The sequence below is a fragment of the Amaranthus tricolor genome, chromosome 11 (genome assembly GCF_026212465.1).
Source record: "Amaranthus tricolor cultivar Red isolate AtriRed21 chromosome 11, ASM2621246v1, whole genome shotgun sequence".
Classification (NCBI taxonomy): Eukaryota; Viridiplantae; Streptophyta; class Magnoliopsida; order Caryophyllales; family Amaranthaceae; genus Amaranthus; species Amaranthus tricolor.
In genome coordinates this window covers 21139224-21211312 of record NC_080057.1, presented here as the reverse complement: position 1 = coordinate 21211312, position 72089 = coordinate 21139224, and the positions used below count along the sequence as shown (strand labels likewise).

The following is a 72089-nucleotide window of genomic DNA, read 5'->3' as shown; positions in this document are numbered from 1 at the left end:
GACTGGAAGCTCGCGCTGGCCGGTCAGTTTGGAGAGCCGGTGTCCGAGCTGCGGAGGAAGAGGTACTTCACCTGTGGGAGCATCAACGTTGGGGAAGTTATGCACATGTGCCATCGGTCCCAGGCTTTGGAGACGCAATGTACGGCCTGCTACATGGCTATTGTCGGCTCAACACTGCTGGTGGATAAGACCAGGACTAGGATGCGACCTTACCCTATACTAACTGTGAACGCCGATCAGGATGAGGTCGCTTAGGGTGTTGTGACGCTGGCGTATTTGTATCGGCAATTGGATATGGCGTCTAGGGCTGGTTGTAAGACTATTGTCGGTTTTCTAACATTGCTCCAGACATAAATCTATGAGTACATCCCGGCCTTTCGACCCCATCCTCGTCGAGCTGATGTGCCTAACAAGACCAAAGCGGAGATGTGGTCTACGCAGAAGCCAGTTCGTGACCTGAGCAGGCTGAGATAGTGTAGGAGTATTCTGGACTCCATGACAGAGACACAAGTATTGTACATAACATCACACTTTGTTATGCATTTTATTTTAATTTAAGAGTGTATTGTTTATACTAATGTTGCTTGTAAGCAGGTGGAATGGACTCCGTACACTAATTCTCCTATGTCGTTACTGAATGAGCACCCACGGACCACGTTTATCGGGGGTATCACCTGCTTTGATATCGTGGAGGTGTATTTTCCCGAGAAGACGGTCAGACAGCTGGGTTTTGTAAAGCCTATTCCTCCCCCTTCTTTGAGGCCTACCCAAGCTCTGCGACCGGCACAGGGTACCTATTCCGTGACCTTTGCTTCTACGTTTATCTATACGGAGGCGTGGAGTAGGTTCCCTTATTGTGCCCGCGTTGGTGACCAGGCACTTTCTCGGGCATCCGTTCCATAGGAGGTTGTTCGTGATTACGTTAACTGGTTTAGAGTGTGCTCCCACCCGTTTCTCCTCCCCGACAAAGGACCTAGTACTGGTTTCGGTGCAGCTGATAGCAGAGTTCAATACGTTAGTTTTATTATTGATGTGTTTCCTTTTATCTGTTTGCATTACTTAAATGGTGTCTATTGTGTTGTTAAAGCCGTTATTTTATGTGTAAAGTTTGCAAATGAATTTTCGAGCCGCATCGCGCCCCTGCTAAGAATGCCATCCATCATCGATATGACCCCTCGGGAACGACAAACTGCTGATTTTTACGTGGAAGAGGTTCGAGATTTATTTGCCGAATGGCAAGCTTTTAGAGGGCTCGACCCTTCATAGACATTGGATTCTGTAATTAGAAACTTTTTTTTTTTTGCGTTGTGTTATATTTATAAACTACTAGAACCGTCTTTGTTTATTAACAAAAATGCTCGTTACATTTTTCATTACTACATTTATCTATACATGTCGAATGCTATCTACATAAAAATATTGATTGCGCTTTTCATACATACATTTTTTATAGACATTTTTCCAGTAACACATTTATTTACAAAGAAATACAAATTGTAAATGAGTATGCAGTATTGTACTATGGACTTTCTATATTGATTGCATCTTTAGCAGTTTTGTTACCTTGTGGTGGTTGTATACCGTATAATCTATTCCAGAGAGAAATTCTGGTTCGAAAATGTGATTCTAAATGTCTACTCAATTGGTCAGTTGCTTCTCTCCATGATTGCTGGATTGGGGGAAGTGGAGATGAGTCAGCGTTCATTAATAGTTGAACATAATGATTTCTATTCACCCAACGAATGTGTATGAATTTATGTACACCATGCACACCCGCCATTTTCCTCAACGGAAGAACCAAACAGTTGTAGTGTGGATTACCGTCAGCAAAACCATAATACGCAATGGCAATATTAAGAAACGTTGTTGCAGAGTACAATCCCATAGGTGCCTCTAGCCAGTGAGTAAGCGGTGCAGAGCCCTTGTAATGTGAACCGATTCGGAATATAGCATTATCTAGCGTCTCGGCTGACAGATACACACGTAGATATTGATCTCTTTTCATTTACATTTCCATACACATTGCACGTCGTAGAAAAGGCCATGCCTCCTCGCCTCCCAACCCTGTGACGGCAATAGCTCTAAATCTACAATTACCATCACGTAGAACATCAATCCAATCAAACAGCTAAGGAGGGAGAATATGTGGGATGTGATTGCACTAGTGGAAAAAAATGTATCTGCTGCGTGTCATTTGCTGCGGCTTTTTTTAGACGCAGCAATAAATAGAAAAAAAGGAAAAAAAAATATACCACAAATGTTGTGGTTTTCTGTAGCTCGCAGCATATAATGATACAAATGCTGCAGTTTTTTGCAGCCCGCAGCCATAATCTCAAAAATACTGCGATTTTTTGCAGCCCGCAGCAAATAACCTATAGCATTTTACTTCTGGAAAATTTAAAACCCGTGTTTCAACGTTCATTTTGCTCAAAACCCTCATATACTGTTGTATTCACCTTAAACCCATGACATTTGATGTTCTTCAAGTTCTTCAATTTCTTCAAGTTCTTCAAAAATTTCTCAAAAACCCACGACATTTGTTGTTCAATCTGTTCTTCGTGCTTCTTGTCTTCAATCTGTTCAAGTTCTTCTGTGTTCTTCGTGTTCTTCGTCATTTTGTTTAAACTCTACTGTTATGACATTTGCTTCTTCTTACTTCTTCTTCCTCATAAACCCACGACATAAGATTTCTTCATTTGCTCTCTTCTTCATTTGCTCATAAACTCACGACATAATTAAGCACAACATTTGAAGAGCACGAATTTTCTTCCTCATATACTCTGTTCTTCATAAACCCACGAATGTCTTATTTAAGCTTTCAAAACCCACATATCTTCTCTCTTCAAGGTAAATTTCACAAATTAACAGTGTTTTTTATGTTTATTTTTACTTATGTTTAGAAAAAGTGGTTATGTGTAGTAATTTTGTTTTTCTTATTTCATAGTAGGTGACATTGTAATTGTTCTTCATCTACATACACAAGGTAATTTATAGTGATGCTAATTTTTATTGTTTTTCATATTTTTAGGGTTTTGGGAGTTTGACATTATTATATATATTTTGTATAATGAGTTTGATATTTTTCAAAGTTATGTTATTAATTTGTTAATTATTTTGATTTATGTGTATTTTGCTAAAATTGTGGTTTGTTGTTGTACATATGTTTTTAATTTTTAGAATTAGAATATACATATATTTAGGGTTAAATGATTTTATTTTATTATTTATATTTTGAATATGATTTTATTTATAATGTGGTGATTATATTGAAGTATGAAGTATAGATTATATGCTTGGTTATATAGAATTCGAATATGAAGTTTGAAAGATGAAGTATACACGTTAATTATTTTAAGTGATTTTATTTTAGAACACAATGTAGCGCTTATATTTTTAGGGTTAAATTTGTTTGGTATAAATAAGTATATATGTGTATTAATTTTATTTTGAGTTAATTAATCACAATAATTAGGATGACAAAAGATCGTTCTTGGATGTATGGAAGCATTGAATAATCAGTATTTATTGATGGCGTATTAGAATTTTGTAGTATTGCGTGTCGCCGTGTCGAACACGGACACGTGAAAATCCGTGTCCGACACGCCAAATGAAGTGTCCAATATTTTAATATTTTTCCGGACATGCGGACACGGCAAGGGACACGACAAAAGTCAAGGACACGTTTTTTTAAAAAAATAAATAAATAAATAAAAATTGAATTTCAGATTAGTCACTCACTGATACACGAATTCCCTTTTCCAGTTTCCCTTCCCTCTCAATTCCCTCTCTTGCTCTCCTCTCACTCCTCTCAACTCTCTTTCACTCTAACCCTAAAAACTCTACACAACTCTTCCTCCACCTCCACTGTCGCCGCCGCACTCCCGCACCACGCCACCGCCGCCGGCTGCTCCTCCTGTCCTCCATTAAACCATCACAGACGAACACTGCCGCACTCTCTTTTGATTTTATTTAAGGTATTTTCACTCTTTATCCTAAATCCTAATATTAATCTTGTTCTAATCTTTAATCTTAGTGTTAATCTTAAATTCTTAATCTTAATTTCTTGTGAATTCAAATTTGTTAATGTTGAAATTGGGTTTAAAAAACTTGGAACTGGGTTTAAGAATTCTATTTGTGAATTCAAATTGTTTCTAAGCTATTGAAAATTTGAAACAACATTTGAAAATGTTGAAATTTTAGTAATAATTTTGTTAGAATGTTATTTCTTGATTTTTTTTTCGTTTATGTTGTTTGAGAGATTGAAAATTTTGTTAATGTTAAATTGTTAATGTGTTTGTAATTTGAATTTTGAAAAGTTGAAATGTTATTCTTGATTTTTTTGTATATCCTCTTTGAATATTTGTTAATTGTTATTTGTTAATGTTAAATTGTTAATGTGTTTGTAATTTGAATTTTGACTTTGGAAATCTAGAAGATTCTATTTGTCTTGGCATGGCGGATCTTTCTCTTGATGAGCTCGAGTTGAAAACTACTTTTGTAGTAGCGAAGGATGATGATGGATGTCATATGGATGATGTGTGATGATCAAACTTAAATTTACCTATTTATTTGGTTTTCTTTGATTTGGTTTGTATGACTACTTTTATATACTCATGCTGTTTATTTGGTACTTATTTGCATTTTATTTGAGTTTTATGTTTTTAAAGTGTTTTTTTACAAATATCAAATGAAAGATTATAAAATTATCTTTAATTTGATATATTTATTATATTACCATTTTCGTGTCCCCGTGTCCGCCACTTTTAAGTTGGCGTTTTCCCGTACCCATGTCGTGTCCGTGTCCGTGTCCGTGTCCGTTTTAGTGCAACCTAGATTGCGGTTGAACATCAAGTTAGGACGGGGGGGAGTTGGTTTTTATTGTCCATGTGTCACTAGTTGGTTTTTTAGCTTTTTTGGCACTTTCGCACTTAAAGCAGCTCAAACTTGGTTTGTTTTGCACGAAACTTGGCACATAACACTATTTGGTATATATTATTGTGTTGAAGTGGTTAGAATTGAAAATAATAGTCATATGCTAGAAATTACGTGTTAATTTGCAATTTTATGGGTTTTTAAGCTTTTTTGGCACTTTCGCACATAAAGTAAAACTTGGTTTGTTTTGCACGAAACTTGGCACACAACATTATTTGGTATATATTATTGTGTTGAAGTAGTTAGAATTGAAAATCATAGTCATATGTTAGAAATTATGTGCTAAGTTGCAATTTTATAGGTTTTTAAGCTTTTTTAGCACATTCGCGCATAAAGTAGCTAAAACTTGGTTTGTTTTGTACGAAACATGGCACACAAAACGATTTGGTATATATTATTGTGTTGAAGTGGTTATAATTCAAAATCATAGTCATATGCTAGAAATTACGCGTTAAGTTGCAATTTTATGGGTTTTTAAGCCTTTTTTTGCACTTTCGCGCATAAAGTTGTCTAAACCTTGTTTGTTTTGCACGAAACTTGGCACACGACACTATTTGGTATATATTATTATGTTTAAGTGGTTAGAATTGAATATAATAGTCAAATGCTAAAATTTACGTGCTAAATTGAGATTTTATGGGTTTCGAAGCTTTTTTAACACTTTCGCGCATAAAGTAGCGCAAACTTGGTTTGTTTTGCACGAAACTTGACACACAAAAATATTTGGTATATATTAGTGTGTTGGTTAGAATTGAAGATCATAGTCATATGCTAGGAATTATGTGTTAAGTTGCGATTTTATGGGTTTTTAAGCTTTTTTGGCACTTTCGCGCATAAAGTAGCTCAAACTTGGTTTGTTTTGCACGAAACTTGGCACACAACACTATTTTGTATATATTATTGTGTTGAAGTGGTTAGAATTTAAATCATAGTCATATGCTAGAAATTACGTGCTAAGTTGCGATTTTGTGGGTTTTTAAGCCTTTTTAGCACTTTTGCGCATAAAGTAGCTCAAACTTGGTTTGTTTTGCACGAAACATGACACACAAAACTATTTGGTATATATTATTGTGTTGAATTGGTAATAAATGAATATAATAGTCGTATGCTAAAAATTACGTGCTAAGTTGCGATTTTATGGGTTTCTAAGCTTTTTAACACTTTCGCGCATAAAGTAGCTCAAACTTGGTTTGTTTTGTACGAAACTTGGAACACAACACTATTAGGTATATAATAATGTGTTGAAGTGGTGGTTAGATTTGAAAATCGTAGTCAGATGTTAGAAATTACGTGCTATGTTGCAATTTTGTGGGTTTTAAAGTTTTTTTGGCACTTTTTCGTATAAAGTAGCTCAAACTTGGTTTGTTTTGCACAAAACTTGGCACACAACACTATTTTGTGTTGAAGTGGTTAGAATTTAAAATCATATTCATAAGCTAGAAGTTACGTGTTAATTTGCGATTTTATGGGTTTATAAGCTTTTTTGGCACTTTCGCACATAAAGATGCTCAAACCATGTTTGTTTTGCGCGAAACTTGGCACACAACACTATTGGGTACTAAGTTGCGATTTTATAGGTTTTTAAGCTTTTTTGGCACTTTCACGCATAAAGTAGCTTAAATTTGGTTTGTTTTGCACGAAACTTGGCACACAACACTATTAGGTGTATAATAATGTGTTGAAGTGGTTAGATTTGAAAATCGTAGTCAGATGTTAGAAATTACGTGCTATGTTGCAATTTTGTGGGTTTTAAAGTTTTTTTGGCACTTTTGCGTATAAAGTAGCTCAAACTTGGTTTGTTTTGCACAAAACTTTGCACACAACACTATTTGGTATATATTATTGTGTTGAAGTGGTTAGAATTTAAAATCGTATTCATATGCTAGAAATTACGTGTTAATTTGCGATTTTATGGGTTTATAAGCTTTTTTGGCACTTTCTCACATAAAGATGCTCAAACCATGTTTGTTTTGCGCGAAACTTGGCACACAACACTATTGGGTATATACTATTGTGTTGAAGTGGTTATATATGAGAATCATAGTCATATGCTAGCAATTACGTGCTAAGTTGCAATTTTATGGGTTTTTAAGCTTTTTTAGCACTTTCGCACATAAAGTAGCTTAAATTTGGTTTGTTTTGCACGAAACTTGGCACACAACACTATTTGGTATATATTATTGTGTTGAAGTGGTTAGAAATGAAAATCATAGTCATATGCTAGAAATTACGTTGCTAAGTTGCGATTTTATGGGATTTTAAGCTTTTTCGTACTTTCGCGCATAAAGTAGCTCAAACTTGGTTTGTTTTGCACGAAACTTGGCACACAACACTATTTGGCCTCATCCAAGATACGTTCCTTCAAAGATTCCTCCCCTGTCGGTAAACACCAGCGACCATTGAACCTCAAGCTCCCATCTTCATGAACAAAGTATCCCTCCGCTTTTCCTTCCCGAGCTTGTTCCTTTAACTTCAACAGTTTCGGGTCTTTATCCTGGAAATTCAAAATTTCTTCAAAGAACGAAGGTCGATTCGACAAAGCATTCAGGCACCCCTGTAATTCACCCTTACGCACCACTTCTAAGTTCAACCTCGCAAAATCCCGATGCAACTCTTCAACTCCGTCCAAGCGGACAACGAGTGATTGGACTTCCTACTAATCGCATCGGCTACTAAGTTTGCTCGTCCCTCATGGTATATGAACTCCAGATCATAATCTGTCATCAACTCTAGCCACCAACGTTGTCGCATGTTTAAATCGGGCTGAGTATAGAGATACTTCAGACGCTGATGATCAGTGTAGATCCTACATTTGACGCCATACAAGTAATGCCGCCATATTTTGAGAGCAAACACTATGGCAGCTAACTCCAGATCATGGGTAGGATAATTAACTTCATGTACTTTCAATTGTCGTGATGCGTAAGCAATCACCTTACGGTCCTGCATCAGTACACAACCCAATCCTTTCTTCGATGCGTCACTGTAAACAGTATAATCCAACTTTGGGTCAAGTAAAGTAAGAACAGGGGCCGTAGTTAACCTTTCCTTCAAAGTCATGAAGGCTTGTTCACACTCGTCAGTCCACTCGAACTTCTTCTCTTTCTTCATCAACGAAGTCATAGGCCGAGCAATACGCGAGAAGTCCTTGACAAAACGACAGTAATACCCAGCCAAGCCCAAGAAACTTCGTACGTTGATGACATTCTTTGGTGCAGGCTAGCTTCGAACTGCCTCTATTTTCGCCGGATCAACCGAAACGCCCTCTTTAGAAACAAAATGACCCAAAAATGAGACCTTTTCCAACCAAAAGTCACACGTCGACAATTTCGCGTACAACTTATTTTCTCGCAGGGTTTGCAGGACTAAACGTAGATGTTTCTCATGATCATCCCGGTCTTTCGAGTAGACCAATATGTCATCAATAAAGACTACCACGAACTTATCCAAATATGCACTAAATACTTGATTCATCAAACACATGAATGCAGCTGGAGCGTTTATTAATCTAAAAGGCATCACAGTGAACTCGTAATGCCCATAACGTGTTCGAAAAGTTGTTTTATATATATCCCCTTCAGCTGTTCTCAGGTGGTGATAACCCGATCTTAAATCAATTTTTGAGAAGATTCCAGCTCCTCTTAATTGATCAAATAAATCGTCGATGCGGGGTAATGGGTATTTGTTCTTAACGGTCACCTTATTTAACTCCCTATAATCGATGCACAATCTCAGACTGCCATCCTTCTTCCTCACAAATAGAACTGGAGCCCCCCAAGGAGAAACACTAGGTCGAATATAAACCTTGGCCAAAAATTCCTCAAGCTGAGACTTTAATTCTTCCATCTCCTTCGGAGCCACGCGATAAGGGGCCTTAGAAATCGGTCCCGTCCCAGGTACCAAGTCTATTGTGAAATCAATTTCCCGTTGAGGTGGCATGTCGGGAATTTCGTCGGGAAAAACATCTAAAAATTCACTCACTACAGCAATGTCCTTAGGATCCTTCTCCTTCTTCTCCAATTGACTGATATGACATAAGTACAAAGGGTATCCTTGCCTCATGAGTCTTTGCAACTCTAAGGTTGACACCAAATTCGTTTTTTTTACTGATATGCTAGAAATTACGTGATAAGTTGCGATTTTATGGGTTTTTAAATTTTTTTGGCACTTTCGCGCATAATGTAGCTCAAACTTGGTTTATTTTGCACGAAACTTGGCACACAACACTATTTGGTATATATTATTGTGTTGAAGTGGTTAGAATTGAAAATAATAGTCATATACTAGAAATTACGTGCTAAGTTGCGATTTTATGGGTTTTTAAGCTTTTCTGGCACTTTCGGGCATAAAGTAGCTCAAATTTTTATTTGTTTTGCACAAAACTTGGCACAAAACACTATTTGGTATATATTATTGTGTTGAAGTTGTTAAAATTGAAAATCATAGTCATATGCTAGAAATTACGTGCTAAATTGCGATTTTATGGGTTTTTAAGCTTTTTTGGCACTTTCGCGCATAATGTAGCTCAAACTTAGTTTGTTTTGCACGAAATTTGGCACACAACACTATTTGGTATATATTAGTGTGTTGAAGTGGTTAGAATTGAAAATAATAGTCATATGCTAAAAAATTACGTGCTAAGTTGCGATTTTATGGGTTTTTAAGCTTTTTTGGCACTTTCGGGCATAAAGTAGCTCAAACTTGGTTTGTTTTGCACAAAATACTATTTGGTGTATATTATTGTGTTGAAGTTGTTAAAAATGAAAATCATAGTCATATGCTAGAAATTACGTGCTAAATTGCGATTTTATCGGTTTTTAAGCTTTTTTGGCACTAACATCTATTTTCTCTTAGTGCTTTCGACAAGCTGATAATACCGTTGATTGCAGCTATTGCACTTTCAAATACATGGACGATCTCTTACAATCCGTGAAGGAGGTTGGAGTCGAAAACATTGACGCCGTAAGTGCTTGTTACGTCCTTAAATTATAATATTATATATTTACTATTGGTAAAATCTAATGTTTATGTATCATTTAATTTAATATTATATTATAGATTTTATACGACATTCCAAGGGAAACACGCGCTTTGAGAGGTGGAGAAATGCACCAACTGAAAGACAAGATTGTCGCGTATCTTGGTAATTTTTGTTCTTGGTAAATAATGTAATTAGTTTAGATTTACGACTTTAATTTGTATATGTACATATTATTATATATACGATCGAGAGTTTACAAAGAGATTATTGGTGATAATTGGTGATTATCATTGAATCATTGGATTAATCTTTGTTTACATTGTACATTATTGGATTATTTATTAGTATTAATCGAAAAAAGCAAAAAAAAATAATATTATATATGCTGCGGGCCTCCATAAAACCGCAACATGTAGTGTAAAATTATATGTTGCGGTTTTAGGGAGGCCCGTAGCATATGGTTGACTTTGCTGCTGTGGTTTAAAACCGCAGCATTTACAATAGGCCATCTGCTACTATCACTAATGCTTGGGGCCAAAACCGCAGCATATTATGGCCAAAAAATCGCAGCAAATGAGGTTTTTTCCGCTAGTGTTGGGCCATGGAAACACTGAAAAATCACGACCCGCTGAACCATCTGCAATTATTAAAAATACGGTTAGTAAGATTCAGTTGTAATAAGCTAATGTGAATAATGAAAAGGAAAGTCTTGTACCGGATAAGTTGAAACTAAAGTTAATTCCAACTGATGGTTTCGTTTCTCGACCACTAGATCTACTGCTAGATCTCCTGCGGGATGAAGTTCTAGACCCACAACCCTTGGAAGATGATCTGTTGTATTCAAAGGCCCTTTTATTTCTCCTAAGGGTTTTGCTTGTTGTTGGTCTTCCCCTTCTCGGTGGACTTGCATGTGGCTCAGGTATATCAGTACCATCAGGATGTAATTCATCTTCAATTACCTGAGACATGCGTCGTACAACTGGGGGTTAGGCTTTCAAAAATTCATCAACCAACCATTGAAAGTACTCATTATCATCGGCGTTTGCGTGTCGTACTCCTTCGTTGGTGTCAGCTTCTGCCTCTATGTACGTTAATGTTTTCCAAAACGGATGTGTGTCATCCAAATGCAACACACCATATGACCTAATCGACAAATAAAAGTAACAAGCACAGGGCAATCCATGGGTGCTTTGAAGTGCACAACCGCATTTGTCAAATACATAATCACCCAACTCTAACATACGTTTATGCTCAAGCAACAATTGTTCCAATGCAAAATTAGATACATGACGATATAATGGTCTCATGAAATTATTTCGCAAAGACCTTGCAATAGAATTCATGGATTCTTGTTGCGCTTGTCGGGTCTTTGATTGCTGATTCGTTATTTGTCCATGTGCCCTTTTAAACAAGGTATCAAATGAGTTATTACCGCTACCAAGATAGTACATAAAAGACGAGTGTTGGCTTTCAGCACTGCTGGTAGTTTGGTTACCCATGTGTAAACCGTCATTTGTCCACGCACGCACAAATTTCTCTTTGTGTAGAATCCATGCTCCAGCCAAATATCGAACGACCCTTTTATTCCTAGTCGACCTCGTAGCCACAATCGATTCCAATCTGTTTTGGAATTCGGCGATGGTAGAACTGTGAACCAAGGGGTTCCATCTAGTTTGCCTAAATATCTGCCCCTATTGATTTCTTTTCCCGCCACACAATTTGTTCCACCATGTTCTCCACGTCATTGGCTATATGCCATATGCATAATAAATGTCGCGCATCTACATTAAATTGAAGATTGAATATGAATGACATATATATAACAAATAGAAAGACAATAACTAATCAGTATAACATTTTTCCCCTGGTTTACGACTACTACATACAATCATGAATTTACACCGATATGTTCTACTTTTAGGACATCTTAAATACAAACTAACTTTAGTTAGTCCTTCTTTTTGTTTATATGAAGCACGTGTAAATTGAAAGTCAATTCCTATTGCAATCTCATCGGCCCAAGCATGTAATTCATCTGCAGAATCAAATTTCCTATCCGTAACAAATCTACCAGAGTAATCTACATTGTCCCCTAAATTTTCATAGTCCTACAAATGTAACATAGATTTACAATCAATAATAAATAGTATTTAAATTAAAAAATTAGGTAAATAAAATAGATATAAAATAAAGTAATTTAAATAATACTATAATATAAAATAATTACAATAAATTACTAGAACATAAATTATAAATTAAATAAATTACTACAACATAAATTATAAATTACTACAATAATTTAAATAAAAAATTAAAATTAGTTTAAATAGTATAATTAACAATAATATAAATTATCAAATAAAATTATATACTACAAGATATACAAAATATAAATAAAATATAAATTATTTTAAATAAATAAGAGAGAAAAAGAAAAAAAATTTTAAAAAAGGAGAGTCGCACAAAATGTGCAACTGACCATGGTTGGGTCGCACAAAACGTGCGACTAAACTATGGTTAGGACGCACAAAACGTGCGACCCAACCATGGGTTAGTCGCACGTTTTGTGCAACTGTCTCTAAATTATTATTTTTTTAAAAAAAACCATTCGAATCGATTACACTACATACCAAATCGGATTCACAGTCGTTTTGGCAAGCCATTGTAAATCGATTTCAACTTTTAGCTTATTTGAACTCAAAAAACGTTTTTACTTTTTAGATAGATTTTAGAGAGATGTTACTGTGTTTGAGTTCGTACTTTATGCAGGAGCGATATTGAAAATTTAATATATATATGGGGTGGCGATAAAAGTGTTTGGGATTTCATTTGCTACGCTTTAGATTGAAGTAAGATTGAAGTATGTTAGATAAATTTTACTCGACAAATTTTACGTTTTGATAGAGTGATAATGATATTATTGAGTAAGATTGAAGTATGTTAGATAAATTTAATATATATTGAAGTATGTTAGATAAATTTTAAATGCAAAGGCATTTTCGTCATTTCATTAAAATAGAAGTGGCGATAAAATGAAAAGTATGTAATACCTTTCAATCTCCTTTCATGGGAGTTTCGACCTTAGCTCCCTTCATCTTCCGAAGAATCTTCCAAGTATTGATGAATGAAATTCAGGTATTGCCTCCAAATCCGATTCTATAAAAGGATGATCATATTCATTGAGGATCAAAGAACATTCAAAAGCTACTCTCAATTCTTATTCTTGCTGTACATAACTTAGCGTATATAACAGGCAAGTATTACAATTCATGCTTTGATTTCCATGATTTTTGGTTTTTCCATTGAGTTATGAATTACTCTATTTGTTTCTGCTCTTGTGTTTTGTTGTATTTCTGTAATTTAGGGTTTAGGGAAGGAATTTGTTCTTTATCTGACAATTTAATTTTAGGGTTTTTGCTACTCATAACATGGAAATTAATGATTAATTTATTTGCAAGACTGAAAATTATGACTATGAAATTGCAACACTTGAAATATCGATCCAATTGATGGCAAATATAATACTTATATCCATAATCTTGCTAACATTTAGGAAAAATATGGCTTTTCTTTGCAGATTATGCTATGCTTTCAATTATAACATTGTTTCCATTTTATTCTTTGTTTTTCCACATTGGTATGCGTTGCTAAGTAGTCATTATGTTTTTTTTCTTTTTGTAGATTCAAGTGCCGATAAAATGCATTTCCCCACAGCTGCAATTGGCCTATTTGCGAGGCTAAGCAAATACTCTTGTTTATCAATTTATGGAAAACGTAATAGAGATAATGCAATTGTTGATGAGCATTCGGAATCAATTGGTATCTGTTCGCGACCTCAAATAAAACGTAGAAATATGGAGACATCCTTAATTGTAAACTCCAAGTATGAAAGACAGATAATTGATTGGTTAAGGAATGATGAGATAACCAGCATTTGTATTTGTGGAATGGGAGGAATCGGGAAGACCAAAATCGCTAAGCAAGTTGAAAGTCGACTTCAGAGTTGTGACATTTTTAGTGATGATATTCATGATATTGCTTGGGTCTCTGTTGGGATGGATTGCTCTGTATACCAATTACAGCAAAAAATAGCTGCTGCGTTCAGGATTGATCTTGATGGTGATGTGGATGAGATTAGAAGATCAGCCATGATACATGCTTTTCTGTCTCGCAGGAACAAGTGTGTACTTTTTCTAGATGATTTGTGGGAAGATTTCCGTCTAGAAGATGTTGGCATTCCCAAGCAATGCAAGCGGATTTTGATATCTCGGTCACTAGATGTTTGTCGTATCCTTCGTTGCCAGAAAGTCGTTAGGATCAAGCCACTCTCAGAAGAAGAGGGTTGGGAGCTTTTTCGACGCAACATAGAATATGGCAATTCAGATTGCAAAGAATTGTCCTCTGTTAGGAAGTTTGTGTACGATTGGTGTGCTGGGCTGCCTCTTGCTATCACTGTGTTAGCCAAGAGCATGAGTGGTAAAGTTAATTCATCTACATGGACAGAAGTCCTTACGAGTAAAAGCCCGTTTTCAATCGAACTATCACCCGAGTTTCAAGATGTGATCAGCCAATTGAAGTTTTCGTATGATAGATTAAACAACACGAAACTGCAACTATGTTTCTTATTTGCTGCATTGTACCCCAGAGGTTGTACGATCAGTAAAGAAGAGTTGATAGAATTTTGGATAACAGAAAGGCTCATAGATCAGGTTGAATCGTCGCAGGTGCAGTATGACATGGGGTATTGCATAGTGAACAAGCTAATCAACTCTTGTTTGCTGGAACCTTGTCAAGATGAAAGAATGGTGAAGGTTCATGATCTTGTTAGGAGTATGGCTGCTTCCCTTGCTGCAGAGTATATGATGAAAGCAGATTCGTGTTCTAATATGAAGTGCTTAGAGAATCTTCATGTTTATGTCATAAAACGACCTTCAAGTTCACTGATCCCATCCAATTTGTCCCTCAAGATTAACAATCTTTCAAACATGGGTTCTCAAGGGAATTCCCTTGTAGAAATTCCAAAAAGAAATATTGGCTTTCGTGTTTTAGTTCATGTCGTAGTAATATTATTAAACAATGATAGATGTTAATACAACGATATATTCCATTACCAAATGCATTAATGATCCAATTATCCAAATGCATTAATAATCCGTTTGATAATCGATACTAAATGGTGGGAATGAGAATAATTTATAACATAAATTTTTATGAACTTTATCTTTTTATTTCCATATAATAAAAGTCTAATCATAATAAAGTTCTTTTCTCACAATTTTCCATTACTACTAATACACACATGTTCAATAAACATATGTTCAATTAATAATGCATTAAAATGAATTTTGTGAAGAAAATAAAATTGTTGAGGAGTATAACCATAATCATTATCGTCAAGTAACATTTATGCCAAAATTACACTAACTTTAATTTCTATTACCAATCCTACCATTTAATACCGATTACCAAATATCGTTAAGTTGTTCTCATTTAGACGGGGTTGATGATGTATGTACCAAAACCACCATTTCCCGAGTTTACATCATCTGTAATTTCAGATAAATAAAAAGTGCTGAATTATTCTACCGGAGAACTGCAGAAAAATGAAGAGCCCAACTGAAGTCATTGTCTTCCTAATCAAACAGTTGGATTACCAAAACCAGAAGAGTAGCAAACAATAAACATACTTTTAGTCTACAAATACAAGAAATTTGGAAAAGAAAAACAAAACCAACAAAACTACATAACTATAGTATCCTGCATCAAATCAAAACCCTTGTTAATGTAAATCATTTCTTTTTAGGGTTTTTTTGCTTTTTGGATTTCTGGGAAGACGATGGTTCTTTCTTGTCTTTGTCTTTGTCTTTGTCACTTTGAGAAGATGCTGAATCAACAACATCCTCTTTGTCATCTTCATCACCAGTAACTCTAATCTCTTCATCTCTCGTCGACTGGTCTTCCTCCTCTTCGGCTGCTTCCACAACTCGTTCCCTGCCGACTGCATCATCCTTCTGGTGCAGCTCCTGCTTCCATCCTTCATCAAGTGTCTTAGCAGCAATATCTTCCTCCTCATAATGACCGCCACGACTCACCGTCTGTTCTGTTTTCCCTTCATTAAACGGACGATCACGAGCATATCGAAATACCCATTTCAACGTCGAGATACCAGCATAAGCCATAACAGCAGCAACTGAAAACCCTGCAGTAGTACCTACTAACATGAAACAAGGTATAAACAAAACAGGGCTAATTAGTAGCAACAAAGGCAACCCTACCGCCGCCACACACAAGGCAGCTGCCACGGTTGTACCCACCACCGTCAACAGCGGTCCACCCACAGCCACCCCTGCCGCCGTGAATCCCACTACCTTTCCTATCCTTTTTACATCTATGCTCCTCTGATCCTCATCTCCTACTGTCTTATTACTACTAATTGGTATTAGTATCTCTTGCTCCTCATAGTCATCCTTACTTGCCATTTTCTTTTATCTTCCTGCTGAATACTATTCTAAATTGTAATAGTCTGTTGTATTTACAAGATATGGATTTTGATATGTAATTTCTTTGGTTACTGATGAGATTACAGCAAATTGACTTGACAAATGGTAAGATTGTTGTTTACATGCGTATCCCATTGCATTTGTGTCACTGCACCATGCATAACGTGGCAAGTCCTTGTTTTCCTTCACTTATATAACTCCATGCATGCTCTTTATTTTGTCTCTGTTTTCTTCAGCTATGTCTTTTATTTTCCTTTTTTTTTTTACTACTTTTTTGTCTCTAATTTCTAGGACTTCAATTTTGTACTTTAGTATGCTTTAATAAATTTCTTTTATTTTTATATTTAATGTGATTTCAATTGTTTTTACTTTTTATATTCTCTTGTATTTTTAAATATCCATTATGTTAACAAACTGTATTCAATTTTTTACTCTCCGTGTAAGAATCTGATGAAAATAAATGAGTGAAATAAAGAAGTAACAGCGCCTCTCTTGAAAGATCGTCTTTATAAGAGACGGCTCTTTAGGCCCAGTCTCGACAATTAAAAAAAAAAAGAGAAAATCTAAAAGTTGACGTGCGTATTTGACCCTATTTGGAGTTGGTGTTATAATCTATTGAAGTTGGTGTTATAACTTATTGAAGTTGGTATTATAACCTATTAAAGTTGGTATTTGCAGTTGGTGTTATAACTTATTAAAGTTGGTATTTGGAGTTGGTATTATAACCTATTTGGGGTTGGTGTTATAACCTATTGAAGTTGGTATTATAACCTATTAGAGTTGGTATTATATCATATTAAAGTTGGTATCTAGAGTAGGCATTTTAACCTATTATAACCTATTAAAGTTAGTATTATAACCAACTTTAATAAGTTCTAATACCAACTCTAATAGCTTATAATACCAACTTCAATAAGTCGTAACACCAACTCCAAATATGTTATAATACCAACTTCAAATACCAACTTTAATAGGTTATAACACAAACTCCAAATATAATAAGTTATAATACTAACTTCAATAGATTATAACAACAACTCCAAAATAGGATTACACAGTAAGCGTTTTTTTTATAGTTGTTTTTTTAGTAATAATGGGCCGGCCCATTTAAAACGTGTCTTATAAAGACGGTCTCAAGTAAGAATTTGTAAAGAAGTAAATACCACATAAGAATCTTCTAGAATTTTTTCGTATCAAAGTTTTATCATTACGAATGATATAAGCCATGCTTCGTGCCTACAATAAAACTAAATAAATGAAATCAATGAAAAGTTAAACATTCAAAGTGAGTCATTGTAGGAGCGATAGGCTCCTATCGAGCCACATCAATAAGACCTCATGGTGTCATCCAACATTAAGTGATTGGAACCACGACATGTTATCCATAGTAGTAGGTGTGTTTTCCTCAATGATGGGCACACTATGTGGTAGGAGCTACAACATTTGGTGCCAACGGGCTATATGTGTTGTTCCTTGAACTTGCTCTAGTTTTTAGGTATGTTGCCCTTTCTAGTGAAGCAATGCAACCCTTTCTAGTGAAACAATGCAACTTGACATTTGGGAGATGAGCTTTTATTATGTTAAAGCATATGAGTGGTACCGTAGTCGTTCACGCACTGGTTAAAAGACTAGAGTGCTCGGACAATGTAGTGTATGCCTTTGACAGTCTATAGGTCCCAAAAGGAACTATAAAAATGATATATAATTGGTAAAATGTGAAAAATATAATAATGAGCGTCAGGGGTAAATAAGATATTTGGTAGGGTCTAAGAAGATTCAACTGGTGACGATAGAACTTTCACACCTACAAAAGTGTGGGTTCTTTTATGTATTGGGAACGACCGTGAAATTCCACGTCCCCTACAGTGGTGGTTGTATTTGTAAGGGAGAAACCGCACCACGACCAACTTGGAAAATTTGAAATAAATGAGATTATTTATCTACTTAATTCCAAATATAAGATTCGGGAAAACTTATGTCCCAAAATAAGCTTCCGTACGTCCAAGCCTAGCCTCGGGTAAGTCGCTGTTACTAACAGCGAATAAGGGGAAATAAAATAAAAATTAAAAAGTTGAAAGTCGTTGTTACTAACAGCAACTTAAGGAGTTGACCAGTCAACTCCTTAAGTCGCTGTTAGTAACAGCGACTATGAAGTTTTTAATTTTTCAGACATCTTCTTCCTCAGTTCATTTCGCGTTTTTTTATTTCATTTGCAATTCCTACGATTTCTCCTTCTTCATTCCAACCTTGTAAGAAACTTCAATCCTTCAACTAAAGTCATCAAATTTCAAGTTTGTACTAGTAATTAGTGTTGTAGTCTTCCTAAATCGACCTAAGGTAATTTTTTTGTGTTTTTTTTCAATATTCGAAAAATTAGGGTTTGTTGTGTTTTAATCAATTTTCACATTAATGTAGGTTGACAAGCTTGCAATTAAGTAATTCTTCTTGATCTACAGCTAATTGAGGTTCGTTTTTATTATAAATTTTTTCATTTGGTGGTGATTTTAAACTGTATGTCATGTATAGTGGGCATTTACACTTGAGCTCTACGATTATGTCAAACGTAGTTGTTATTTACATTGATCCTCATTTTTAAAAGTTTGTTCCAGAATTTGTTGTTGAATGTAAAATGTATAGTGGTCATATATTTATGAACTTGATGGTGATGTTGATTTTTTATGTGTTGTTGTAGAAATGGCTTCATTTCGTGTGACTGTTGTATGCTTTTGGAATGGTTCAATTCGATCAACTAGTAACAATGTTAAGTATGTTGGGGGAAAACGTAAATTGTTTGCATGCAACTCATACATGGATTTGAATGAATTTAAACATTTTATATGTTCTAGGATTGGCATTGACACTACAAGAAGTACTGTTAATTTAAGTTTTAAATACAATCTGAGTGGAGATTTGTTAGCTATTCCGGTTGAGGATGAGGAGGCTATAGATGCAATGTGGGAGTATTCAAGGTCTACCCCTAGTCCTTCTTTAGAGTTATATGTAGAAGAGGTACCCCTAGGGAACGAAGATGTGAACGTTGTGGAAACAAATGCATTTATGAATATAACTTCTTTTGCCCCTTCTCATACGCCCTTCCCTACCCAAGAAACCGAAAATCCCTTTATTTCATCTTCCTCTTATCCTTGTAATGAACCCAATCAAGTTCAATTTCAAGTCTCAAATGATGTTACTTTTAACTTACAAGATACAAATGAGCCTTGGGATGATGTTAATAGTGAGAGTAATGAATTCGTTGAAGCTCCTTCTGACGACGATGTGGGTGTTGACGAGGAGGCTTTAGCTAATGACATGACCTTAGGAAACATTCCAACAATCGTTGCTCCTACATCCTATGCACTAGTTCCCCCTCTAGATGAACACTTTGAGGACAACTCTTGGAGGTCTTGGGATTGTGATACAACCTACACCGACGAAGGAGAGTTTCAAAAGGGTATGATGTTTGACAACAAGGATGCCTTGTTGGACGCTGTTAGATTGTATCATATTCGTAGGAACGTTGAGTACCGAACTGAGACTTCAAGTCAATCACATTATCAATCACCTCCCCTACCCAAGCGTCATGCGACGGCCTCTTACTATCGTAGGAGGCGTCGTATACCGTCACAGTTAGACAGGGTACAGGAGGAGGATTAGCATTAAAATACTTTTGTAATTATTGAACATTTGTACATACTCATTTGTAACTGTTGGTCTTTTGTGTGTAAATTGTAACATATATGTAGATGTATATATTTTTACCGTAGTATCACACGTTTATTATGAGTGAATTGATGTTAACTACTCAGACTTTTGGGCGATGAATCATTTCGCCAACAATGCAGCATGAATTTAATCAAAAACAAACATACAATCATATTCAAATAAGGATGTTGCTATCCAACATTCAACACAATTTCAAGCAAGTTCAACAAATCCAAATCCAATTACATACTTCATGCATTAAGTTAAACTAGCGTCCGTAACTAAGAAGGCTTATTTAACTTTCTCATAATTCTTTCAGTCTCTTCTTTCCTATGTGCCATATCATCCATTTGTCTCTTTAGATTAAATACCTCATCTTTAAGCTTTTGTTTTTCCTTCTCAAGCCGTATTATTAAGTCTCTCTGCCATTTTGTACCCTCCGGAGCAATCCATCGAAAGTATGTGCATTCTAATCCGTCAGCCAAGTAGAAAGAGCAAGCAACAAATTCACGCCCTGGATCGAAGTCGCTCCAATCAGTATTAATCTCAACTTCATAACCACAATCACAAAGCTCTTCAATACAATGCTCCTTTGACATCTACATAATACATATAATATAGTAACGTAAGTGAACTTTCGAAAATAATATTTACATTTATAATAATAAAACTAACAAAATACCTTATGTTACCTTTAACAATTGATTGAAAAGAAGAAGAATGATGTAGAATGGATAAAATGAAGTATGAGAAATGATGGACCTATTTATACAACAACATTACAACGGCTATTTTCACATTCCTAACGGCTATTTTTCTAATTAACAACGGCTACTTTAGTTTTTAAATAAAAAATAAATAAAAACTTCATAGTCGCTGTTAGTAACAACGACTTAAGGAGTTGACTGGTCAACTCCTTAAGTCGCTGTTAGTAACAGCGACTTTCACCTTTTTAATTTTTATTTTTTTCTCTTATTCGCTGTTAGTAACAGTGACTTACCCGAGGCTAGGCTTGAACGTACGGAAGCTTATTTTGGGACATAAGTTTTCCCGAATCTTATATTTGAAATTAAGTAGATAAATAATCTCATTTATTTCAAATTTTCACCAACTTGTCTTTGGCCAACAAACATATGCTCCTAGGCCCACTGAAATTTAACATTAACAAAAAAGATGTTATATGTTGTAAAGTAATGTAATATAAAATTCTATAATATGTAATTAAGTATTCTAACTTGCTGAAGTATTAGCGGTTTCACAATCTTCTTAATGTTCTTTTTGAAGAACAACAAATCTTCTATAAGGGCATATTTGGATTAAATGTAAATATTTAAGGAGTAAAAAAAGTCAAAATAAAAAAAATGAAGTTGATAAATGAGAAATTATTGAAATTTGATTCTTAGAGAGGTGGAAAAATGGTTGCAACGTAATAAAAAATGAGAGAAACTTTCAATTTTGTGGGGTAAATATTTATTCTATGGGAGGGTGGGATAATGTATTACCTCTATAATAGGGAAAATCATCTTTTTCTTTCATTATTTTTATTTCATGCTCATTTTACCTTCTTTACAACTATTTCAATTACTTCAAATACATCTCTATTTGCTTTCATTTCATTAGTTTGATTTTTTTTCTCCCCTTAAATATTTACAAACAATCCAAACATGACCTAAAGGTAGCTTAACGCACCAGAACCCTAGTCGTATGGCTCATTAGACTCCCTAGACTGATCTAATAAAAAAGGGAAAATTTGAAATACTTAAGCAAATAAAAAAAAAATTAAATAAACTAAGTTTTAAACTTATTCTAAAAGTAAGCGTGAAATTCCCAAACCTGAGGTTTAGGGCTGTTCGCAGTTACTAACTGCAAACAGGTCAAAAAAGACAAAATAGTTGTTCGCACTTACTAACTGCGAACAGCTATTTGACCTGTATTGACCTGTTCGCAGTTAGTAACTGCAAACAGCAACAGGACAAAATAGTTGTTCCCAGTTACTAAGTGGGAACAACTATTTTTGTCTTTTTTGACCTGTTCGCAGTTAGTAACTGCAAACAGACCCAAACCTCAGGTTTGGGAATTTCACGCTTACTTTTAGAATAAATTTAGAACTTAGTTATTTAATTATTTTTTTTTTTTTTTTTTTTTTGCTTTCAAAAGTTCTAGAAAAGGTATATCAGTTGGGCTTGGTTGGTAGTCTTGTCCCCAAACAATGCAATGACAATCAAATATAAGAGGTATGCTATATAACTCTCAACGGTGGCCTCATCTACACCATCAAGGAGATGTGCGAACATTTGTACCAACCACATAATCTGCAGCTCGCTCTACTATATCTTGTGAAATCGATAGGTGGCATCAAACAGTGGACACAACATGCCCCTCACTAAAAAGTTGTGCTAGTATAACTATGTTTAATAAGGTAATGGTAACCTCACCTAATGATATAGGGAAAGTACGTGTCTTTTGACACTATCTCTCTAACACTGACGTAATTATCTTACTCATTTTATATTTTAGACAATGGCTTACCACTTTCTTTTAATCATATTCATACATTTAATTCTTTTTTAATTTCATTTAAATTATTAATTTTATTTTTTTCTCCATTTATTTCCAAATATAATTTTTTTTTTCTAAAAAAACTCTATTTTACTTTACTTAGGAGTAACAACTTTCGTGGATGCTAAATAGAAGTTAGTCAAAGGAGTGTGGCCATATAAAGCATGATCAAATGTAAATAAAGCTTAGTATTAAACTTTGGTGTGATCGAAGCATTTCTATATATGTTATGAAAGCATCAACAAGGATTGAACATCCAATCAAATTAAAGGAAGGTTAGTTTGGATTTTGAAGAGATTACAATGGTCAATGACACATGTCTTTGATGATGTTACTTTCCATAATTCCATTTATTTATTTTTAAATTTATTATATATTCTATTTTTGTCCATTTCACCTAATTTATTACATTTTTTTTTAATTAAATTAGTACTTTAATTCTAATCTATACATCAATTTTTAGTCTTATCCTCTTAATAACTAAATTCCTGTTAATATTTGTGTTAAGCTCCTCAATAGCGATGGTAAATTCAGAGGCGGAAATTTGGTTGTTCAAAGTACAAATTAGGCGCACCTGCTATGACATGAAAGGATTTAGTCTTTCCTATTGTAATCTAATGGAAGCGTCATACACTTAAGTGCACTTTTGGTACATGGTATTATACATTTTTAATGGGAATGAAAATAAGTGTTATTTTAGTTGAAAAATCTCTTACCTATCTTGATAGTTATACTTGTCTAACTCCAGTCATCTCATTTTCTTCATAAAATTCATTCTAATGCATTACCAGTCGGAGATGTGTATTAGGTAGTAATGAAAATGTGTACAAAAAAAAAAATTTATGATCAAAGTTTTATCATTATGGGAATGACATTGAACTTTTAATGGAATTTTACACTATAAATCATTTCCATTACCACCATTTACTACCACTGACCAAACAGGTCGTAAATGTATTCAAAAGAGATTTAACGCTGATTTCACTTGACTTTGTAATCAAATTTGATTTGATCCAACTTAAAAACGGATTTTCTATGTAAAAACCAATGAGGACACAAGGCCCAATTTAAAACAACCCGAAATACCTAACCCAAAATCAACCCGATGACTTTTATGAATACGATACATTCATAAATACTTCCTCCTTTCTCTATTTCATAATACTTGTTACACTTTCTTATTTTATCTGTTTCACAATACTTGCTATATTACTATATAAGTCATAAAGTAACTAATAAATTAGACTTACCCTACTTCATAATTCATCAACTCTTACACTTGTTATTATTTAAGGATAATAATGAGGTATTACTATCAACTAATAATTTCTTTTAATACTTTTTCCAAGTCAAATTGATTCATATGCTCCCTTCCAGTAACACTCAGCTCCTAATTGAGAAGACGCCAGCTTTAACTAGAAGCTCCTCTTTCTTAATCTATAGTAAACCATAAGCTATTTACAAATTATAACTAATCCTCGATTCGACTCCTCGTTAATCTTGCCATTCGTCCCACAAAGAAGGCTCGACTTAACCAAAAATAATAGTCGAAACACGAAAGAGCGCAATAGCAAGAACACCTTTCCTCAAATATTAGCCACTGATCTCAGCCCTCTCTATTTCTAGCTCAAATAATGCGTTTTTCCATTCGCAAATATCATCAATGTCGCGCATACGAGTACCTATGTCGATAATCTTGCCTGGCACGCCATCGCACATAATTGCAAACTTGGTAATAAAGCTTATAAGATCATCGGAATCCATGCTAATTCTGGCTTCGTCTATGAGCAATTTGCACGCTTCTTCGTCTGAAAGACAGTCGAGCTTCACTGTTTCTGAACAATCTAACATACCAGAAACCGAAGTAGACCTTGTAGTTAACACAACTTTGCTCTTACTCTCTTCTACAGGAACTGAAATTCCTATCTGATGCAGTGAAAATTTTACCTCTGGTACACCGTCTAAGAAAATTACAAACGTCCCCAAACCTGTAAGAATACTACACAACGCTTCAGCTCGAGCATTTACATCATCATGAATGCAGAGTTTACACTTCATTGCAGCAGCAAGAGCGTCTTGTAGACGCTTGATGCTGAATGGACGAGGACAAGAAACCCAGAAAGCATAATCAAACCTATCAACAGATTTGATGGCATAGTTATGCAGGTGCTTCATCAAAGAGGTCTTACCTAGTCCTTCCAACCCAAGAATAGCAATTCTTCCAATCGTATCGCTTAGTAAAACAGCCTGAAGCCGCTTCAAAGCACCGGAAGCCCCTAGGCCAACTAAGCTTCTCACCGGCAAAAGAGTCCCACGATCTGGGCCTCTTTGATCAGATATGGTGCTTATCAAAACCTTCTCATCAACCTGCTTTTCAAAGGCTGACAATGTCTCTATGAATTTATAAACATCTGTAAGCTTTCTACGAGTTTGAGAAGAGAAGATGCTTCCTTCTTCCACTTTTCTTTTCTTCTCCGAACCTGCTTCACTCCCCTGTCCTAAAACCCTTCTCGCTTGCTGCACGAGCTCTCGACCCTGGTTTATCCAGGAAGGGATTTCACCCTCCCTCTTTCTCTTCTTGCCTTGTTTTTCAAAATCCGTTATTCTAGCAGAAACACAATCAGTTATACCTTCAAGAATTCGTTGTGACTCTGTAAGGCCTCCAACCTTACTTAAGATATATAGAATGCTAAGGAAGTCCATGAGAACAGTAAAGGGCATCATATTGTAGACTTCCTGTACAAATTAGGATGTTAACATCAAATTACTAAAAGAGTTTCTTTGATAAATGGTCAACAACTAATATCAAATATTACCAAATATCTCTAAATAGTTGACTTATCTAGCTATCTTAAAAGCCAACAAAACAACCAATAATTCACCTGGTCAAACAAGCCAACTAAAAGAGTCAACAACCAACGGCCAATGACCAATAGTCATTTGCAAAGCTAATAGTTAACTGTAACTGTCAGTTTGTCACCATATCTTTTTCTACGGTACTCCAAAACTCAAAACAATCAAAGCCAAAAGTTAGAAGTACAAAACATGAAAATTTAAAGTAAATAAGTAAAATTATATAAAAAATTCTCAAACCAAGCATTGGGAAAACTTATGTCCCAAAATAAGCACTTTTGGCCCAATGCTAAGGTATGAAGTGTATTTGTTGTTAGTAACAGCGGACAATTAAAAGTCGATCAAGTAATCGCCCGCTCTTACTAACAAGGGGTGATTGAGTTGACTTTTTTGACTTTTTTGACTTAAGTTGACTTTTGGATGTAATTCAATAATTGGATAGAATTCTACACTGAGAGATAATAAATTTTATTTATAACTAAAAATGGAAAAAATTTAAAAATAAAAAGATTGTGTGCTTATCATCAACCATAAAGTTGATAATAGCACTGAAAATAACCAGTGGATGCTAGTGTTTTTCGGGAGATGAGGTTAGGCTACTTGGTACTTGGTTTTTCGAGAGATGAGGTAACCTTAAACTATGTCCACAAGTACTGCATTATTAATAGTGGATTTTATATTTTTGGATTGGAAATTAATAACAGTAGGAGATGTAAGAAGTACATCCGAGCTGGGGAAAGAAAAGGATCCTTGGAAACTTTTGTTGATAATTTGCCAATTTTACCTGATAATATTCGATATGATGGAGAAGGTCTTTACTGGATTGGATGTCCTAAGATCTTTGGTCTTTACATTATTTTTTCTATCTCTAATAATCATAATTATGTTGGGTCCACTAATAACACTATGTTTCAAGTTTTCTGCCCAACCCCTTAATTACTACATATCTCATTCAAAAAATTAGATCATTTTCTGGCCCTTAAATATCACGAAAAAATTCTTTGTATTTTCGTAGTCCGTTTCATTTTAGTGTTCCTTTGTTAGGTTCCACCATTGATTCAAGCTGATCCTGCTCGCCATGCTAATCTTCCACAACGACTCTATCAGCAAAACGTTCAGTGTTCCTTTGTTAGGTTCCACCATTAAATCTTCCTCAACTTTTAAGTTCCCACCACAATCCCCTATTTTACCTGGACTTGGGACCAACAATGAACACTAATGGAGAAGCAAGAACACTCTAAATGAAAGATGAAGGAGGTTGAAAAATGAAAGAGGTGCTGAGTTTTAATGAAATGAAACAGGGGTAAAATAGTCATTTTCATACTTAATGGAAATTAAATATTTTTACCTGTTTTGTTGTTAATTTTTGTTAAAATGTTATGTTGTTAATTTTTCAAGAGTTAGAGTGCTGTATTGTGAAAAAAAAAATTTAAAAATTAGGGATTATCATATAAAATATCGCATAGTTTTTACCATGTCAATTGTAAAATCCAACAGTAAAACAAACAATATGTAGAAATTCCTAGAAAATTACCGCGGGAAATAACTTCCTATAGGAATTAATGTCCCAAAAACCCAAACGAATCTCTGATTTTCATGTTAAGAAAAGAATAGCCAATCAAAGGCCCGTCTAATTAACAATAGACAAATTCTTAATACTAGAGGAGTAAAGTGATCGATTTTGGCCAAGCCGGAGAGAATTTTCGCCCAAAACCATTGCCGCGTACCGGAGCTCTAAAAAAACCAACGATTTAATACCTAAATTGCGGGTAAATCTCCAGATTTAGGAGTGGATTGTCGTCAGATTACTTGCAACATATAGATACGCAAAACGTGTTCAATGAATAAAAGTAATCAAGAAAACCAAATCATTATAACTATCAACCAAAACTTTGAGATCTGGACATTAATCGAGCAAGAAAACCCTAAATTAGTTCCTCATAATGAATATATCCATCAACACCAGAAAGTAATGCAGTAAAGTTAAACCATGAAAAAAGAAGAAAAACTAGAAAGTGATACTTGATAGAATAAGGAAAAGAATTAGGGTTTAGGTAATACTTACTTTTTTTTAAGGTAATGCTTGTGCTTCGTAAACCGCAAGCCCGAAAATGATTTCACTTGTTGCTATTTTTATACTATTTGTTTAAGCTTTCCCATTTTTCAATAGGTAATTTTTTTTTTAAAAAAAAAAGGAAGCCGTTACGAAGCTTCCTTTATACGAGGGTTCTCTTTTTAAACAAATTCTTTGGTCTTGAATTGATGCAACAGTTTCAATATGAGAATTCGATTAGCTTAATTCGTGTCATCTGCCACCTCATCAATTCTCATCTACCAGACTACCACCGTGAACAACATATAGAGGGTACCAACCACCCTTTTGAACTTTCTAAGAAGTTTGGGATGCTTTCATATTTGACTTCCGCCTTAACTGCAAACAACAATGTATACCCATACCTCTTGTATACAATACAAAATTATGAGTATTTTTTTGAAAAAAAATAGTATACCAATTTATGCTAACAAAATAAAATATTTCATTAATTCATATAAAGTGTTACAACTAATAACTCTATTTAAAAACAAAAGCGATGCACAAGTATGCGGAAACTATAGAAGTATCAAACTTCTAAGCCACACAATGAAAATGTGGGAAAGAGTAATAGAGAGGAGAATTAGACAGGAAACAGTGATTAGAAAGAACCAATTCGGTTTTATGCCAGGAAGATTAACCATTGAGGCAATTCATGTTTTGAGGAGACTGATAGAGAAATATAGGGAGTGAAAGAAAGATCTGCATATGGTTTTCATTGACCTGGAGAAACCATATGATAGCATACCACGACATGTCATATGGGATGACCTCAAGGCTAGAGGTATTTCTGCAGTTTACATTGAGGCTATACGGGATATGTATGACAGAGTTTCGACTAACATTAAAACACCTGTGGGGATAACAGAGTCTTTTCTGGTTAAAGTTGGACTACATCAGGGATCCGCTCTAAGCCCTTTCATTTTTACTGCCATTATGGAAGAGATGTCTAAATTTATATGGGAGACGGTACCGTGGTGCATGTTATCCGCTGATGACATAGTGCTGGTAGCTGAAACTAGAGAGGAGGTTAGTAACAAATTGAATGAGTGGAGGGAAGCTTTAGAAGGTAAAGTGTAACACCCCGTAATTTATCGGGTTTAAAAAGATAATAATAAAGTAAAATAAATAAGTATTAGTAAATTTTATTATTTACATAGATAATTATAAGAAATAAAGTAAGTTAAATTTTAACGGTAACGCGTTTTATCGCGTACGTTGTTATCAGGTGCTGTTTCTTTTCTGTTTTAACAATAATATAATAATTACTTAATTAATTAATTAATTTAAAAAAAATTAAGGGAAGGGGGAAGGTGGCCGGTTGTGTGGAGCATGGGAGGAGTCTTGTAACTCCTCTCATAATTGTGTATTATGGCACAATTATGATCATTATTTTAATTTCCTATTAATCCTTAAGCATCATTTGAATTCCTCACCACTCTAAACCTTCAAGTGAACACAAAAAATTCAGAAAAATTCTCTTCCTTTGCTCTTCGTTTCGGCTCACTTCAAGAAAGAAAAAAAAAATTTATTGTTCCATCCAATCTTTTGATCAAAGGGGTAAGTTTAATTGAATTGTTAATTATAGATTTTATATACTAGATTTCTAAGATGAATTATATTCTATGTATGATGATATCCTATGACTTTTAGGAGGATTGAGTATATTTTTAATTTTCTCTAGTAATCCTTTAATAAACTTCAATTGTTAAAAGGATTAAGTTATGTCTCTTTTATAAAAAAAAAAAAAACCTTTCTTGATTAATATTCTTTAACGAAGTTTAAATTTGTTATAAGAATTAAGTTTATATTGATATTTAAATAAATCTCTTTTATGATTTGCATTTCTTTAACAAAATTTCAATTTGTTAGATGAAATTTCATGGTATAGATCAAGTAATGTAGTTATCCAAGAGTTTATAAATCCTTTAGCAAAATTTGATTTGTTTGAAGGATTGTGTTTATATATATATATATATATGTCTTGATTTAAAAGGGGTGTATTGGTTTTATGATTCTCTACAAAATTTTAATTTGTTAAGAGAATTAAATATTTAATTCAATTATCATAATTTATGAAATTTTAAGTTTCTTGAAGGATTTTGTGGATGGGCATGTTTCTTTTATTTGCTGACGTACAAGCTTTGTTGATGGGGTTTTTAGTATTAATATATGTGTGGAAATGTCAAGTGGTTGTGTGATAGAAAGATTGGTCTTGTTGTTCTATCTTAATAGTTGTGAATGTGGTCTTGTTAGATTTATATTGGTCATGAAATTTAAAGGGTTAATAATTTGAATAATGTATATATAAAATAATACTAATAATAATAATAATAATAATAATAATAAATAAATAAATATATTTCGGGCAGCAGCAGTTTTTGCCTCGGTAATGGTGCCGATCCGGAAACGTTAGTCGTGTTCCGTTGTTGTTTTATGTACCGATGCGTTAAAAACTCATTAAACTTTCTAAGAAGTTTAGGATGCTTTAATCATATTTGACTTTCGCCTTAACTGCAAACAACAATGTGTACCCATACCCCTTGCATACAATACAAAATTATGATTATTTTTAATAAAAAAAATACTATACCAATTTATGCTAACAAAATAAAATATTTCCTTAATTCATATAAAGTGTTATAACTAATAACTCTATTTAAAAACAAAAGCGATGCGCAAGTATGCGGGAATTATAGAGGTATCAAACTTCTAAGCCACACAATGAAAATGTGGTAAAGAGTAATAGAGAGGAGAATTAGACAAGAAACGGTGATTAGAGAGAACCAATTTGGTTTTATGCTAGGAAGATCAACCATTGAAGCAATTCATGTTTTGAGGAGACTGATGGAGAAATATAGGGAGCGACAGAAAAATCTGCATATGGTTTTCATTAACCTGGAGAAAGTATATGATAGCATACCACGACGTGTCATATGGGATAACCTCAAGGCTAGAGGTATTTCTGCAGTGTACATTAAGGCTATACGGGATATGTATGACAGAGTTTTGACTAACATTCAAACACCTGTAGGGATAACAGAGCCTTTTCTGGTTAAAATTAGACTAAATCAGGGATCGGCTCTAAGCCCTTTCATTTTTACTGCCATTATGGAAGAGATTTCTAAATCTATATGGGAGACGGTTGTAACACCCTCAGAATAGGTCGGATTTTCGAAAACACCTTTAATGAAAAACATGAGCCAAAACCTACTCATGGGAGTGTTACCGCCACATCTATTTTTAATAAAATAAATGTAAGGCTTAACGACTAAGAAATAACTTAGTAACTTAAAATCCAACAAAGGGTCTTACAACATAAGAGAAGACTGAAACGCAATCTATGTCCATATAAAATTTAAACAACTTAAGGAATAATTTAAACTGAAATATGACTCTAATAAAAGTTATGTTTCTATGTGATTCTCACTCCACGATTCCCACGCAATCAATAACCTGCAACATAAGAATGCAAGAAAAACAAGGAAAAAACTCCCAAAATCAGAAAATCGAGTAATTCCAACTCCATCCCGTAATACGATTAAGTTTGAAAATAATTAAGAAAATAAAACATAATTTGAGTTGAAAATAAATTTTTAAAAAAATATATACATATAGCTGAGTTTAAAAGAAAAACAATTTGAGAAAACAATATATATAATATCACATAAACCAATTTATTAATTTGATATTTAATAATGGCAACCACATAATCAATTTTTAATTTGAGGGAACGAGAACGCCAGTAGGCCGAGGCTTTACCCCTATACCTACTTCATCAAGAGGTCGTCACCCCAAATAATTCAAGGCTAGCAGAGTAGTCTCAGGGAACCCTAGTGTGCACACCCTTCTACTTGGATCACAACAAATAGAAGGAAGACTAACATCGTATCAAGTATTAGAAATAATAATACCTGTCGGCAGCTATACTAACCAAACAGGACAACCTGTTCATCACCCTTATACTTGGATCACAACAAATATAAGAGCTTCATTTCCCTCGTGTTACACTTTACGTGATTTAATATATTTTAATAATTAGTCGCGAGCACACAAATATATAATCAAAACATACATTATACATTTTATTTTATGATTATAGGTTTTCCCAAGAAAAATATATCTCAAGAATATTCAATTGCAATATTCATATCATAATATTTTTCTACCAAATTCAATCGCATTTGAAATCATTATTAAAATAATAATATAACTCTCATCAAAATAATAATATAAATATTTCTCTTTCAAACTAAATCGTATCAAATTTCGTTATCAAAATAATAATATAAATTTTATCAAAATATTAATTATAAATTCAAGTTTGACAAAAATAATAGTAACTATAATTTGAGAAATATATAAAACATAACGTCATATAAAATAATGTCATATAAAATCATGCATCCTATTTAAACACATTAATTATCACTTAGCACATAATACTAACGGGATAGTCCTAATTAGATGGACATTGAGAATTACCTTGTCACGCGATCCTAGAAAACGTACGCTCCTAATAATCTCTGTCTACGAATCCGCTGTCTACACGATAAAATAATATATCTCAATTTAATACCCCGATCAACCCATCGAAATAAATAAATTAAAAGACTCATTTTCCTTTTATATACTTTATTTAAAAAAAATAGTTTTAAACATGTAATTTAAAATTGTAAGAGTTATATAAGAGAAAATAAAAAAAAATAAAGAAATCATGATTACTAAAAAAAAGAGAAAGGTGGGTTTTGATCCCAGGATACCCACGAAAAAAAAAGAAGAAAGGGAAGGAAGAGAGAGAAGGAGAAAGGGAGAAGGAAGAAGGTGCCGGCCGGCGGTGGCTCCGGTGGCCGCCGTCGCACGCCGGTGGTATCCCGGTGACTGCCGTATCGCCGGAAAACTAAGATCAGAAATAATTTTTTTTTATCAAATATAAAATGTGTAATTTGGATTGAAATTGGTAGAACAATATTATAGAGAGAAGAAATTACATACCTTTAATATCAAAACCTTGCCTTTTCTTGATTAAATTTTAAGCAATTGGAGGATGGAGGAAGTAGTTTATAGGAGAAAAAGGGAGTGTGAGTAATAATGTGAATGAATTAAGGGTAATTGATTTAATTTATAATAGATATGTGAGGTTAGTTATAAGATTTAGGGGGAGAAGTGGGAATAAGTTATTTGTTAATGGGGAGTTATTAAATTTTTTTTATTTTTAAAATTTCTGAAATTTATTTATTTATTTATTTATTATTATTATTATTATTATTATTATTTTAAAAAAAACGGATGTTACAACGGTACCGTGGTGCATGTTATTTGCTGATGACATAGTGCTGGTAGCTGAAACTAAAGAGGTTTCCCATTAACAAATTGAATGAGTGGAGGGAAACTTTAGAAGGTAAAGTGTAACACCCCGTAATTTGTCGGGTTTAAAAAGATAATAATAAAATAAAAGAAATAAGTATTAATAAATTTTATTATTTACATAGATAATTATAAGAAATAAAATAAGTTAAATTTTAACGGTAACGCGTTTTATCGCGTACGTTGTTATCGCGTGCCGTTTCTTTTCTGTTTTAACAATAATATAATAATTACTTAATTAATTAATTAATTTTTAAAAAAATAAAATTAAGGGAAAGGGGAAGGTGGCCGGTTGTGTGGAGCATGGGAGGAGTCTTGTAACTCCTCTCATAATTGTGTATTATGGCACAATTATGATCATTATTTTAATTTCCTATTAATCCTTAAGCATCATTTGAATTCATCACCAGTCACCACTCTAAACCTTCAAGTGAACACAAAAAATTCAGAAAAGTTCTCTTCCTTTGCTCTTTATTTCGGCTCACTTCAAGAAAGAAAAAAAAAATCTTTCTTGATTAATATTCTTTAACAAAGTTTAAATTTGTTATAAGAATTAAGTTTATATTGATATTTAAATAAATCTCTTTTATGATTTGCATTTCTCTAGATAAAATTTCATGGTATAGATCAAGTAATGTAGTTATCTAAGAGTTTATAAATCCTTTAGCAAAATTTGATTTGTTTGAAGGATTGTGTTTATATATATATATATATATATATATATGTCTTGATTTAAAAGGGGTGTATTGGTTTTATGATTCTCTATAAAATTTTAATTTGTTAAGAGAATTAAGTATTTAATTCAATTATCATAATTTATGAAATTTTAAGTTTCTTGAAGGATTTTGTGGATGGGCATGTTTCTTTTATTTGATGACGTACAAGCTTTGTTGATGGGGTTTTTATAGAAAGATTGGTCTTGTTGTTCTATCTTAGTAGTTGTGAATGTGGTCTTGTTAGACTTATGTTGGTCATGAGATTTAAAAGGTTAATAATTTGAATTATATATATATATATATATATATATATATATATATATATATATATATATATATATATATATATAATAAATAAATAAATAAATAAATATATTTTGGGCAGCAGCAGTTTCGGCCTCGGTAATGGTGCCGATCCGGAAACGTTAGTCGTGTTCCGTTGTTGTTTTATGTACCGATGCGTTAAAAACTCGTTAAACGCTTAAAATAATTAAAAATAGTAATTGGATGTTGGAAATTATGAAATTTGGTACCCAAGGTATTTGACGCGTTCCGAACGCATTGGCGAAGTCGGATTTTCCATTTGAGTTTTCTAAATTGTCCGAATTGTCCGTTTAAGTTTCTGGTTAAAATTTACAATTTGGAACTATTGGGAATTGGATGAAAACGTTTAAAATTATCAAGTCTTAGTAATATCTTAGTAGTATGGAGTGGATTAAATGTGTAAACACGTTCTAAACGTGATCGTGTTGTGTGTGTGTTATTTAGGACCTCGATTTATAAGAGGGCGAAATTTCTATCGTGATTAAACATCGTTTGGTTGTGCAGCACTTAAAGGTACACGCTTAGACCATACTGTTTATGTGGTTGTGCAAGTAGTGTTGTTTCATTTCTAATCGAGGCATTATAAATCACATAAGGATTAGACATCTCAAATAATTTGAAAGAAGATAATTGGAAATTGAGAATTTATGTGTTTGTTACCCAAAGGGGTTAACGTTTTGGTTTGTATCATGTTACCCAAAGGGGTTAACATTTTGGTTTGGATTATTACAATTATTGTTCCCATGACAGTTTTGGATCATTACGGTCACCATGGGGGTATGCATAGTTTTACCTCTAACGACCCGAACAGGACGGGGAACGTCTTAGGTCGGTGGTTGCCTTGGGATTAGCTCTCCCAAGTATATTCCTCCAAAAGGATTGGATTTATACTTGAACGACCCGAACAGGACGAGCAACGTTACAAGTTGGAATTATTAATCATGAATGTATTAGAGCCTATGCATGCTAGGATAAACACATTGCTTGTATTCAACCTGGTTGACATTTGTATGAAGTCTCTGACGTGTATTGGATTGTTTCTTTGAAACCTACTGCGTGTTGTCATACGACGACTAGTAGGTTGATTGCAGGTGGGGACTGGAGTGAGTTCTCGACTTAGAACCCGTAATCATCAAGATTATGCTTTTTCCTTTTGTATTAGACTATGAGTAGAAAGAAACTCCGAACTTATGTAACAAAGATAGTGTTGTTTTCTTTTCGCTTTCGCTTATTTTAATTAGTTTATCTAGAGGCCTTTTCGAGTTGTACGTAAGAACTTTCGCTGACTTATTTCTTTCACGTTGGTATTGTTTTCTGTTTTAATTTTATTTCTTTATCGACGGAACGTTGACGATCCTAGAGGAGACTTTCCTCTAAAGTCCAAAGAGTGGACCGGAGTTCGTATTTTCATATGAATTTCCGAGTCACTTAACCCAGGCCGTTACATAAAGGGTTGCGTATTAGTCATACGAAGACCGAGTATTTGCGCTATGACTTTAGTGGGACAGCACCGATAGGTGAACCAGAGGTGTCCATTGATGAAGCAGTTGTTAAAAGTACAACCAAATACAAGTATTTGGGATCGATCATTCAAAGGGATGGGGAGATTGACGGAGACGTAAACCATCGTATACAAGCGGGTTGGCTCAAGTGGCGAGCAGCCACTGCGGTGCTATGTGATAGGAAATTTCCAAGCAAATTAAAAGGAAAATTCTATCGGGCGGCAATCAGACATGCTCTGCTATATGAGACCGAATGTTGGTCTGTAAAGAAGATATTTGAACATAAGATGGAAGTTATAGAAATGCGTATGCTGAGCTGGATGTGTGGGCACACATTGATGGATCGAATTAGGAACCAAGAGTTTAAGGACAAAATAGGGGTAGCCCCTATTTTTGAAAAAATGCGTGAAAATAGATTGAGGTGCTTTGGACATGTGCAGAGAAAGACTTTCGCCGCCCCGGTGAAGAGGGTAGAAAGCATTATAGTAGAACATAAGAGGAGACGGGGAAAACCCAGGAGAACTTGGGATGAACAAATAAGAATTGACTTACATGAGTTAAACCTCTCTGAGGGCCTTACTAGGGATAGGGGTAGTTGGAAGGGTCATATCCATGTTGTAAACTACTGATGTCCTCATAGGTTACCTTTGGGTGTTCTTGCCATCTTGCTTCTCTCATTTCTTTTATTATTAGTTTTGTATTCTTTTCGTTTTCTTCTGTAGTTGGCTCTACTTATTTATTTTATTTATATGCTTTCAATTTATCTTTTACGTGTAGCTACGTCTTATTATCTTTCTCGAGCCGCAGGACTCCTTTGGTCGCGTTTTACTTTATGTGTATGAGTTGCCGCCATCCTTCCCTCCCCAGACCCTGTCCATAGTTTTTCTATGAGTGGGATACACCGGATAGAATGATGATGATGATGAAATAAAGTGTTACAACTATAATAACACACTTCAAAATCAAATTTAATATAAAATTATGTAAAATTATTTTATAAAAGTTTAAACAAAAAAATTTATTGTTTGTCATAAATCTAAAAAATATAATTGACTTGCATAAAAATAATCACAACCTAAACCATATTAAAATTAAGCCTTGCATTTAAGTAACCAATAATATAAATAAAAAAATCCTAATAGAATATTACTCCTCTTTAAACGATCTCAAAATATCCAATACATTAATTAAATAATACACTCATTTCATAAATAAATTTGATAAGATTTTATAAATAAAATAAATACATGATTTTCTAATATATTAGATGATGTGACTTTAAAAGTATAAAATTAATCAATATGGATAATAATATAGTCATCGTTAGAAAGTAATAAAGTTAAAGATATAAATATTAGTCATAATAAAAATGACATCATCATCGAGTTTTTGAGGGAAAATTTTTGTTGAGGTTGTGACACGTAAGCAATATTAATTAGTGATAATAGTAGCAGTATTTTGTTTTAGTAATACTTATAGATAGATTCTATATGAACTATACCAAAGATACATAAGGTTATGAGTTATCCATGGGTAAAAGAAGAAAAAGTGTCAGAAAGTATTTAATAAATTCTTTTTCTAAAGAATACCTAATATAAAAAGTTTAGTCAAAAAATAACTAATAAAATTTTTTCTTTTCTAAAGAGTACTAATAAACGTTTTTCTCCAGTTAACCGTCAAATATAACGGTTATCTGGTCAAAATCGAAAATTCTTCTTCCTCACCTTCAATTTCTTTTCCAATTCAATTTCTTCACTATTTTCTTCCTCTACTTTTTACTGAAAATCAAAATTAGATTGGAAAAGAAATTGAAAATGAGGAAGAAGAATTTTCGATTTTGACCAGTCAATCGTTATATTTGACAGTCAACTGAAGAAAAACGTTAATTGATACACTTTGGAAAAGAAAAAAAAAATTATTAGGTATTTTTTGGCAAAACTTTTTTATTAGATAATTTTATTAGGTATTTTTTGACAATTTTTTCAATTAAAACTACTACAAATTTAGAAAGAAATTGTAATTTGATTTAAGTGAAAAATGATTCAGGCCGGATTCTACGTGAAAGGGTAGGACCGTAGGAGACAATTGGAAAGTGGAGAAGATGTTTATGGTGTAATTAATGAAATATAATACTCCCTCCTATTCGCTCAATTGTCCCATTTGTTTTTTCACACTTGCCGAGGCAATATTTTAACTCTTAATATCTCAAATTATGCTTAATTAAAAATTATAAAAAGTTGATATTAATAATCCTTGTATTGAGACGAATCAAACAAGATCCCATATGACTATGTTTTAACTTATAGATTAAGAGTAAAATACAAATTAAGAGTGATAAGTGAATAGTGCCAAAAAAAAAATGGGACAATTCAGCTGAATAGGAGGTAGTACTTAATATGTATCAAAATACTTGCTATATTTACTTTTTCACGCAATTTAATATACTAATTTAATCTTTAATATCTCTAATTATGTATGATAAAAAATTATAAAAATTTGATATTAATAATCTTTGTAATAAGACGAATCAAACAAGATCTCACTTGACTATGTTTTAACTTATAGATTAAAAATTAATCACAAAAAAAGAGTGATGAATGAATAATGTCATACATTCTAATGTTGCAACTAATATAGAACAGAGAAAGTACAACTAGAAGATGAAGTTTAGCAATAACAATCAAAGAATAAACAAACCAACAACAATTAGAAAATTTGAAAAGAATAAGTAAAATAATATAAAAAAGTCAAAAAAAAAAAGTAACTTTTGAACTTTATTTCCAAAATAAGCACTTTTTGCCCAGTTTAGAGATTCGACACTGTTCGCTGTTAATAACAGCGAACAAAGATGTTTAGTCAAAAAATTCAAGATCTTTATTCGCTGTTATTAACAATGAACAAAGGCTTTGACCATTTTTCACCAATTCTCTTTATTCCCAAAATAGCATCACGTAACTGTTTGCTGTTATTAACAGCGAACAAAGAAAACTTGTCAAAAGTGGTCAAAATATTTGTTCGCTGTTAAAGATCTTAACTTTTTTTACCAAACCTCTTTGATCGCTGTTATTAACAGTAAACAGTGTCGAACTTCTAGACCGGGTAAAAAGTGCTTATTTTGAGAATAAAGTTCAAAAATAACTTATTTTTTGACTTTTTTATATTATTTTACTTTCTTTTCAAATTTTCCAACAATTATTACTAGGTTCACCACTATGATTACATTTTCACTTAGGCTAGAATTTGCATTCATGTATTTAAAGGACAAAGAAACAAAAGTTTGAAGGAATTAGAAGTACATTATTACAATACAGAAGCTTACTGTTTGGTAGAGAGGATTATTCAAAGATCAAAGGGAATTATACTTATGTAATACCCGAAGTATTTATCAAAAAAATAATAAAATAAAATAAAATAAAATAATAATAGAAAATAAATAATTAATAATGTAAAATTCAAAAAAAAATAATAATAATAAATAAATAAATATTAGTTTGTTAAAAAAAATGTTACACGTTTAGAAAAAACAAATAAATATTATAAAAAAAAATCTAAGTTTATACTATACTATTACTCTCAAAATTTAAAACTTCCTTACCCACTTCCTAATATAACTCCCTCATATCCTTCCACCCTTTCCCACTCTTCTTCCTTTCCTAACTATTTTTTTATATCATTAACCATTTTTTTTTTACATCCATCATCAAATTCTAATTCTCATTCATATTATTTTTCAATATTTAGAACAAATTGCAAATAACAATTATACTTCAGACGTTAAGTTCGTAAATGAAGGTTGATAGGAGCGTATATTTGTATTCTAAGGCTGTTTCACAATGTAATTCTCAATGTTCATCTAATTAGAGCTATCCCGTTAGTAACATGTGTTAAGTGATAATTAATGTGTTTAAATGAGAAGTGTGATTTTTTATGACATTATACTTTTTATATTTTATTTTCAAATTATGTTTACTACTTTTGTTAACGGTTTAATTTATAATATTATTTTGATGAAATTTATATTATTATTTTATTTTAATGAGGAATTTAAAATGCGGTTGAATTTGAAAGAGAATTACTTATGATATTAATTGTTATTGTCATCAATAGATGTTAAAATGGTGATTTGACAAATGAGATCTTTAATTGGATATTCTTGAGATATATTTTTATTAGGAAAATTTATAATCATAAAGTAAAACAAATAATGGATGTTTGATTACATGTTTTTGTGCTCGCAACTTATTATTAAAATATATTAAATCACGTAAAGTGTAACACGAGGGAAATGAAGCTCTTATATTTGTTGTGATCCAAGTATAAGGGTAATGAGCATGTTGCCCTGTTTGGTTAGTATAACTGTCGACAGGTTATTATTTTTGATACTTGATACGATGTTTGGTCTTCCTTTGATTTGTTGTGATTCAAGTAGGAGGGGTGTGCACATTAGGGTTACCTGAGACTACTCTACTGGCCTTGATAAATTATTTGGGGTGACGACCTCTTAATGAAGTAGGTACAAGGGTAAAGCTTCGGCCTATTGGTATTCTCGTTCCCTCAAATTAATAATTGGATATATGTGTTTGTCATTATTAACTATCAAATTAATTAATTGGTTTATGTGAATTTATATTGTTTTCACAAATTTCTTTTTAACTCAACTATATATTATTTTCTTAAATTATTTTCAACTTGATTATAATTTATATTTCTTAAATTATTTTCAAACTAAATTGTTTTATGGGATAGAGTTGAAATTACTTAAATTTCCAAATTTTGAGAGATTTTTCCTTGTTTTTCTTGCATTTTTATTTTGCAGGTTATTGATCGCGTGGGGTTGGTGGAGTGAGGTTCACCTAGAAATTAGTTTTTATTAGAGTCATGTCCCAGTTTAAATATCACATTTAGTTGTAAGAATTGTTTAGTTGTTACATTGTATAAAATTAATTTATATATTTATTTAGCCTTACATTTATTTCTTATCAGAAATAAATGTAGCGATAACACTCCCATAATTAGATTTGGTTTATGTTTTTTCTTAAAAATCCTTTTTAAAATTGGACCTGATTATGGGGGTGTTACAGCTTGTACAAGCAAGAAAGCTCAAGAGTATGAGGCATTTGGCAATTGATTGTTGGCTGTTGATTTTTTTTTATTGGCTTGTTTGATCAGCTGAAAATGTTTGTTTTTTTAGCCTGTTTATGAAGATGTTTGGTATATTTAGCTAATGGTTGTTGGTTGTTTATTAGAAAAAAATAGGTCAACAAGACAAAAGCCAATAAAAAACGCTAATTGGAATAGCTTTTTATTTTGGCTTAAAAATCAGCTTTTCAATTGCTTAAAAACCATTTACCAAACAACTTTTTTAACTGTTTGACCAACAAACAAGCCAAAAGCTCACAAAAAACCAACGTCCAAATACTACATATGACTTTTGGCTTAATGTACAAAGGCAATGCAGTGTAGTGTTTATATAGGTAAAAGTAGGGCATTGCACGAAAAACTCAAGAGTACATCAAGTGAAACAGTACAATTGTTCACCATGCTTATTTGAGCGCTCATGTTGCTCGTTTTGAGCATCGGTCAATTTCCTTACATCTTCACATCATCTTTTGCCTATTTTTTCATGCTTCTTTCATTGTTCTTTACCAAACCAAATTTGCACTAAAGGAGTAATGCTTCTACATACTAACTCATCCATGTTTTGATTCCTTAACATAATATGGTCTTCAATGTCATGATGAGATCTTACATAGTCTGAACGTTGTGGACATTTTTGGTGGTCATAATTCGCAAAAAATTAAGATTATAATTTACAAAAAGCTAAACTTTAAGGTTGTAATTCGCAAATATAGTTATTCTTATATATACCATCTAATAACAATGAAGTCCAGTTCAGAACTTCAAAGGAATAAATTATACGAAAAAAAAAATTTCTTGATAAAAAAATAGATTTTTATAAAATTCTTATCCCTATCCTAATCTCCAATTCTACGAATGATGAAGAAACCACTAGATTTCACTCATTTTGCAATTGGGTAAAATGAGAGGGACAATGGAAATATTGTAAGTATTCTTTTTATCCCTACTATTTGTGTCATTTAGAGTTGACACCATCATTAATCACTAGTTCACTACAAGCATAGTTACTAGTACGGATTAAATTAATATATTGATAAGTATCAAATTCCACAACGAGCGGTTAGAAGAAGTCAGAATATTATATGGCTTTATGTATATGAGGGAGTAATAATTAAACACAAATTGTAATGTGAGACATTCTCACAAAGAAATGTGCATCTATACATAATTAAAATACGTACTCCTTCTGTCCTGAATAATTTGCATCAAAAAGAAAAATATTTTTTTTAAGAAAAAGGTGGATAACGGTAATAAATAAAGAGAGAAAATGTCGGTTTGAAATCAAGGTCTTTCCCCGGAGTTTCTTATTGAACTACCTGCTTCCTTCCTTTTTTTTTCCCTCCCAAGATATTGGAGAAAAATATGATCGCTCGATTGAAGTTCTCGTATGATATATAAAACACCAAGATACAGTGTTGTTTCTTGTACGCTGCATTATACCCAAAGGGTTATGCCATTGATAAAGAAGAGTTGATACGTCTTTGGATAGGAGAAAGGCTCATAGACCTGGTTGAATCGCTGCAAGTACAGTATGACATGGGCCATTCCATCTTGAACAAGCTTATCAACTCTTGTTTACATAAACCTTGTCGAGATAAAGGGATCGTAAAGTTGCATTATCTTCTTAGGCGTATGGCACTTTCCATTGCCGGAGAGAACTTTATGTGAACATGGGTGTGCCTTCAAGTTCACTGATCCCGTCAGATACTTCCCTCGGGTTTATGAATCTGTCAACCTTTGTTTTACAAGACAATCAACTTGAGGTAATCCCTGAATCATTTTTTATCAACATGCCTGGCCTTCGTGTTTTGAGTTTATCTCATACTCGTATAATCAAACTTCCCAATTTCATCAGTGATTAGAAGAGCTTCAAGTTCTAGATCTTAATAGTTGTAAAAAATTGAAACAAGTGCCTTGACTAGGAAAGCTTCATAAACTAAGGTTTTTGAACCTCTTGAACACCGCAATTGGGCAGGTTCCTCCCGCCCTTAATTTACTAAAAAAGCTTGCAGAACTCAACCTGTCCGCGATTCCTCAACAAACAAAATTGCCCTTGGGGGTCCTCTCGGCCCTACCCCGACTGAAGAGACTATCATGTCATACGAGCTTAAAGAGTTGAAATCGTTAGAGTCTAAATGCGAAATTTCGGAATGGTTTTGAGTTAAGTGGCTATGTGAAGTCTCAGCATTGGAGCACATTGGATTGCTTCCATTTACAAATCGGCCATCAAATAAATCTAAGAAGACCTCACAGCAGAGCGGTATCCCTTCAAGGCTGTTGTTTGAGCAGTCGAGTAGCAGAACATTTTATGTTATCATTTGACGTTTGTGAGTTATACCTCGATGACTGCAGTGGTTTCCATAGCCTATCTGATATATTAAACCCTACTAATGCTTGCAGTTTTAAACAACGAGTTGAAGCATTTACAAGCTTGAAAGTATGCAAAATCGTAAGATGCCATGATGTTGAAAAACTTCTTGCACCGGGATGGATGCCAAATCTTCGAACCCTTGAATTTTAAGAGGTTGAAAATTGTAATAAATTAAACGAGCTTATCGTAGAGGATGTCGAGGATTATTGTCATAACGAAGGGAAGCATGCTGCTATTGAATTCCCTCGGCTTAAGCAAATAGTTTTGGCTTCATTGCCTTGACTGAATAGCATTTATAAAGGTCGATTAGTTTGTGCTTCAATTCAATCACTTACAGTTACGGATTGTCTGAATCTGAAGCAACTTCCATTCTCAAACACGGATTATGGAGAAATATTAGTTCCTTCTAGTCTTGAATGGATTGTAGGAGAACAGAAATGGTGGGATTCATTAGAATGGGATAACATGAAAGCTAAAGCTTTTCTCCAGCCTTTCTTTAGATCAAAATCTTTCGTCGATGCTGATAGTCAAAGGAGTCTGTCCATGTGAAACTCGTCTGGGTTCAGAACGCTGATAATATCGAAGCATGACTGAGTCAGAACATTGATATTTTGAAGCACGTCTCATTTCAGATCCTGACTACATATCGCTGTGTGAAGATTGGAGTTAGAGTGGCACCCGCTAACCAACATATTACATTACTTCAAATCGGTTCTTATCAGGCTGTGTCTTCACTCGACTCGTAAGTCATGTGTAGCTAAAACATAAGCTGGTGAGAGTACACCACTACAAAAATCAGATCCTTACCAATGTGAAGCTATCTGAGATATCTAGTTCATTTATATGAAGTTAATTATTTGATTGTAATCTTGTATTTTAAGAGACTTAAGATTATGAGAATCTTGCATTAGCCTAGTTGTTGAGAGCTTTTTCTTTCATCCTTATTATAAATTTCGGTTGTGCTTGAAAAACGTTTTGTTGCAACCTTCCTTTTAATATGAAACTCACGTTTTTAATAACACCACCCATTTAGGAAGTCATAAAAATTCCAAAGTGGTATCTTCAATAGAATAGTCCTTCCAACCAAAATCATCAACCTAATATCCGCTCAAAAACAGGGTCTGAGTGAGGAAAGGTGAAGGATAATCCATATCCGTACTCCATTCAAAGAGAGGATTAGAGGAATATGGTCAATTTAACCCCAAAAAGTAAGAGTCCTGTAACCATCCATTATAGTTCCTAATACTATGCCAAAAGAAAATTCTCATGTTGATAATAGTAATAAGTATGAATGATACAACCGAAAACATAATAAGATCTAAAACAATGGTTTTACAGACAGCTCTTATTATTTCCTCATTTCGTAAAAAATAACTTTACAAAAGAATAAGTTTTAGAGAATTTTCAAAATCCAGGCAAAGCAGAGAGGTCCGCAATCCCCTTCGGAAGATCTGCAATTTTGTTAAGTAGCGCAAGCCGATTATTCCTAACCCTTTCATCTTCCTGCAATTTCCATACATATATATGCTGTTAACATTTCATGTATGTACATTTTGATATCGTTGCTAATTGTTCAGAACCGAAACATACCACCATTACAAATACATTATCGAAGAAATCCGCAAGTGGTTGTACTAATTCTGAGGACGCTTCTACAAAGTCGTCGATTTCAATATCTGCTCAACGAGAGGCGGTAAACATTATCATTAAGTAATATCTCCAAAGGTTCTTCGGTCTTAAGATTTTGACATTGTTGTTTTGGTCGGTACGTGGAAGAATGGTGTATGCTCAAAAGCTCATGTATTTGTGTTGAGTGTCGGCATCTAAAAAGTTTGAAATCTCGACTATATTTTTTGGCTTTGAATTTACAAGGAAAGCATGAAACAAGTTACCATGATGAATTCGTTTGCTTACTGACAAGAAAGCATTCCACAAAACTTTCTCTTCCATCATCTCAAAAGCTCCTTCGTTTACCTGATTTACAAATTCGAGCGCAAAAAAATGATTGCTTAGTAAAAAGGCAACTACTTTTACACAAAGATGAATTACTTGACTATCGATCATTTCTATTGGGCGGAAATACACCAAACCTCTAGGTTGACGTCTAAATCCTTTCCTCGAACAATTCTTGTTGGTCGAGAATATGCTTCAATAACCCTCGGAAGGAGATCTTTATAGAACAAAGCCTCCATCTGAAACAACGAGTTCTCATCTTAATAAACGACACTAAGAGGACAAACCTTAAAAACATAATAATTAAAATGAAAACAAGAGGAAAATCGGATATCAGAAAGAACAAACCTTTACAGCTGATTTTGCTGCCAGGCAGGGCCGATTAGCACGCTCTAAGAGGACAGACCGCACAACTTCTGGGTTTATCCCCTTGTCAACCTGCAATCAAGAAGCGCCAAACACACAAGAGCAATTGTGACCCACTCGTACGAAAATTATTGATTAATCAAAGTCCAAATAAATGAATCAATTTGAAACTGTCTGTTGTTATCTTTGCTACAGAGTCGGGATCTTTCATTATATTTTCCTTCGTTAACTTTTTTTCCATCCCAAGTGAAACAATTTGATGCCAACCCCAAATAGGACTGAAAACAATCTGCCATAATAGAAATTTGACAGTAACTATACGCACCAGATATTGCTCCAGTCTCCGTGTTACAAATTGTTGTGCCTGTAAAAAAGGATACAGAACTTAATGCAAATAAGCGAGAACAAAGAATGAGATGACAATTAAAAGGTCATAATCATCGAGCAAATATAATTCAGGAAGTCTTCCAAAATGCACTCGTCGAGAAGATGAAGCAGTAAGATCAAGTGACAACATATCAGCTTCCGTTTTGTAATGCCCCACCTTATAAAGCATAGTTGTTAAAACTAAAAATTGTGAATTGAATAGTAGTATCATATGATTTTATGATTCAAGTATAGCCACAAATAGAGGTGGGCATTCGGTAGAGGTGTTCATTCAGGTCATCGGGCTGATTTCAGGTTAGGTGTTTGGGGTCGGTTTCATATCAGATTTTGTGTCCATATTGTTTTTACATAATTGTAAATCATTTTTAAGTCAGGTCAAATTGGATCTAGTTACAAGGTTGAGTAAGATTTGGGTCATCGGATCTGTTATGAACACCTCTAGCATTCGGCTGCTCGGATCGGATATGATATAGCCAACCGAATCTCGTGCTTACCTAGTCTTTTTCAAGTTGATTCGGTTCAAAATCCAATTCGGTTCAGTTTTACTCCCATTTTCAGGTCCGACAGAACCCCCTCAATCCAAAGTAGCATTTTGATTTCGATAAACAAAATATCATCAAACCTCATCTTGTGTTAATATTTGAACAGGGAAGCTTATGGGCATGCTTGGACAGAGTTCTAAATCGAAAATAGCCATTAAACACCATAACATTAGAGATTAATATTACCATAAAAGAATTTAGCAGCGAGCTCGAGAAAATCTAAACTTACATCATCTAGTGTACTGCTATCAACTTTGAAAGGTTGGACCTCAGCAGCGAGCTCTAGAGAATTTCGCAAGTCTAAATCTTTATTATTTTCTACCAACAGTTGCACCTGCCATACAGAAGAAACAAAATGACTTCGATATAATTGCTAATATCTTATTACTACCAGGGTTTATAATCTTACAAGGCCATATGATATTCTCCGCAGACCAAACGGGTCGTTTGTCGAAGTAGGCTGACAACCTGCCCCAAATAGACCAACAAGGCTGTCCAGTCTGCAACATTAAATAACAGAATGATACAGATTCCAAATTGACAAGAAACTGGAAGTGTTAAAAATAATTAGCTATGCACCTGTCGGCTATTGCAAGAACATTTCCAGCATCTGATTTTGGAAGTATATCTCCTGAATTTCTAGGAAGCGTAATCTCGAATAAAGCATCTGCAATCTGTCGCAAAGTATGAACATTGAAATGAGAAAGTTAAAGGACAAGGAATAGCTTATCAATTTACCAGGCATCCCGTTCATTTTTGAGCCCCAAAGCAAAAGATAAAAAGGGCTCCTAAAAACTTAAGGTGTAATGAATAATATAATACATTTTTATTTTTTATTGTTGATATTTGAACTACTTTATAAAAAAATCACTAATAACTCATACTCCTATTACTTAGCAATAAAAAAGGTAAATTATATCTAAATTTTAATTCAAATTAATATCACTCATATACATGAAGATAAATCTTTTGGGCCTTAAAAAAAATATTTGGAGCCTTGGACGGTAGACCGCTTTGACCTTGTTAATCGACGGCCAAGACAACTGTAACAACAAATATGTAGGCAACCAACCAAAAGCACTTTGATAAACTAATATTTCAAAAACAAAAAAATCTCAAAATTGACAATTTATCAGAAGTACAAGATCTACTTGATCTTCTTGTCTTATGTGAGAGTTGTGTTGGGTTTTGTGACTCGAACCGAGTCTAAGACCGGTTGAAGATGAATGGTTGTCTTAGTAGCTAGAAGACTAGTTGGCTTTTGGTGGGCCAAGATGAGAGACGAGCCGGCTGTTCATTGCTGTTTTAAATGAGTTTTCCAGAAGATAGAGCCGACTCGGCGGCTAGGGGACTTGGAGCACGGCCGACTCGGCGGTAGAAGCTGCCCAAATGACACGTTTTTCCAGAGGGTACAGCCAAGTCGGCGGTCTGGGGGTCAAGGCCAAAAGCCGACTCGACGGCAGTTGCTACACGTATTTTGTGGGTCGTTTGTTGCAGTTACTCTTTATTTTGGCCGGTAATCTTAGTAATTCTTATCCTAATTTCTTTTAGTAAGTGGTATACTATATAAAGCCCTCTTGTTATTAGAATTCGGGTATGTGATGCAAAACACAAAGTGAGAAACTAAGAGAGAAAAGCTTGGAGAGCCATTGTTGTGGTGTCTCGTGTTCATCTTGTAATCTTCCAGTTTATAGTGAAAAGTTTATTCTCGGTGCCGGTGGATATAGCTATCACATTGATAGTGAGCCACGTTAAATTTCTCGGTGTGTTTTTTCTTTGTTTTTTGTTTGAATCTTTATTGCTTTCCGTTATTGTTTTTCCATCCTTGCTTCCGCTGTCGTATAACAATTGGCATCAAGAGCTCAGATTTAATCCTAGGAAGAGTTTTTTGAGGGAAACAATGGTAGGAGATCCTACAATAAGGATTGAGAAATTTAATGGGAAGAATAGCTTTGGGCTATGGAAGATTAAGATGAAGGCGTTATTAAAGCAGTTGCAGATTTGGCGTCCGTTGATCCCGAAGAGTGCGACGTCTACATCGGGATTTGGAGACAGATGGACTGATGAACAGTTAGTAGTGATGGAAGAGAAGACTCATTCTACCATCTTGCTAAGTCTTGATGATCATATCATCAGGGAGGTTGCTGATCAGGAGACGGCCGCAGAATTATGGTTAAAATTAGAGTCATTGTACATGACAAAATCGTTAACCAACAAATTGTTACTGGAAAAACGGTTGTTTAGCCTCAAGATGTAGTCAGGTACGCCATTAAGGGATCATCTAGAATATCTTAATTATGTTTTACTAGATTTGCGTAATTTAGAAGTTAAGATAGATGATGAGGATGCAGCGTTAATATTGCGTGTTTCTCTACCGAATAGTTATGAGAACTTTGTAGAGTCTTTTGTGGTTGGCAAAGACTCGTTGACCCTAGAGGAAGTGAAGGCAGCACTTTATACTAAGGAGTTGCGTCAAAAGGCGACTGGTGATAATGAGAATTATGGCAGTGGGTTAGTTGTTAGGTCGGGTAAAAATTCCAGAAAGAAAAAGAGGTCTAACAACAATAACGGTGCTAGTACAGATGGGTCTAGCAACACTAGGACCATAATATGTTATTACTGTCAGGAACCAAGACATTTTAGGTCTAAACGTCCAAAAATTAAAGAATAAATCTCAGGCCACAGTAGTCGAAAGTAAACAGAATAAGAGCTATGATTCGGAGGAAGATTTAGCATTGTTAGTTGTGTTGAGTCTAGTGATTTGGTTGATAGCTGGATTCTTGATTCTGGTAGTTCGTTCCATATGAGTCCTCATCGGGATTGGTTTGATACTTATGATTCTTGTTTTGGGGCTTCAGTTACGGTTGCTAACAGTACTCTATGTGAAGTAGTAAGTATTGATTCCATGAGACTTCGGACTAGAGATGGGAGAAGGGTTACTTTGACTAAGGTGAGGCATGTTCCTGCATTGGGGAAAAACTTGATATCGCTTGGGACCTTAGATGATTTGGGGCAGGAGGGTGAGTTTAGAAATGGGGAAGTGAATGTCTTTAAGGGTTCGGATTTGATACTTAAGAGTGTCAAGGTGAAATCCCTGTATGTCTTTTAGGGTGTTACGCTGCTTAGTTTCGCTGTTAGTGCTTCTACTTGTCACCAGGAGATGACGGTTTGGGATAGGCATTGTCATATGAGTGAGAGTAGAGGGCTGAAATTGTCCATTGGGAATCGTCTTACATGTGTCAAGGTGGAGATTGTTGGGTTTTGTGACTCGAACCGAGTCTAAGACCGGTTGAAGATGAATGGGTGTCTTAGTAGCTAGAAGCCTAGTCGGCTTTTGGTGGGCCAAGAAGAGAGACGAGCCGGCTGTTCATTGCTGTTTTAATGAGTTTTCCAGAAGATAGAGCCGACTCGGCGGTAGAATCTGCCCAACTGACACGTTTTTCCAGAGGGTACAGCCGAGTCGGCGGTCTGGGGATCAAGGCCAAAAGCCGACTCGACCGCAAATGCTGCACGTTTTTCGTGGGTCGTTTGTTGGTAGTTACTCTTTATTTTGGCCGGTTATCTTTGTAATTCTTAACCTAATTTCTTTTAGTAAGTAGTATACTATATAAAGCCCTCTTGTTATTAGAATTAGGGTATGTGATGCAAAACACAAAGTGAGAAACTAAGAGAGAAAAGCTTGGAGAGCCATTGTTGTGGTGTCTCGTGTTCATCTTGTAATCTTCCAGTTTATAGTGAAAAGTTTATTCTCGGTGTCGGTGGATGTAGCTATCACATTGATAGTGAACCACGTTAAGTTTCTCGGTGTGTTTTTTCTTTGTTGTTTGTTTGAATCTTTATTGCTTTCCGTCATTGTTTTTCGATCCCTGTTTCCACTGTCGCACAAGAAGTTGAAGGATAGTTTAAAAGTTAAATATCCAAAGTAGAAAAAACGAACGAGGATGGAAAACTTAAAAAGCTGCCAATAAGAAGATAGAAAGATAAGCCTTATAGATCAAATTTTAACCTGCTCTGAGTAGCCATCTCTTAAAGCATAATGCCGGGCCATTATTCCTGCTAGAGATGTAAATTCAGTCACCACAGCAGTGGAAAGATCGGACATGGCAAGTGATGCAGCTTCATGTATCGTCTGAAGCAGTTCCGAGTCAAAACCCAAGTACGAGGCTAATTTGGGAACAATAGCCTCAACACGGGTCATTTTATCCAGCATTGTTCCTAGCTTTTCCTATTTACACAAATTCTAAGTATGAGCCATCAAAGCCAGCAGTTGTAAACTCATTTCATCAAAATAAGATCTTTATTCTTGGGAAAGTAGAACATCATGGTATTTAACTCAGAAAAAGTTTCACATTTGAAGAAGCTTACAATGATCCATTTTACAGTTAATTGACAAACTTTGAGAGAAAAAAGCATATCAATATCGTGTTAAAAAAGCACCGGCACACAACAAAAATCGAATAGAAAATGTGATGAAAAATAAATTTAATATTAATCACACAAAAGCTCAGAAACACGAGACTCTACAAGTTATTGATATGTCACAAAAGCTCATATCACACACCATCATCATCATCATCATCATCATCTTACCAAGTGTATCCTGCTCATAGGAAAAAACTATGATCAAGGTCTCGAGAGGGAAGGAAGGTGGCAACTCATACCCATAAAGGAGAGTGCGACCAAACAGTCCCTCGGCTCGAGACAGACCCACAGATCACACACCATTAAGTCAAAAAGAAAACTTTACAATATACGCAGAACAGCAAATGTATTTTGCTAGATCAAGACTTTTATTGTATTATATATAAACAAAACCCTAGATCGGGACGATAAACGACTGCCCTTATGAAGATGTGAGAAATGATCAATATAATACATCAACTTACTTGGAAAAGGATTCCATTAAGTTGCCCTCTAAACTCCGAAAATTTCTTTCTTGTATCTGTCTCATAAAAGAACTTTGCATCTTCATAGCGTGCTCTACAAGAATATGCTTGCTAATTTAGATGACAAGAATTTCATAGAAGAAAATAAAGGTAGCGGAAAATATGCAATGTCTAAGTAATGGAACAATGAACGTAATCACGATTGAGTAATACCAACCTCAAGAAAAGGAAACAATTGTTTTAAAAAACATACACCATAAAGTAGATCATTATCCACTTTCGGATAAATGAGTGATAAAAGAACCCCACAGGCCCACCGCCCACATATGCTTGTTATTCCTATAACCAAATTGACGAAAGAATCCTATATATCCTTGTTATTCCTATTCAACTACATTGGAGGAGAAAACATAAAAAAAAAACCTTCAATCCTCAGGCAAAAACACCAACTTCTGAAGAAATAACACTACAAAACAACCAAGTCAAATATACGTAAATTTAAGAGGAAATTCAAGATGATTCAACCATGCTAACGGAAAGGGTCCATGAAGAGCATGCAAACAGGAAAGCAGATAGATCTTATATGCATGAATTCAAGCAAGCGAGCTTGTAAACACCTTAGAACTGCTTCGTTCCCTTTCCTCACAACACCCACATCAATATCTCCATTTGCCACCTGAAATCAACCCAAGGTAATAATAGATTATTACTGAGATCTATCCTACGTACAAACTCAGCACCAAAGAATACTGGAGTGTACACAAGAATGAGTCTCACCGCAATGAAGTATGGCAACAATCGTCCACTATTATCAGCAATTCCAAAGTATTTCTGATGCTTTTGCATAACCTGGATCATCACATAAAAAAAATATTGGAAAACGACAATGTCCATCTACATGCTCTAAGAATGAAAGCTCCATCTCGTCTCACTCGCCTAAAACTCCTTGTTGGCCATTTTCAAGTTATGTTATATCCTTAAAGTGGAGTGCTAATCATCCTACTACCTGCTCATAATCTTGCACACGGGTGCAAACTGCAGCAGCACTCTATCTACTTATAATTTTGTTTTTTTTCTTGTAGTCTTATATTTTCAAAAAAAAAAAATTATAATTAACCATGGGTTCCATATCCTCAATCAATATGGGTTCCATATCGTCAATCAATTTTTACAACAGTGATGTCAAATCCTTTATTGTCGTTCAAGTTATATAGAAAATTAGAAAGCTACCTCAAATATTTAGAAAATGAGACATTAAGATCTAGGCAAGATAATATCATATGCGAGATACTCTAATAAAAATATTCCAAAAGAGAAACGATAAACAAAATGTATAGCCAACCATTGTTAGAAGATCTTTTGGAAGCATCAGGAAGGACTTGTCGAACTTTCCCAATATTGGGGAAGGTGCTTCAATCAGATTCACAACCTGAATACAGCAAACCAAAGAGAAGAATCTATTTCAATACTCAAATTGAAGCAGACAACACTACAGCACAGCTCGTTGAATACTTAACACCAAAAGTACCTCGTCCAATAATCCACTAGGCATTATTACATGTCCATTGACACTTTCAGCTAAAGCGGTTGCATTCTCTGATATCAATTTTTTACGTTCCTGTAGATAAAAACTATTGTGTCTTAAAAAAACTATCCAGAGTTAAATACATATCATAACTCATGAAAAACAAGATGTATTGTCATAACTCATAATTGTGTAACTTATCAGAGATCCATTTGATTATAAATTACCTCGATGCCAACAGATATGCCAGCCTTCTCCATCACAGCAGCGTAAGATTCTGCACTTTCCACCTGAAAATGTTTCATGTCATGACAGATTACCTTGACAGTTGGTGTTTTGCTAACATCACAATGGAGAAACTAGAAAAACACCCAGGTTTTTGAAATTGAGGATTTCTATCATATAGTAACAATAGGTAATGGGAAAACATAACTGTATGTAAAGCAACCATGTAGCCATTATGAGTGTGAGGATACATACCTTGACAGTAGCAAAAGGTGTATTCCGAAGACCATAAGATAAATTTCCACTACAAAGAAATTGTAAATACATGTTCAATTAAAGAATCAGCAAGCCTTTAGCAGTAATATATATATATATATATATATATATATATATATATACACACATATATATATATATACATATATATATATATATACATATATATATATATATATATACATATATATATACATATATATATATATATACATATATATACATATACATACATATATATATATATATATGCATATATATATATATATACATATATATATATATATATACATATATATATATATATATATATATACATATATATACATATATATATATATATATACATATATATATATATATATATATATATATATATATATATATATATATATATATATATATATATACATACACATATATATATATATATATACATATATATATATACATATATATATATATATATATATATATATATATACATATATATATATATATATATATATACATACATATATATATATATACATATATACATATATATATATACATATACCCATAATTTTTACCCATCATCATTTTACTAAAAGAAATTAGGAAAGAAAAATTCAATCATCTAAAATGTAAAATTTTATAGTTCAAATTTAATTTTTTTTTAAATTCATATTTGAGATTAATATTTGAAATAGTCCAATAAAATCTTAAATCATGAGTTATTGGACTCAAATATAAGATATCAAATAAGAGTTTGTAAGAAACAACAACCTCTTCAAATTAGAATTCAACACAAACAAACTTATAATTATCTGAGACAAACAGTTATCAGACTAGCTCTCTCTCTATTGACTCCTTCACATGCTTGCTTAGAATGAAGTACATGACACATCATGAAAAAATGAAAACAAACAATATAGAAAGAGGATGGTACTAATTATTACAAAACTTTAATTTCAGAATCCACACACAGCATAGAATGCTTGCACACCCGCAATCCATATAAGAAGCTTGTTGCTAAATGAAAATTTTTAATGCATTTTGAATCATGAATATTTTGAAATAGGCCAACCTAAGAGGTCCAATAGGGTATCAAGATGAAAAACGCTGCAACTTTTAAGGAAAAGGGACAAAAAGAGACACCTCTTAAAATGTAGTATAAAGCGAATTTAATTACCTGAAAACCCCAGCAAACGTAAATGGAACAATAGCATCACCATGAAGAGCCATAATCCAACGAATTGGTCTACTGAACAACACCTATCAACAAAGAACGTGAAGATTGTTCAAAGTAGCCATAGAAATTCTACAACAATGAAGAAATAGTGAATATCATTAAAGATAAAATCGTACTATAAGATCTTATTCAAATAAATGTTCTATAATAATGCCTAGCACAAGAAGATGAAGGGAAAATAGAAGTAAGCTAGTAAGAAAAAACATGTGACTAAAGAATTTAGCCATAAACTGGGAAGTGAAGGTGTTAGATGTGGATCTCCACTCTGTATTATTAAAAAAAATCACAACATCACTCTTCAAGTAGCCATAAATATCAAAGAGACATCTCATTTAGCATGTTGACTAAACCAAAGTATAAATGGCGACTGACACAAGAAGTCAAAGGCACTTAGGGAAACATCACTGAACAACTGTTTTACTCGGACAAATTCTCTTATTCGACAAAACAAGTATATTAAGGAGAGATAATATAATTAATAGCAGTAATATTTAGTGCAAGTGTTAAATGCGCAAAATAAAATAATAAATTACTTCATCGCACAAAACAGAGTTGAATTAAAAACGAACCACAAAAGACAAAACAATCATAGAGATCAAAGAAAATGGACAAAATTATTTATTTAACAATTTTGAGGTACTGGAATATGAGAAAACATGCCCAGGTAACAAAATAAAGTACAAAAGAAAACGCATTAAAAGAAGGAAAACAGAAACCTGAGAGTTCCAACGCATTGATTTTGGAAATGACAGCTTGGAAATGGTACTAGGGAGATCCTCAGCTAACACCTAATGGTCAAAAATCTCAGCTTAGTGTCTAAGACATGTGTATTCCTATGCAACGAACACGGAAAAGCATCAGTCTTAATGTAGCAGTTGAACCTCCAAAGCACATCGGGAAGGCTCTATGACACAAGCATATACATATTGGGTCTTTCCTGAACGAGAACAACATGAAGATCAGCACAATTTGGAAAAAGAAGTGAAACAAAAATCATTTGAAATTGTAGCATTTACTATCTTTTGGCCTAAGATGAACAGCAACGATTGTAGCTATACATGGGAGGTGTAGAAAGACCAATCCAGCTCAATTAGCCAGAGCCCAGAGCACAACAGGAAACATCTTTCTTTTAGATTTTTCCTCCTAATGAATTGAGTTAAGGGGGTGCAGATGAGCAGAGGGATGTTGTAAAATACCACCATCCCTTGTATAGTAAATTAGGTGTTTGCCAAAAGAGTCAAGCCTGAGTGCAGCTCTAACTGAACAGCTTCTCAATTTACAATACTGAAACCATCGTCTCTTACCCTTTATGCATTTGAATATCATGCTTCTCACTGTAACAAGATTCTATAAGAAAGGTCCAAATATTACTAATCTGCAAGCAAACATTACCATCTACTTTTTCGTATATGGAGTCGAGAGAAATATTGTATCTACGGCAAAAACCCTCGATAGCCTGTGAAGAAATAAGCCAAGAATTAAAAGGATCAAATAATTTATTTGATAGATACAAGAATCCATATCATATCATACATCATACAATATAATAATTTTACTATAAATTGAAAATTGGCAAACTCTCAAAGGCCTTACAAAAGACCGGTTTTCATTGGTAGTAATTTGCAAAAATATTCATAAATTAGGTAACTTTAAAAATTGATACAAAAAAGTCATAAATCTGTAATAATAAAGTATCATAATTTCTTTAAACTCTTCAAATATGCTAATAAAATCTTATAAAATATTTTTTCATATGAATATCCTAAGAAATATTATAATATCTTTAAAACCGTAAAAAAAAAAATCAATGTTTTTTACTTTTTTCATAATTTATTCGAAGATATAAGTAATCATGAAAATTATTATTGTTGTCATTAACCCAAAAATATTAATTAATTATGATTTTTAACAAATTTGCATATATTTTATGCACTGCTTAGTAGTTAGTCATCTTGGCGATCAGGTTATACAAACGATTATACGTATATATGTATCATACACTGGTTATAAGGTTTTATTCCAAGGATTATACTCACACCTTCAGATAGCTCAAAAATCCCTTTTGCTTTTCAAAGAAAGCAATTTTTGTGTTTTGTGATAGAAGAGTCAAAGACAATCATTATTCTGTGTTGCGTACTTGCATGGTTCCAACCTAAATCTTTATTCGGTCTATTTTATGTCGTAGTTTCTAGAATGAATAGCAAAATAGTTTGAAAATATGCATGTGACAAGGATAATAAATTATGCCATCGAGTTGGGAATTGTTGTATTCAAAAAAGGTTTTCAAAACCTCTACATTATATTTTCAATATAAAGAACTTAATTATTTATTTTAGTTTATTAATTTTTAAATTATATACATCAGTTATATTGTTATAAACAATTTATAATGATACTACATTTTTATGGAAATATTATAATTTACATCTACATGTAATATCATACTAATAATCTTCGTGTATTGCACGGGTTCATGTACTAGTATCCCTATTTAAAGATCAAAAGTAAAATTTAAAAAAAAATATATCATAGCTCGACAAAAATCATATTAGGAGAACCTGGTTGACCATGCAAAGCTAAGAAAGAACATGTTGCTTGAAATGAGGAAAAAACATTAAATAATAATGAAGCAATAACAATGTGTCATGTGTATTTTATTAAGCAGATGAAGCAGCTTTTTTTGCAGAAAGTAGAACAAGTGATAACAAAGGTGATGTCAATTGGGCTCAGTTTGAGGAATCCAAAAAGCATCCCTTGATATTTTTCACAATTTCCTGATTAGGTTGTCCTCAAAGAAAACTCACATTTGTATTTAGATGAACTATTTCCTCGCTTCATCACATCAACTTTTTGTTTGATTACAAGACTTCCAAAATCAGCAACTATTCTATATACTTTGTGCAAATCCAAAATTGATAAAATAGCTACTAAAATATAAACTATGTGATTATGAGGTACCTTGGTTGGATTTCCTTGGTCATCAAACGCCTTGGATACAGGGGGCCCTCGAACCTCAATCTCAGTCTCAACTTGGTTCGCACATAAACCATCAATGCAAACCTGCCAAAGCAATAAAATAAGACTTAATATTCAATTTTCTAATTAAAAAAATATTCCTTAACTTGGATTTTCTTCTTAACATTGACCACAATTTTTAATTGATGAGGAGGATGATCTGAATGAGAAAAATATGCATGAAGAAAAGTGTGAAATAAAGTGCAAAACACCAAGAAAAAATTAATATTCTGCATTATATAAGATTAAATATATGATAAAAGCACAAATTGCTTAATCATTAGGGTTCGGTATACCTAATGTTCATTCATCTTTACTAGAAGTATATGAAACATATAGGACTCCAAAATAATTGACATCTTTGAGTACTTAAAAACTAATGTCCATATAGGAGTCTTCTCATGAAATAAAAATCAAAATCGGCTATTGTGATAAAGAATCAAGAATACTTCATCATCATCATCATCATACCTAGTGTATCTCGCTCAGTGTCGCATGATTCATTAATCTTCTCGTAAATCGCGAATCGCAAAAAGCGAATTACGATTGGTTTTGGGTTATTTTTGGACCATTTTGAGCGAATTGTGAATTTAAAAAACGAATTAACTGGCGAATTATATATAACACAGATCCCACTCATAGGAGAATCCTCGCTCTATGAAAATTGACATAAAATAGGTTTGGACTTTGCTGACTCAAAATGTGAAAGTATTCAAGGAAAGATAAGACATCAGGTTAAGACATACCACCAATCTCCGAGGCGTACCAAATGCTTGCACTTCTAGATGACTCAATCTTTGCTTTGCCAGCAATTGAACAATGAGATCTTTCAGCTGGAGAGAGCATAACATTGTAAATCAGGGCACTTCTGTAAAGAGACAGAGGCATACAAGACCACTATGAAATGCAATTATAACCGATATCAGTGTAGATAAAGGAGTGCACATCTGCACATAGCATAGAAATCTAGCACGAGCAAACCCAGCAGATAACCTCTTTTGCTTCCTAGCAGCATGTGTGTACTCTTTGTTTTTGTTCAACAAAAGAATGAAATTTACACGGTAACATTTGGCTCATATTACTCCTTAACAGCAATGGTGCAACTTTTGCAAGGTAAAGTACAGAGAAAATATCGCAAAGATGAAAACTCGGGATGTAATGAACATAGCTCTTTTCTCAGGAAGCAATAACCTAATTAAGAAAGTAAGCAACCTGCTCAGTTGCATAAGCTACATCATGTGACGGCAATTCTTCTGTTCCAATTTCAAGAATAAACATTCTTGGCTCGACAGACACCTGAAAAGGGTACAAGAATTAATCTACAATCATTTACAAGCAGTATAGTCTAGCCTTGTAATAGCATATGCCACCTAAAAAACTGCATGTAAAAACTAAAAATAAAAGCAGGAAATAGACTTTTGATCATTCAAGCTAGTCGGAGTCTCGGAGAGAGAGCAGGAGGCAAGATCTCGCTTCTGCTCAAAAGGTACACCAAATAAAAAAGCAGCAGAATGATGATGTAAGCATGACTTCAGAAATGTTATTTTACTTGACACAACAATGCCAAAGCTTTAATTAATCCACACAATATGAGATCGGCTACATGGTTTCATTTGACATCAGATAGAACATTATAAATTCTGGCCATATGTGAAGTCCATCGCACAGAGATTTTTGACCGTATACTTAACTAGAATCAGGTATAAACAACACTACAACAACTATTAGTGATGTAACCAAATGAATTGATCCTGAATTAGTATGAGGTTAATTCCAGCCACTAGCAGATAATTACTTTTACTTTGTTCAGCAGCGTTGTGATCAACTAATAACATGGAATAGCTACCAAAGAAGAAGGTTGCAACTAGAGAACATAAAAGCAGTCGGTGAGACAGATTTCAAGACATTTGCACTAGAAAACCAACCTTTTCTAACGCAGCCTTCAGGACCTCTCTTGAGCAAGTTAGAGGACCAAGCTCCGTAACAACACCTAAAGGATGACCAAGAGACTCCCTTGTCTTCAGCCACAATTGAGCACATTGACGAGCTAAACTGATTGACAATAATTTTCAAATTGTAATAACCAAAGATATAATCATGTGAAGGACAATAGTGCGCGAAACTAATAAATCATGGTGGAACGAAAAAAAAACACCCACCCAAAAAAATAAGAAGAGAGACTTATAACCCTCTACTGGCTGTTATACTTTATCTTATATAGCACCAAAACAATTAATACAGTGTGCAAAAAGTCAACACAAAGAGAACTAAATACTAAAACTAAATATATACTTAATTTGAGAGCACAACAATTAAATAAAGCATCGTAGAAAAAACAATGGGACAAAGATATGCAACAATTATAGACGATTTGATCAAAAAAGGGATCCAGTTACCTTTAATGTGTTTAAAAATCAAACTTTCCATTACTCCAATGTCAATAAGTGCCTCCCATCTTTGGGGGGGGAGGGGGGGAGGGGGGGGGCGGGGGTGAGGGGTCGGGTGTACACAACCTTACCCTTGTTGGTTTGTAAGCAACCTTAACCTTTTTGGTGATGACAAAGAGGCTGTTTTCGATTGACCCGTATTAGCAAACATCTAACTTCACATAAATAAGAAGTACACAATTTATGCTCCATTATAATCAAAAACCAAAGAACTACAAATCTTAGGCCCATCAATATAAAAAGCATATTCTCATGTCCTTAAACTAAAAAGAAAAACCAGCCCACATATGAAGGGGGGTATATGTTCAACAATGATTATTGTTGCTTTTCTTTATTTTTAGGGCATATAGGATGGAAGAACGTGAATAACCCACCAATGTAAAACTAAAGACATCAAAAACAAGAGTCGAGATAACTTCCCAAGCAACTCTACTAAAAAGATTATTCCTAACTAAGCATAGAGCAAAACTCACATCCCTTTCCAGAACAGACCAAGAAAACAAACAAACAAACAAACAAACAAACAAACAAATAAATAAATAAATAAATATATATATATATATATATATATATATATATATATATATAAATAGATAAATAAATAATAGTAACAGTTATTATTATTATTAGTAGTAGTAATAGTAGTGTTAGTATTGTTATTATTATTATGATAATAATTACTATTATTATTATCATTATTATTTAGCAATACCGAACTTGCCAGGAGAAAATATTGAGTACTGGCATGGATGTGAAAGACGTTGAAACTCAAAACCGTATGAAATAATAAGGCACAAAAACTACAGAATGATGATGAGAAAACATTACTCACCTACGCATTCGACCAAAATAACGAGCACGTTCAGTTACACCAACAAAGCCTCTAGAATCTAAGATATTGAAAGCATGAGACGTCTTCAGAAGCTGATCATACCTAGCACATTTTACAGGTATGTTAATTTGGCTGATGCCTGATAGTATTCGCTATCAAGAATTACGTAATAGCTATTCGTAGTTAAGGTTATGGGATATACGCAGGAATGGGCAGTCCCAACTTAAGCAAATGTCGAGCCTCCTCCTCAAAAAGATCAAAATGCTTCTGGATTTGATCAACAGTGGCATGCTCCAGATAATACGCACTCATTTCCTTCCTGCAAAAATGAACATGCAAAATCCATACTCAAAGCAATAGCACAAATCAAAACATCCAAGATGCATAACATAAAAAGACTACAATAATGCAGTGAAGTGTATAATTCATTATATACATAACAACGAAAAATGTGGAGGAAACAGGAAAGCACTAAAATCAGGCAAGAAAAATTATCCCTAATTTGCAAAAACCCCTGCAAACTGCAATCTGTAGCGTCTGATATCGTAGGTGTAAAGTGGTATTCTTGTAGACTAATTTAACAAAATAAGGTAGCAAATGCCATTTTCATACCCATTTATGGATACAGTAGATAAGGCAACAAGTGATAAGCTCACTCACAGGTTCAGTATCTCTCTATGACCAATCATTGATGCATTTGTTACAGCATAAAAGGTAGCCTCGATTTGAATGTGGTAGGGAGAAAGAAGAGATAAAGCTTAGACGATTAGTTGCATAAATGGACTTGAACCCAAAAAGGAGGAAATGTATGGTGGAGATCTAATGTTGTAGAATCTTAGAGCTCCTAGTAGCACACTGTCATCACTTATATATCCTAAGCATAAGATTCTTCCTTCCAAGTAGATGCACAAGGGCCCATCGATTTAGATGAACCCCTTGGAAAATCTTTTATGAAAACTTAGTATATACATAGGAGAACTTTGTTTTTTGAGATGCACTGTTTCACCAATAAAGGTCTCACATTAAATGGAAAATGTCGCCAAACAAAACAAATGGTGGAATGGCATAATTAACAAGACAAAACTAAAGTCACGAACTCAAAGTTTCATGAACCCAACTACGATTTAAATGTATCCTCCACGTCACTGTCATATAATGCACCAATAAAGGCTTACAATTGTAGCATCACTCCCATTCACAGATATAGCCTAGCTATCTCGTGGTAGGCAACATACATCAAAGCCTCCAGAGTCGAAAACTCCAACACAACGGGTGTTGTGAGTTGTGACCAGGAAAATAAAAGCAATAGGAGTTATAATAGAAACCGAAACCAACCTGAGCAACAATATATGCAACTAGTAATATAAAATGGCATGATAAGATGAGCACAAGATAAGTAACTAGAAACCTTGTTATATATGTCTCCCACTACTCCTCAATAAGTGCCTTTTTCATCAGTGATAAGAAGTTTGAACACCAAAAATGACAAGTGATGTTGCATTGGTATTTCCAATTGGACAAAAAATAGCTATGTTTATACATAAAAGTACTCATGTTGGAGCAACATGAATGTTCGACAGGGATACTCAAAGTAAAGAATACCCAACCATTGATAATATACATGACAAACAGATCAAAAGGTGAGAAATTAAACAGAATAAATTGGAGTTATTTACTCATTCTCTGCAAACAATTCTCCATATGTGATCCCATCAGCATATTGGATTTTTTTAAAATGATCAACTCCCTGCAGTAATGGACAAGCTTAAGCAGAAATATTGGTGAAATGGTGATGTGAAATGAATAACAGATCAACAATGACCTGAAGCAACATGAGAATACGCTCAAGACCATAAGTGATTTCAACAGAAACTGGCATCAACTGAAGACCTCCAGCCTGAAAAAAGAAAAAACAAACATTATCATAAAAATTTAAATTTGAAGATACGAATGTATTAGGAAACATACGAAGCCACAGGTGGCAGGACCCACAGCCAAACATATATGTGTGCATGAAACTTTTTTAAGTATGGATGTTTAACGCAAGTATAAATACGTATGCATACATAAAAAGATGTATACAACATGTAGACCACTCAAGTTTCAAAACAAATGAGTGCATTTGTGATGATAAACAACTTTAAAAAACAAAGTAGGACAGAATTATAACCTGCTGGAAGTAGGTGAATTGAGTGACTTCCATTCCATCCATCCAAACTTCCCAACCCAATCCCCATGCACCAAGAACCTAGAAAGCAAAGCCAAAAGTTTTTAAGAAAACAATGAGAAGCGTTAAGAGGCATTCCTGAAAAGAACGCCATGATTCAACCAATAAACATAAGTAAGAACTGCGTAATAAGGATATGCCATTGATTTCTTAAGAGCTCCTTTAACAGTTATGACCCGTGTACCGTTTTTCCTACCAAAAAAAGAGTCGGAGAAGATTACCGGACTTTCCCAGTTGTCCTCAACAAAACGTATATCATGATCATTGACATCAACACCTGAAATAGTGAAATATATGTGCGAGAGGATTACTAGGAGTAAGGTGGTGCAATGGAAATTACAGCAGCATTGGACACAAAAAAAAATCGATAAAGAATAAGATTTATTAAAAACTATAAGAGGGTACAAGAAGAGGGATGAGGCATCTATGAAGATCAGAAAAATTTCAATAAGAAATTCCGATCACTCCTTTAAAGATCTCCTAATGAATATTCCAATAAGAAACCATTATAGCCTTTGACTAAAGCAAGGCTAGGAACTTGACTCACTTGCAAACTACATCTAACGAAAGAAATTCATCCTTAAAAGTTCTTCTATTTCTCTCTATACAAATGGCCCGGAGAATGGAAAAGATGCAACATCTCCAAAACTGGCTAAGGTGGCTCGTAGATCCAAAACCAAAATATCTCATTTGAAGAAAGGCTCCAATTGTTGAAGGTTCAGTCTAGTCCCCTCCAACGACGCTAAATAATTTGCACCAAATATCCCTAGCAAATATACAGTATAAAAACAAGTAATCAATATATTCCAAGTTGTAATACACAATGCATAACGGTGGATTAATATATGATTGAGGGATTTTTTTAGAAGATGTGTCGAGTTTTCCCAAAACCACAAGCTACAAGAAAGCTCTAACATTAAAGGAACCTCAGCTTTTCAAATCAAATTGGCTAAAGGAAATGTGGTGAATTATGGGGAACGGACATAAAACAGAATAGAAAGAAATGCATGAGAAAATTGAAGAATCAAGAAAATCTTATAACAGTTTGAGGAGGGATGAAAGTTTTCAAGAATGGAACTCGCAATCTTTTTCAAGAGGGCCCTGTCTAAAGGAGAAAGACCAAGAAAATGGCATGTATCCTCGAAGACATAAAAAAAGACAACACGAGCATTATGGCTAGTGGACAAGTTGTACAGCCAAGGGAAGAGGATTCTATGATGAGTTGCCCAAATACTCAAAATCTGGTCCCCAATACCAATTTTAAGGCTAGTGTAAGGTAAACATTTTGAGGATACATGAGAGATTTCCTTCCAAAGATTCTATAAGCAGGAGCTAACAAGGAACAACCAACGAGGCAACAAGTAACTCTCAGACCCCATTGTCTTTGCTTCTGTGTTTCAATATTAGCTTTATAATTCAGCTATAAATTGGTTTAATCTCGTAAAAAACTTACAAGGAAAGAAGGGTGAAGAAGGGGAAGATCACATTTGGCAACTTCGTAAAGCATTCAAAAGAGAAACCAGATAAGTTCCAGCTAATTTTTGGACAGGGTAACAGGCACTCAACAAAAGCTTTAAGTTAATACAGTACAAGAGACACATATAAAGTCCAGTAAAGCTAAAAGAAAGCCATAGTGGTTATGCTTCTCAATGATATCAATGACTACCAGCTGATGCCACCTTTCCTTCAAATAACACCAAAGTCGAAACAGTTATGAACCAAAACAAATACATCAGTTGAAGAAAGATATAATAAGACATGAATGCAACCAAAAATAAACCTGCAAGACTACATTGACTCAGACATGCAAAAAGGCACAGTAAGATAAAGATCAACAACATAAAGAGAAACAAAGAAAGAATTTGATACCTAAAGCAGATAAGCTCCGGATGAAAAGATCTTGGGAATTCCCAGGATCTGGCTTCAAAATAACCTGAGATCGTACCCCAAACATGAAAACGTGACTTAAGCACCACAGGACAAAACAGAAAAGCTCATGAAACCTTCTGTTTTTCTTATGGATACATTAATAGCAGCATTACCTGAAATTGTGTGTGGCGCTGAAGACGGTTTGGATTTTCTCCATAGCGACTATCATCAGGTCGAATGCTAGGTTCTACATAACTTTAAAGAAACTCATGTCAATATGCTAGGGCAACCTACAGGACAGATAATGGTCAATAAAAATCATTTGAAAGCAGACATAGATGCAACTCTAAGAGTAAATGCCATGTCAAAGATGCAAGAATAACCCTAAGTTATAAAAGACACAATGAAGGGGTACACCAAGGCACCCAATGTCCCTAAAGCCTTGACGCAAAACAAAGGCGTGGCTTTTAGTAGGCAATGGGAACTTTTTTAAGGATTTAAGTTAAATTTTTGGGGCGGGGATTTCTTAATGAAATATATAACAATAAAAAAGTTACCTAATTAAAAATTAAATGCTCTCTTTTAAAAATCCAAGTTAATCGATTACTACTTTTTTATAAGAAACATATTCAATTTGATTATCATTTTTAATATAAAGGAAAGGGAAAAAGAGATACAAAACAAGTAAAAAAATCTTAAGGTTCACGTCCCCAGTGCCCACTCCACTAGTAAGAGAATAGGGCAAGTGGGACAACAACAGTGAGAAACATCTAATTTAATTAATGAAAAAAGGAACAAGATAGAGGGGAAGAGGAGATATAGGTGAATGAAGAAAGACAATAAAAGAAAGATTGACATGCACCTGCCCATATATTGAACCGAAACGTGGTGATCTATAATCAAACTGAGTCCCAGTTGGTAGTTATTAGTGACTCGACATATGTCCAATTACTTTTGGTCCATAATCATCATGCACCCGACCCAAGTATGACCCAAACCGAGAATTTAGTTAAAAATACCCAACGTGCCCCTAACCATTTATTAAAACCTAACCAGACGTTATCGCTGTAGGTATCTGATATAGTTTAACTCAAAGTGAACTAAGACCGCAATCGACCCACTGGACCCTAAATCCTTGGTTTTAGAAAGTGTCTAAGGCGCGTCAAGGTGCGAGGCGCTAGCAAGTGATCAGAAAAAGGGATCAAGTACGCAGGATGAAGCAAGAAACAAGTAGTGTGCGCCTCTGCCATCTCTGCTGCACTTGATGTGCACCGCACTTTTCATGCTTTTTGTATGTTGTTTTTATTCTCACTTTTTAATTATATTCCTGAATTTTGGAAAAAGAAGCGGGATAGAGAAATAGCAGTGCCCTAACATCTAACATGTTTACAAAGAGAGAGAACAAATAAGGCCTTATTTCTGTTAGTTCTTCCTCCAAAGAGAGAACTGCAGCAACTTCCCATAATTCACTTGTGAACACGATGAGAAAGTTCAAAAATAAAGGAAATTTACACAGATGACAGACCTATGGTTACAAGATTTGCTACATCCTTCATCACTCTTGTAAAATTACATAAACAAAAGGCAAATTTAAGATGGTTACTTCTCAAGAGTGGAATCAATTCAAGGGGCCAAAGCTTGTTCAGGGGAAAAAGATAGCATCCAAATTATCTTATTTAATTTGACATTGGAGCAAGTTTGTAGAACTTTCGTTGCTCAATACCAAGTTATTTTACTTAAACTTTAAAAATGAGAAATAATGTGGGTCCTTACTACAGAAGTGATAAAGGGAAAAACATACCAAGTGGCTCCGCTCCACAATTATTTCCTAAGAATGTTTATGAGGAGGATAATGAGGATGAAGAGGATATTGGTGGAGATGAAGACTATACAGGAGATGGTGAAGATGAATGAGGACGAAGATTGTGATTTTGAGCATTAGTGTTGGTGTAATTTTGTGTCACGAATCATTACATGCTCCAAGAACCATTTTTGCTTTCTTTACCTTCCTCTTTGCTTTAAATTTTGTTTCTTTTTTTTCAGAACTATGCTTTCTTATGACATTTTGTGCTGAACTAGTGTTACTTTCCTCCAATGATAATGAGTATTTTGAAGCTTTTAAGATATAATAAAATATATGTCATGTTATTTATTTTTAAGCTTTTTAGCCAAAAGATGCGTACAAAAAGTTTGTGCCTTCACCATGTGCTTTGTGCCTAGGCTCAAGGACCTTTTGCGCATTGGTGCGCTTTGCGCTTTTGAAAAATAAGGTTTGCAAAAAAACCAAACTACATTAGCAAATGCAACTTCCATGACAAAGCATAATTTCACAAAACTCTTAGCACCGAGAGATGAATAAAGGAAGTAACATAAATAATGAATGATGGAAAAATAGCTTATATGAAAATTAATTAAATAAAAATGGATATAGCTCCTACACTAAAAAATAAAGAAAATAAGGATCAACATCAGCTTTTGCAAATTTTGTCAGATGATACTTACGCGACATTCCATGGTTCTGGCCCTAGGACCCTGAGATATGTAAGGGGATTCATAGTACCAGCCCCAACCTGGAAAACTCAAGGAGCCAAAAGGTTGTAAGGGAACCAAACAACTAATCAGCAAGCAAAGTAGAAGCGGAAACTAGCATTAGTAATCTCGTTCTAATGGGAAATTGGATCCTCACTGCAGCAGCATGGCATTCAAAACCATACATGAAGCTATGAACTACATAAACATGAAAATTCAGAGATGGCCAGCCATCATAAAGACACAGAGATAAGTTACAAACACTAGTCTCTAAGTTTCGACTTAATACAGGTAAAGACTGAAGGGAGAGCAAGCCATCATCCGAATCATATTATAGATTCAAAACCGCACAATCTTCTTAGAGTTATGTCAGCCTCTATACTACAACAAATAAGAGAAATCATAGCAAAAAGCATTCATTACTTTCATCTGGTTTGTGGGTGGATTGAAGTCTCATCCATAAAAAGGAGATCAGAAACCACTAAATGATAGTGATCAAGTGTTGCATGGTCAACAGACTGATGGAAAAGTCCACTAAAAAAACAATCAAGAAAGTGAATCTACCTAACATAGCTAGCACTGGTTCTCATTTAACAGAACATAAAACCAAGGACTGGAAATGCAAAACAAGAACCACTTCCAACATTTTTTGAAGAACCCCATCTTATTAAGTGCAAATTGAATAAATATCTTTGATACATAGTGAACGCCTTTTGTTATAGACTGGACAGTCGAAGGCAGTACTTATTGGCAATGGAAGACTTGCTAAGTTGCAGAGGTGATGATCTACGCAATATAACAGTAGGTTTCTATTCTGGAATGTATAGATGTAAGTAAAAGCAATTGAGATAGTAGCAACTAGCAAGTACAAAGGATTGATCATATAATGTAATAGGAGAATTGATCTGTAAAAGCTGCTCAAGGCTCCCAAATGTGTAAGCACACCGAATATTAGATGCTTGATTTTATTCCTTCCCTCCTAATTCCTTATACATAAATTTAAAGAAGTTGTTTATCACAATTTTAAACTTTTAAAATAAATAATTATGACCACAGACTAAGTACTTTTTCATATTATAGTTTATTTGTCGGATTGTATAATCTATGATCAATTTGATTCTACCTCAGATTTATTCCAAGTTTGTCAGCACAACAAATCTCACTCAATCTATGACAGCATCACATACACCACAATCATAGATGTAAATTATAATACACATCAAAGAACTCGTACAAGACAAGATCATAAATACAAATACATATTCATATAAATATACAACTACACGCACACATACTAACCTACAAGCACAAGAATGATAGCAAAAGCAACGAGATTATAGAGTCGTTTCTTTTTGAAACACTTTGGAAGAAGCATCTTTATCAAGGAATATAAAGTCATATAGGTGATGCCAAAAAGAAATTAAGTATTAACATATATTTGTCCTTTTGGGATATAATTTGGAAGAAAAAATACATTTGAATCAAGTAATAAAAGTCATCATAAGGAATAGGCACATGCCAATCTTCTACCAAAATGAGAGGGACCCAAATTTGAAAGACACTAAACAAAATGATGCAAACTGAGAGGTAATTTTATTTGTATAGAAACTAAGATAATCACCTCGGTGTTGCTACATTGCATAACTGCACATCCAACAGAAGCCCAATATTCCTGTATCATACAAAGTAAGAAATGAGATGATCACCTATCATGACTGGATTTCAACAACATGAATGCCAAAACCTAATCTTAACATATGGGTCAGCAATATGAACCAAAACAAGTCAACATAAGAGATTATCGTAAGTAATGATTATACTTCGTTTTGTGGTCGTATCTAATACTATCTAGTATCTACAACTAAGAGAAATCAATTCCAATGATTAAAAGTTAAATGTCAAAAAACTATTCAAGAAGGGTAACGAACTCACGAATTATCACGATGGTAGTGACCTCTACACAAGGCCAAGCACTCAAATGATAAAAAAAAAAAAAAGAATAAAAATTGCACATGTTTCGGAAGTGAGGAATGATGATATTCTTAAAAAGCATCAATTATAGGAAGAGACAAGTTTCAGGAGCATACATGCAAAACTTTAACAGAGTTTTTTGCCCTCTCAGTCAACTTCTAGTATAGATTTAAAACATATTATTTGAAAATCAAGGCTCCATTAGATTTTTGTACATCATAGTTTTTCCTTTCAGCCATGCTCGAAACTTGTTATACATCAGTTCTTACTAAATTCCCACCATTCATAATTTAGGTGGTTAATTGAGTTTTGGGTCTTAATAAATTTAGAACCATACTACTACAATAAGAAAAATCTATTTTGCAGAGGTAGTTATAACCTACACAGAGTACAAGGAAAGACAGTGGAATCATTGATCACCGTTGTTAGCGATGAATGGAAAGAACCAAAGAGAGACCATCTATTAACTTTATGGGCTATTCATCGAAGTGATACTATTTCAAAAAAGTTTATGTTACTTGTTTCAGGTTAGGTTACAAATAACCTTTCATTGCCGGCTTGATGAAGTTTGTAATAGAAAATATTGTCAAAGTCATAACAGATAATGCTGAAAATAGTAAGGGTATTCGAAAATCATTGAGGGAATGTATCTGTTGTATTTCTTGTATCATTGAAATGAGCTTATGCTAAAAAAATGTGGACTTACACAGTGAAACTTATGGGGAATGGTATTCGATTTCAAGGTTCAAGGCAGTGCAAATTCAATAGTGTTTCATATGAAACCACAATATGAGATCAAAAAATTTCGATAAATTCGTTTCTTCGAAGTTACATGTAATTCTTGGCAATCAAAATTATTCTTACGAATTATCTGGAAGTCATGATTGCATCGACGAATGGGCATCATTTGGAGAGGATGATACAAGAAAAAGTTAGATGAGAAGTTGGTTACGCAGGCTCGGTCTGATACTGAGTAAGTTAGCTACATTTTCAAGTTAACTGCTCCGAAATAACTTAGTATGCTACAGTGAATCAAACACTGTCCCTAACAAACACAGACATCATATAGTTTCTCCATGTAATCTTAATTGCCATTGTAAATTCATATTGATCCATCCAATCTTAATTGCCATTGTAAATTCATATTGATCAAGGACTTAAAACAAAACAATACCCAAACAATTTCATCAAGAACAATACTTTTACCAAACCAAATTGCATACAATCGGTCGATAACCATAAACCCAAGCTACAAAATTGCACCAAATCATGAAAAGGTACAATCCCCTCATAGAAAATCAGCTAATTTGCTCCAAAAACAAACCATTCTGATTAGCATTATGCATAAACATACAAAACCATAAAACATAGAGCAAACCTGAAGTCTTTGAATAGCTTGTTGAAAAGTGGGTACAGAAGAAGTAGAAGGGACTGAACTGGAGTCACCATTGTCAGAAATACTCTGTTGCAAAGTGGAAGCGCCAGGACTTGAAGACGCAAAAAAGCGTCGTTGAAGTGGTTTAAAACAAAAATGGTGAGTTGGGCAAAATATAAAGGAAGAAAATTTATGGGGATTGTAATTATGGGGTTTAAGAACAGAAATGACTAATGGAAGATTGAGTACCCCCATTTTACTAATAATGGAAATTTACAAAAAAAGAAGAGAATTTATGAAAATGATGTAATTGGGTTTTATTTGAGTAGCTCTGTTATTGAGGTATGTTCATCTCCATGATCATTATAATTCAAAGTTTTGGTCTTTAAGGTTGTTGATGGAGAAGGGATGTATGTTTGGATAGTGGGTTTTGGGTTTTAGGGATGAACAAGAAAGTGAGATAACGAGGGAGAGGTGAATAAAGGTGCACTATGGTTTGGAATAGATGGGGTTACTACTCACTAGTCACTAGTGCAAAAGAAAATATAAACTGTGATACACGGACAAGCCACTGAATCTGCGTGTCGCGTGTCGGACACGGACACGCGATGGACATGCGAAAATCCGTGTCCGACACGCCAAATGAAGTGTCCAATATTTTAATATTTTTTTGAACACGCGGACACGGCAAGAGTCAAGGACACGTTTTTTTTAAAAAATAAATAAATAAATAAAAATAAAAAATTAAAATCTGAACTTCTGAACTTTAGCATGTAGTAGTGGGGTAGGCGGGCCGGACTTTTTGGAAACCCAAGGGCTATTTCGAGTAGGTTTACGGGGTTTTTGGGGAAGATCTGGATTTTTATGGAGTTGTGGAGGTGGATTTTTTTTGGAGGAAAGTAAAGAAGAAAGGTCGGTGTCTGGAGTGATCTTCATTGTTGGAGGAAATGGATAGCTGTAAAATCTGCCATTGAAGTGAAAAAATCGGTGAAAGGTTGAAATTTTTTTTTTTTTTTGATGTAGTTTTGAGGAGAGAGAAAGCTAAAAAGGAAATGAGTTAAGCTCTTTTTCCAATGGTGTTATAAATTCACCAACTTTCTATTTTTTATTTTATTTTATTCCCCTTTTCAAATTAAGATAAAGGGTATTTTATACTATTTTTCTGATCATTTGATATTATTTTAGACTTTATTTACATATATTAAATGAAAGATTGTAAAATTATCTTTAATTTAATATATTTATTATATTACTATTTTCGTGTCCCCGTGTCCGCCATTTTAAGTTGGCGTTTTCCTGTACCCGGTCGTGTCCGTGTCCGTTTTAGTGCAACCTAGAATATAACTAATCATTTATTTATTATAATAGGTGAGAATTGAACTTCAGTTAAAG

At 33.9% G+C, this 72089-nt stretch overlaps 3 protein-coding genes across 5 annotated transcripts; 1 reads left to right on the top strand and 2 right to left on the bottom strand.

The window, feature by feature from the left end:
• Window positions 1-12963: 12963 nt before the first annotated feature.
• On the top strand, window positions 12964-15044 carry LOC130827349 (probable disease resistance protein At1g51480). The gene is made up of 2 exons (XM_057693037.1): window positions 12964-13166; window positions 13595-15044. Exon 2 carries the CDS (start codon window positions 13612-13614, stop codon window positions 15001-15003), a length of 1392 nt encoding a protein of 463 aa, XP_057549020.1. The 5' UTR covers window positions 12964-13166; window positions 13595-13611; the 3' UTR covers window positions 15004-15044.
• Window positions 15045-23780: 8736 nt separating this feature from the next.
• On the bottom strand, window positions 23781-27933 carry LOC130827521 (putative disease resistance protein At3g15700). The gene is made up of 2 exons (XM_057693259.1): window positions 27593-27933; window positions 23781-25410 (listed from the first exon to the last, which is right to left on the bottom strand). The coding sequence occupies exon 2, from the start codon at window positions 25396-25398 to the stop codon at window positions 24268-24270; it is 1131 nt and encodes a 376-aa protein (XP_057549242.1). The 5' UTR covers window positions 25399-25410; window positions 27593-27933; the 3' UTR covers window positions 23781-24267.
• A 16355-nt stretch (window positions 27934-44288) lies between these two features.
• LOC130827520 (glycine--tRNA ligase, chloroplastic/mitochondrial 2) lies at window positions 44289-71207 on the bottom strand. Of its 3 annotated transcripts, none has more exons than XM_057693256.1 (36): window positions 70701-71207; window positions 68973-69023; window positions 67325-67392; window positions 64996-65077; window positions 64823-64886; window positions 63175-63230; window positions 62897-62974; window positions 62549-62623; window positions 62403-62473; window positions 60929-61045; window positions 60727-60828; window positions 59373-59499; window positions 58660-58743; window positions 58194-58280; window positions 57391-57492; window positions 55825-55888; window positions 55314-55369; window positions 55149-55220; window positions 54373-54455; window positions 53178-53226; window positions 52925-52987; window positions 52701-52790; window positions 52515-52601; window positions 51950-52021; window positions 51790-51848; window positions 51173-51266; window positions 50293-50511; window positions 46866-46960; window positions 46696-46786; window positions 46516-46620; window positions 45683-45721; window positions 45340-45429; window positions 45129-45230; window positions 44931-45012; window positions 44629-44714; window positions 44289-44541 (listed from the first exon to the last, which is right to left on the bottom strand). In XM_057693256.1, exons 1-36 carry the CDS (start codon window positions 70950-70952, stop codon window positions 44443-44445), a joined length of 3213 nt encoding a protein of 1070 aa, XP_057549239.1. In that variant the 5' UTR covers window positions 70953-71207; the 3' UTR covers window positions 44289-44442. The 3 variants fall into 3 exon arrangements, with proteins under 3 accessions (XP_057549239.1, XP_057549241.1, XP_057549240.1); XM_057693258.1 differs by having other exon boundaries at window positions 64996-65069; window positions 70701-70715; XM_057693257.1 differs by lacking the exon at window positions 67325-67392.
• Between the last annotated feature and the right edge of the window lie 882 nt (window positions 71208-72089).

Coding starts and splice junctions, on each gene's coding strand:
- LOC130827349 (XM_057693037.1), top strand. CDS start 13,612: ATGCATTTCCCCACAGCTGCAATTGGCCTATTTGCGAGGCTAAGCAAA.
- LOC130827521 (XM_057693259.1), bottom strand. CDS start 25,398: ATGATGCCCTTTACTGTTCTCATGGACTTCCTTAGCATTCTATATATC.
- LOC130827520 (XM_057693256.1), bottom strand. CDS start 70,952: ATGGGGGTACTCAATCTTCCATTAGTCATTTCTGTTCTTAAACCCCAT. Junction 58,744..59,372: donor TGAAGGCTGCGTTAGAAAAG/GTTGGTTTTCTA, acceptor TACCCTTTTCAG/GTGTCTGTCGAGCCAAGAAT. Junction 46,961..50,292: donor GAGATGGCTACTCAGAGCAG/GTTAAAATTTGA, acceptor ACTTTGCGACAG/ATTGCAGATGCTTTATTCGA.